Raw genomic sequence first — 71,413 nt, 5'->3', positions numbered from 1 at the left:
CCAGGTGGCATAGTGAGTCGGGGCGAACAGACAGGCAGCAGGAGACTGAAAGTGGGAAGAGGCAAACTGTAGTAGATTGGGCAGGAAAACAATCAGGGAATAGACCAAGGCGGGAAAAGGCAAGCAGAAATAGACCAGACGAGGTGGCAGCATACTGGGTGGGGCAGACTTGGTGGTGTATAAGCAGACGGCAGCAAACTGGGAGGAGGAAGAGGATGGTGGCAGCAGACTTGGAGTGGGAAGAGGAGGGCAGCAGAAGACTGGGTATAAGAACAGATAGGTAACGTCAGGCAGGTGGAAACAGACTGGAGGGTGAGAGAGGCAGCAGTAGACTTGAGGAGAAACTGGAAGACAGTGAGGGGTAATAGCCAAATAGGAAAGGGACTGGGTGGAGAGCAGCAGACCAAGAGGGCAAACAGATGGTGGGAATAGGCAGTCAGTAAAGTTGTGGGTGCAGACAGACAGCAAACTGGGGATCAGAAATAGGCAGAAATAGGCAGGCAGCACATAGAAGGAGAAACAGACGGGCGCAGCACAGTGGAGCTGCGAGACTAAGCAAGCGGTTGCATGCTAGAGGAAGGGCATGTGGCAGTAGACTCGGGCAAAAGACACAACAGGGTAGAAGGGGAAATGGGAGTACACAGGCAGCAGAGTGGAGAGGGTGCATTTATGAAGGAATAGGCAGGCAGTAGAGGTAGACTGGAAAGCAGTTAGCAGAGTAAAGAAGAATCAGACAGCATACAAGTGGGGGGCAGGTGACAGTAGACTGGGCAGAACAATCAGGCGGTAACAGGCTGGGGCATTCGGCATGTAGCAATAGACCAAGAGGGGTGGTGGTAGGCAGGCAGCAGCAGATTTGGGGCAGTAGGCAGGTAGTAGCATACTTGAGGGAATAGGCATGCAGCAGCAGAAGAAATGAGTGAGGTAATAGGCAGGTTGCAGCATACCGGAAGGAGGAAGAGACAAGCTGCAGTAGATTTGGGTTGGAACAGGAAGGCGATAGCATACCGAGTAGTAGAACAGACAGTTGGCAACAGAAAGGGTGGAATAGGCAGGCTGCAATAGACCTAGCTGGGGAACAGGCAGTTGAGGAATAAGCAGGCTGGTAAGACGGGGACATCATGCAGTAAGGAATAGACAGGCTGTATACTAGGGGAAACAAGCAGGCAGCAGAGTAAAGGGGGAAGAACATGCAAGCAGCAGAATGGGACTGGGAAGAAGCAGGCAGCAGAGTGAAGTAGGCAGAACAGACAGGACAAACAGGCAGGACTAGGCAGGCAGAAGACTAAAGGGGGAGGAACATACTGGTGACAGCAGAGTGGCATTGTGAAGAGGCAAGCAGCTGATTGGGGCAAAAAGGCATCAGACTGGGTTGAACATGGAGGAAGGAATAGACAGTAAGCAGGCAGCAGAGTGAAGGAGGAGAATAAGTAGGTGTCAGGAGACTGAGAAGGGATTGCAGGCGGTAATGGACTAGGTAGAACAACAGGCAGGTGTTAGTTGAAGGGAAGAAGAAGACAGTAGCTGACTGAATAGGAGAACACTCAGTGAACAGACCAGGCCAGGAATAGTCAGGCAGAAATAAACTGAGAGGGAGGTGATAGGCAAACAGCAGTCTGGGAGGGGCAATAGGCAGAGAGTAGCAGACTGAGAGGGGATACTGAAGGCAGGAATAGTCATCAAAGCTGACTTCTGGTGAACATGAATGATAAATTAGGCAGCAGAGAGGAAAGGAATTAGGCTAGCAGCAGCATAGCAGAGCTTAGAGAAAAGGCAGGTGGTTGCATACTATGGTAGGGAAGGCAGGCATAAGATTAACCGATCATGAAGGCAGCAGACTGGGGGGGACATGCAGGAAGGAATAGGCAGAAAGCAGATAGGCAGGTGTGAACAGACTGGGATTGGAAGAGGCTGGCGGCAGTAGACTTGAGGAGGAATTTAGGCAATAGCAGACGAGGTAGGAGAATAGGCAAGTGGGGGTTCGTGAGGCTGCAGTATACCTAGTGACAAGAACGTTTACAGCAAACAGGGGAAACAGGCAAGGTGAAGGATAGGCAGACTGCAAAAGACAAGGAAGCGGGTGGTACATGTAGGAATGAAAGACATGCGGCAGGCTAGGGAAAACAAGCAGGTAGCGGGGTAAAGGTGGAAGAACATGCAGGCCGCAGCATACTGTGAAGTAGGAAGTGGCAGGAAGCAGATTGCAAGGGGCATGAAGGCAGGAGATTGAGAGTAGGCACGCAGCTAGCAGACTCAAGGGTGGCAGCAGACAAGAGGAAATAGGGAGGACAGAAGAGCAGGCTGACTAACGGGGGAGAACATGCAGACAGCACATGCAGGAAGCAGAGTGAAGATGGGGAAGAGGCAATCTGTAATAGACTGGGTGGGAAAAGGCAAGCAGATATTGACCAAAGGGGGTAATAAGAGGGTGGCAGCAGACATGGTGGGGGTATAGGCAGGCAGCAAACTGGGAGGAGGAATACAAAGGTGGCAGCAGACTTGGGGCGAAAACAGATAAATTATGTCAGGCAGGTGGGAACTGACTGGGTGGTTGGGAGAGGCAGCAGTAGACTTGGGGAGAAAATTGGCATGGAAATAGGCAGTTAGCAGATGTGGGGGACAAGCAGACAGCAGAGGGATATAGGGAAAACAGTCTGGCAACAGTTGTCTGGGAGCAGAAATAGCAGGCAGCTGCAGACTTGGTAGGGTAAGGGCAAGTGGCAACAGATGGGAAGAGAATATACTGGTGGGAACAGGAAGACGGAATAAGACTGGGAATGCACAGGGAAGCAAGAATAGACTGGGTGGTGATCAGGCAAGCAGCAGACTGGAGAAATGGACATGTGGCTGTAGACTTGGGAGGGGGACAAACAGGTGGCAGTGTACTGGAGGTGGAAAAGGCAGGTGGCAGCAGACTGGAGGGATTAGGCAGGTGCAAGCAGACTTAAAGGGGCAGTAGTTTGACAACAACAGACTGTGAAAGGAACAGGAAGGCTGATATGCGCAGGCAGCAAGCTTGGAGGTGGGGGGCAGGCAGGCGGCAGCATCGTGAAGCATGGATGCATGGAGACAGGCAGGAGTTAACAGACTAGTGGGATTGTCAGGTAGCACTAGACCAAGAAAGGGAGATTGACAAGCAGCAGCAGAATTAGTGGCAACAGACAGTCGGTCAGTCGGTACACAAGCATGTGGCAGCAGACTGGGAGGATAAATATGCAGGTAGCAGCAGACTCGGTAGGGGAACAAGTATGTGCCAGGAAAAGGGGAAACAGGCAGGCGAGGAATAGACAGGTGGCAGCAGAATTGGGGGAATAAGGAGGATGTAGTAGAGATGCTGCATAATAATAAGGCAGGGCACCAGGCAGCAGCGTGAAGCTGAGGGAAAAGCCATGTACTTGCATAGTAGGGGAAAGGCAGGAAGCAGGGGAGGTGCAGAAAGTAATAAGTAGAATGCAGACAAGAGACTAAGTAGGCAGACAACAGAGTAAAGGGGAAACATATATGAGGCAGCAGAGTAAGACAGGAAGAGGAAGGTGGTAGTTGACTGTGTAGGGGAACACCCAAAGAACAGCCCTGGGAGAAGCAGGCAGAGATATAGTAAAGGAGAGGGAGATAGGCAGGCATAGGCAGAGAGTGGCAGACTAAAAGGGGAAACTAGTGGAAGTAAGCAGTCAGCAATGTTGTGGGGGTAGGCAGAGAGCAGACTGGCAAGGATTGAAGGAAACAGACTGTTGAAGAATGTGCAGTAAAAGAAAGTTAGGAAGCATAAGGGGGCTAAACAGGCAGTCAACAGATTGAAGGAGGGAGAACCAAAGACACTGTATAAAGTATAAGGACGCAGACAGCAGACTGGGGGTAGGAGATTCGGGGGCGACTGACATGCAGGAAGGAATATACAAGAAGCAGACGGGTAGGGGGTAACCAAGTAACATAGTGAATCGGGGAGAACAGACAGACAGCAAGAGACTGAAAGTGGGAAAAGGCAAGCTGTAGTAGACTGAGTAGGAAAACAATCAGGGAATTGACCGAGGCGGGAAATGGCAAGCAGAAATAGACCACAGGAGGTGGCAGCATACTGGGTGGGGCAGACTTGGTGGTGTAAAGGCAGGCGGCAGCAAACTGGGAGGAGGAATAGGAAGGTGGCAGCAGACTTGGAGTGGGAAGAAGAGGGCAGCAGCAGACTGGGTACAAGAACAGATAGGTGACGTCAGACAGGTGGCAGCAGACTGGAGGGATTAGGCAGGTGCAAGCAGACTTAAAGGGGCAGTAGTTTGACAGCAACAGACTGTGAAAGGAACAGGAAGGCTGATATGTGCAGGCAGCAAGCTTGGAGGTGGGGGGCAGGCAGTGTGCAGTTTTGGTGTGGCATGCAGGAAGGAATGGGCAGGCAGCAGACATGAAAGAAACAGACAGCTAATAGCGTGAAAGGGGGTGGCAGGAGGCAGCAGACTTGGAGCAGGAAGGGGCAGGCTGCAGTAAACTGGTTGGTAGAACAGGTGACAGCAGGGAGTGGAAGAGACAGGCATCAGATTGGGTGGGCAAGAAGGCAGCAGACCTTGTGGGGAATGTGCAAGGAGGAATAGACAAGAATAATACATAGTGCTAAACTAGCAGGCAACAGAGTAAATGGGAGAACAAATAGACAGCAGACTGGGAGGGGAAGAGGCTGGTGGCAGATGATTGGGTTAAAACAGGAAGTAATAGGCAGTAAGCAGGCAGGGTGCTAAGCAGGCAGGCAGCAAAGTGAAGAGGCAGTACAGAAAGACGGCAGCAGACAGAAGTGAACAGGCAGGACTGGATAGTTAGGGAGCAGAATTAAGATGGGAGAAAAGGCAGGTGTTTGCATGGTATGGGTGAAAGGCAAGAAGCAGATTAGGAGGCATGAAGGTAGCAGACTGTGGGGGAGAGGTGCAGGAAATACTAGGTAGGAAGCAAAAAAGGAGCTTAGCAGGCATGCGGCAGAGTGAAGGGGGGAAAGGCAGGAGATTGGCTGGTTAGGAGAACAACCAGAGAACAGCCCTAGGCGGAAATGAGCTGGTGGAAATAGAGTAAAGGAGAGAGTCATAGGCAGATGGCAGCAGACTTGGAGCTGTGTGAGAGCAGCAAACTAAAAGGAGAAACTGAAGGCAGAAGCAGGCTGTCAGAAATATTGTGGTAGCAGGCAGCAGACTAGGGGAATACCTAGGAAGAATTAGACAGGCCCATACAGAGGAGAAACAGGCAGGTGGCAGCATAGTAAAGCAGGGAGACAGGCAGGGGGTGACAGCCTGGGGTGACAGCCTGGGGTGACAGCCTGGGGTATCATCAGGTAGCACTAGACCAAGAAGGGAGGTAGACAAATGGCAGCAGGCGTTGGGGCAACAGGCAGGTGGTAGGAAAACAAGCAGGTGGCAAGAAAAATGGGAACAGGAAGGCAAGGGATAGGCAGGTGGCAGCATACATGGGGAGGTCAGGGAGGATGGACCAAAGAGGCTAGATAATGAAGGGGGAACAGACAGGTGGCAGTGAACTGAGAGGACAAGAGACAGGCAGAAGAATAAAGCTGAGAGAAAAGCTATGTGTTTGCTTAGTAGGGGCAAAGTAAGGAAGCAAATTGTAAGCATAAAGGTAGCGGAGTGCAGGAGGAGGTGCAGGAAATAATAGGTAGCATGCAGACAGGGGGCTAAGCAGCAGGCAGGGGAGTAAAGGGGGAGAACTGACAGGTAACAGGAGACTTGAAGGGAACTTGCAGGAACTGATAGTCATGAAGCAGACGGGGCTAAACCAACAGGCAGCAGAGTGAAGGGGGAAGAGGCAGGAGGCAATGGACTGGGTAGGAAAATAGTCAGGCGACAACAGACAGTGGGACCAGGCAGGGCAGAATCAGCAGGCAGCAGAGAAAAGGACCAAGAACATGCAGACTGCAGCAGATTGGGAGTGGGAAGAAGCAGGCAGCGGATTGAGTGGGGAAATGCAGGAAGAAATAGGAAGTAAGCAGACAGGGTGCTCTACAGGCAGGCAGCAGTAATGTAAAGGGGCAGAACAGACTGCTGGCAGCAGAAACGAGGGAACAAGCAGTACATGATAGACAGGCTGATGAGTGAAGCTGAGAGAATAGGCAGGTGTTTGCATAGTATGAGGTAAAGGTACTAAGCAGATTGGCTGCAATATGCAAGTGACAGCAGACTGAAGGGGAATAGGCAGGCAGCAGCAAACTGGGAAGAGAAATACGGAAGCAGCAGCAGACTGGGTAGGAAAACAAGCAGGTGGCAGGAAAAAGGGAACGGGTAGAAGAGGGATAGGCAGGTGGCAGCAGACATGAGGGGTTCAGGGAGGATGGAACAAAGAGGCTAGAGAATGAAGGGGGGAAGAGACAGGTGGCAGTGAACTGAGAGGACAAGAGGCAGGCAGAAGAATAACGCTGAGAGAAAAGCTATGTGTTTGCTTAGTAGGGGCAAAGTTAGGAAGCAAATTGTAAGCATAAAGGTAGCGGAGTGCAGGGTGAGGTGCTGGAGGAAATAATAGGTAGGATGCATACAGGGGGCTAAGCCGCATCCAGGAGAGTAAAGGGGGAGAACTGACAGGCAACAGCAGACTTGAAGGGAACTTGCATGAAGTGATAGTCAGGAAGCAGACAGGCATGTGAGTGATGAGCAGACAGCAGACCTGGGGGTATGGCAGGAAGGAATAGACAGACCTGGCAGGGCAGAATCAGCAGGCAGCAGAGTAAAGGACCAGGAACATGCAGACTGCAGCAGATTGGGAGCGGATTGAGTGGGGAAATGCAGGAAGAAATAGGAAGTAAGCAGACAGGGTGCTCAACAGGCAGGCAGCAGTAATGTAAAGGGGCAGAACAGACTGCTGGCAGCAGAAACGAGGGAACAAGCAGTACATGATAGACAGGCTGCTGAGTGAAGCTGAGAGAATAGGCAGGTGTTTGCATAGTATGAGGTAAAGGCACTAAGAAGATTAGGGGGCATTAAGCAGACTGTGGGAGAGTAGGTGCAGGAAATAATAGGTAGGAAGCAAACAGCCGAGTGAAGGGGCGGAAACAGACAATTAACAGCAGAGTAAGAGCGGGAGGAAGTAAGGTGAAACAGGCAGGCGGCAGCATCGTGAAGCATGGAGACAGGCAGGAGTTACCAGACTAGTTAACTAGGCAGGTAGCACCAGACCAAGAGGGGAGGTTGACAAGCAGCAGCAGAATTAGTGGCAACAGACAGTCGGTAGACAAGCATGTGGCAGCAGACTGGGAGGATAAATACGCAGGTAGCAGCAGACTCGGTAGGGGAACAAGTATGTGCCAGGAAAAGGGGAAACAGGCAGGCGAGGAATAGACAGGTGGCAGCAGAATTGGGGGAATAAGGAGGATGTAATAGAGATGCTGCATAATAATAAGGCAGGGCACCAGGCAGCACAGTGAAGCTGAGGGAAAAGCCATGTATTTGCATAGTAGGGGGAAAGGCAGGAAGCAGGGGAGGTGCAGAAAGTAATTGGTAGAATGCAGACAGGAGACTAAGTAGGCAGACAGCAGAGTGAAGGCGAAAACAGATATGAGGTAGCAGAGTAAGACAGGAAGAGGAAGGTGGTAGTTGACTGGGTAGGAGAACACCCAAAGAACAGAGATATAGTAAAGGAGAGGGTGATAGGCAGGCAGGCATAGACAGAGAGGGGTAATAGGCAGAGAGTGGCGGAATGAAAGTGGAAGTAAGCAGTCAGCAATGTTGTGGGGATAGGCAGGCAGCAGACTGGCAAGGATTGAAGGAAGCAGGCTGTTGAGAAATGTGCAGTAAAAGAAAGTTAGGAAGCATAAGGGGGCTAAACAGGCAGTCAACAGATTGAAGGAGGGAGGACCAAAGACACAGTATAAAGTATAAAGACGCAGACAGCAGACTGGGGGAAGGAGATTCGGGGGTGACTGACATGCAGGAAGGAATATGCAAGAAGCAGATGGGTAGGGAGGTAACCAGGTGGCATAGTGAGTCGGGGCGAACAGACAGGCAGCAGGAGACTGAAAGTGGGAAGAGGCAAACTGTAGTAGATTGGGCAGGAAAACAATCAGGGAATAGACCAAGGCGGGAAAAGGCAAGCAGAAATAGACCAGACGAGGTGGCAGCATACTGCGTGGGGCAGACTTGGTGGTGTATAAGCAGACGGCAGCAAACTGGGAGGAGGAAGAGGATGGTGGCAGCAGACTTGGAGTGGGAAGAGGAGGGCAGCAGAAGACTGGGTATAAGAACAGATAGGTAACGTCAGGCAGGTGGAAACAGACTGGAGGGTGAGAGAGGCAGCAGTAGACTTGAGGAGAAACTGGAAGACAATGAGGGGTAATAGCCAAATAGGAAAGGGACTGGGTGGAGAGCAGCAGACCAAGAGGGCAAACAGATGGTGGGAATAGGCAGTCAGTAAAGTTGTGGGTGCAGACAGACAGCAAACTGGGGATCAGAAATAGGCAGAAATAGGCAGGCAGCACATAGAAGGAGAAACAGACGGGCGCAGCACAGTGGAGCTGCGAGACTAAGCAAGCGGTTGCATGCTAGAGGAAGGGCATGTGGCAGTAGACTCGGGCAAAAGACACAACAGGGTAGAAGGGGAAATGGGAGTACACAGGCAGCAGAGTGGAGAGGGTGCATTTATGAAGGAATAGGCAGGCAGTAGAGGTAGACTGGAAAGCAGTTAGCAGAGTAAAGAAGAATCAGACAGCATACAAGTGGGGGGCAGGTGACAGTAGACTGGGCAGAACAATCAGGCAGTAACAGGCTGGGGCATTCGGCATGTAGCAATAGACCAAGAGGGGTGGTGGTAGGCAGGCAGCAGCAGATTTGGGGCAGTAGGCAGGTAGTAGCATACTTGAGGGAATAGGCATGCAGCAGCAGAAGAAATGAGTGAGGTAATAGGCAGGTTGCAGCATACCGGAAGGAGGAAGAGACAAGCTGCAGTAGATTTGGGGAGGAACAGGAAGGCGATAGCACACCGAGTAGTAGAACAGACAGTTGGCAACAGAAAGGGTGGAATAGGCAGGCTGCAATAGACCTAGCTGGGGAACAGGCAGTTGAGGAATAAGCAGGCTGGTAAGGCGGGGACATCATGCAGTAAGGAATAGACAGGCTGTATACTAGGGGAAACAAGCAGGCAGCAGAGTAAAGGGGGAAGAACATGCAAGCAGCAGAATGGGACTGGGCAGAAGCAGGCAGCAGAGTGAAGTAGGCAGAACAGACAGGACAAACAGGCAGGACTAGGCAGGCAGAAGAGTAAAGGGGGAGGAACATACTGGTGACAGCAGAGTGGCATTGTGAGGAGGCAAGCAGCTGATTGGGGCAAAAAGGCATCAGACTGGGTTGAACATGGAGGAAGGAATAGACAGTAAGCAGGCAGCAGAGTGAAGGAGGAGAATAAGTAGGTGTCAGGAGACTGAGAAGGGGTTGCAGGCGGTAATGGACTAGGTAGAACAACAGGCAGGTGTTAGTTGAAGGGAAGAAGAAGACAGTAGCTGACTGAATAGGAGAACACTCAGTGAACAGACCAGGCCAGGAATAGTCAGGCAGAAATAAACTGAGAGGGAGGTGATAGGCAAACAGCAGTCTGGGAGGGGCAATAGGCAGATAGTAGCAGACTGAGAGGGGATACTGAAGGCAGGAATAGTCATCAAAGCTGACTTCTGGTGAACATGAATGATAAATTAGGCAGCAGAGAGGAAAGGAATCAGGCTAGCAGCAGCATAGCAAAGTTTAGAGAAAAGGCAGGTGGTTGCATACTATGGTAGGAAAGGCAGGCATAAGATTAACCGATCATGAAGGCAGCAGACTGGGGGGGACATGCAGGAAGGAATAGGCAGAAAGCAGATAGGCAGGTGTGAACAGACTGGGATTGGAAGAGGCTGGCGGCAGTAGACTTGAGGAGGAATTTAGGCAATAGCAGACCAGGTAGGAGAATAGGCAAGTGGGGGTTAGTGAGGCTGCAGTATACCTAGTGACAAGAAAGTTTACAGCAAACAGGGGAAACAGGCAAGTGAAGGATAGGCAGACTGCAAAAGACAAGGAAGCGGGTGGTACATGTAGGAATGAAAGACATGCGGCAGGCTAGGGAAAACAAGCAGGTAGCAGGGTAAAGGTGGAAGAACATGCAGGCCGCAGCATACTGTGAAGTAGGAAGTGGCAGGAAGCAGATTGCAAGGGGCATGAAGGCAGGAGATTGAGAGTAGGCATGCAGCTAGCAGACTCAAGGGTGGCAGCAGACAAGAGGAAATAGGGAGGACAGAAGAGCAGGCTGACTAATGGGGGAGAACATGCAGACAGCACATGCAGGAAGCAGAGTGAAGATGGGGAAGAGGCAATCTGTAATAGACTGGGTGGGAAAGGCAAGCAGATATTGACCAAAGGGAGTAATAAGAGGGTGGCAGCAGACATGGTGGGGGTATAGGCAGGCAGCAAACTGGGAGGAGGAATACAAAGGTGGCAGCAGACTTGGGGCGAAAACAGATAAATTATGTCAGGCAGGTGGGAACTGACTGGGTGGTTGGTAGAGGCAGCAGTAGACTTGGGGAGAAAATTGGCATGGAAATAGGCAGTTAGCAGATTAGGGGGACAAGCAGACAGCAGATGGATATATGGAAAACAGTCTGGCAACAGTTGTTTGGGAGCAGAAATAGCAGGCAGCTGCAGACTTGGTAGGGTAAGGGCAGGTGGCAACAGATGGGAAGAGAATATACTGGTGGGAACAGGAAGACAGAATTAGACTTGGAATACACAGGGAAGCAAGAATAGACTGGGTGGTGATCAGGCAAGCAGCAGACTGGGGAAATGGACATGTGGCTGTAGACTTGGGAGGGGGACAAACAGGTGGCAGTGGACTGGAGGTGGAAAAGGCAGGTGGCAGCAGACTGGAGGGATTAGGCAGGTGCAAGCAGACTTAAAGGGGCAGTAGTTTGACAGCAACAGACTGTGAAAAGAACAGGAAGGCTGATATGCGCAGGCAGCAAGCTTGGAGATGGGGGGCAGGCAGGGTGCAGTTTTGGTGTGGCATGCAGGAAGGAATGGGCAGGCAGCAGACATGAAAGAAACAGACAGCTAATAGAGTCAAAGGGGGTGGCAGGAGGCAGCAGACTTGGAGCGGGAAGGGGCAGGCTGCAGTAAACTGGTTGGTAGAACAGGTGACAGCAGGGAGTGGAAGAGACAGGCAGCAGATTGGGAAGGCAAGAAGGCAGCAGACCTTGTGGGGAATGTGCAAGGAGGAATAGACAAGAATTTTACTAGCAGGCAGCAGAGTAAACGGGAGAACAAATAGACAGCAGACTGGGAGGGGAAGAGGCTGGTGGCAGATGATTGGGTTAAAACAGGAAGTAATAGGCAGTAAGCAGGCAAGCAGCAAAGTTAAGAGGCAGTACAGACAGACGGCAGCAGACAGAAGTGAACAGGCAGGACTGGATAGGTAGGGAGCAGAATTAAGATGGGAGAAAAGGCAGGTGTTTGCATGGTATGGGTGAAAGGCAAGAAGCAGATTAGGAGGCATGAAGGTAGCAGACTGTGGGGGAGAGGTGCAGGAAATAATAGGTAGGAAGCAAAAAAGGGGCTTAGCAGGCATGCGGCAGAGTGAAGGGGGTAAAGGCAGGAGATTGGCTGGTTAGGAGAACAACCAGAGAACAGCCCTAGGTGGAAATGAGCAGGTGGAAATAGAGTAAGGGAGAGAGTCATAGGCAGATGGCAGCAGACTGGGAGGTGTATGAGAGCAGCAAACTAAAAGGAGAAACTGAGGGCAGAAGCAGTCCGTCAGAAATGTTGTGGTAGCAGGCAGCAGACTAGGGGAACATCTGGGAAGAATTAGGCGGGCCGCATACAGAGGAGAAACAGGCAGGTGGCAGCATAGTAAAGTGGGGAGACAGGCAGGCGGTGACAGCCTGGGGTATCATCAGGAAGCACTAGACCAAGAAGGGAGGTAAACAAAAGGCAGCAGACTTTGGGGCAACAGGCAGGTGGTAGCATACTTGGCTGCAATATGCAAGTGACAGCAGACTGAAGGGGAATAGGCAGGCAGCAGCAAACTGGGAAGAGAAATACGGAAGCAGCAGCAGACTGGGTAGGAAAACAAGCAGGTAGCAGGAAAAAAGGGAACAGGTAGGCGAGGGATAGGCAAGTGGCAGCAGACATGGGAGGTCAGGGAGGATGGAACAAAGAGGCAAGCGAATGAAGGGGGGAACAGACAGGTGGCAGTGAACTGAGAGGACAAGAGGCAGGCAGAAGAATAACGCTGAGAGAAAAGCTATGCGTTTGCTTAGTAGGGGCAAAGTAAGGAAGCAAATTGTAAGCATAAAGGTAGCGGAGTGCACGGGGAGGTGCAGGAGGAAATAATAGGTAGGATGCAGACAGGGGGCTAAGCAGCATCCAGGAGAGTAAAGGGGGAGAACTGACGGGCAACAGCAGACTTGAAGGGAACTTGCAGGAAGTGATAGTCAGGAAGCAGACGGGCATGTGAGTGATGAGCAGACAGCAGACCTGGGGGATGGCAGGAAGGAATAGACAGGCTGCAGAGTGAAGGGGGAAGAGGCAAGAGGCAATGGACTGGGTAGGAGAATAGTCAGGCGACAACAGACAGTGGGACCAGGCAGGGCAGAATCAGCAGGCAGCAGGGTAAAGGACCAGGAACAGGCTGCTGAGTGAATCTGAGAGAATAGGCAGGTGTTTGCATAGTATAAGGTAAAGGCACTAAGCAGATTAGGGGGCATTAAGCAGACTGTGGGGGAGTAGGTGCAGGAAATAATAGGTAGGAAGCAAACAGCCGAGTGAAGGGGCGGAAACAGACAATTAACAGCAGAGTAAGAGCGGGAGGAAGTAAGGTGATAGTTGACTGGATAGAACAACCAGAGAACAGCCCTAGGGGAATTGAGTAGCGGATATAGAGACAGGGAGAGGATGATAGGCAGGCGGTAGCAGAATGGGAGGTGTAAGAGAGCAGCAAACTTAAAGAAGAAACTGAGGGTAGAAGCACACAGTCAGCAATGTTGTGGGTGGCTGGCAGCAGACTAGTGGAACATCTAGGAAGAAACAGGCAGGCCGCATACAGGAAGAGAAGCAGGCAGGCGGCAGCATCGTGAAGCATGGATGCACGGAGACAGGCAGGAGTTAACAGACTAGTTGGATTGTCAGGTAGCACTAGACCAAGAAAGGGAGGTTGACAAGCAGCAGCAGAATTAGTGGCAACAGACAGTCGGTCAGTCGGTAGACAAGCATGTGGCAGCAGACTGGGAGGATAAATATGCAGGTAGCAGCAGACTCGGTAGGGGAACAAGTATGTGCCAGGAAAAGGGGAAACAGACAGGCGAGGAATAGACAGGTGGCAGCAGAATTGGGGGAATAAGGAGGATGTAGTAGAGATGCTGCATAATAATAAGGCAGGGCACCAGGCAGCAGAGTGAAGCTGAGGGAAAAGCCATGTATTTGCATAGTAGGGGGAAAGGCAGAAAGCAGGGGAGGTGCAGAAAGTAATAGGTAGAATGCAGACAGGAGACTAAGTAGGCAGAGAGCAGAGTAAAGGGGAAACAGATATGAGGCAGCAGAGTAAGACAGGAAGAGGAAGGTGGTAGTTGACTGGGTAGGGGAACACCCAAAGAACAGTCCTGGGAGAAGCAGGCAGAGATATAGTAAAGGAGAGGGTGATAGGCAGGCATAGGCAGAGAGTGGCAGACTAAAAGGGGAAACTAGTGGAAGTAAGCAGTCAGCAATGTTGTGGGGGTAGGCAGGCAGCAGACTGGCAAGGATTGAAGGAAAAAGACTGTTGAAGGATGTGTAGTAAAAGAAAGTTAGGAAGCATAAGGAGGCTAAACAGGCAGTCAACAGATTGAAGGAGGGAGAACCAAAGGCACAGTATAAAGTATAAAGACGCAGACAGCAGACTAGGGCTAGGAGATTCGGGGGGCGACTGACATGCAGGAAGGAATATACAAGAAGCAGACGGGTAGGGGGTAACCAAGTAACATAGTGAATCGGGGAGAACAGACAGACAGCAAGAGACTGAAAGTGGGAAAAGGCAAGCTGTAGTAGACTGAGTAGGAAAACAATTAGGGAATTGACCGAGGCGGGAAATGGCAAGCAGAAATAGACCAGAGGAGGTGGCAGCATACTGGGTGGGGCAGACTTGGTGGTGTAAAGGCAGGCGGCAGCAAACTGGGAGGAGGAATAGGAAGGTGGCAGCAGACTTGGAGTGGGAAGAAGAGGGCAGCAGCAGACTGGGTACAAGAACAGATAGGTGACATCAGACAGGTGGCAGCAGACTGGAGGGATTAGGCAGGTGCAAGCAGACTTAAAGGGGCAGTAGTTTGACAGCAACAGACTGTGAAAAGAACAGGAAGGCTGATATGCGCAGGCAGCAAGCTTGGAGGTGGGGGGGCAGGCAGGGTGCAGTTTTGGTGTGGCATGCAGGAAGGAATGGGCAGGCAGCAGACATGAAAGAAACAGACAGCTAATAGAGTCAAAGGGGGTGGCAGGAGGCAGCAGACTTGGAGCGGGAAGGGGCAGGCTGCAGTAAACTGGTTGGTAGAACAGGTGACAGCAGGGAGTGGAAGAGACAGGCAGCAGATTGGGTAGGCAAGAAGGCAGCAGACCTTGTGGGGAATGTGCAAGGAGGAATAGACAAGAAGAATACATAGTGCTAAACTAGCAGGCAACAGAGTAAACGGGAGAACAAATAGACAGCAGACTGGGAGGGGAAGAGGCTGGTGGCAGATGATTGGGTTAAAACAGGAAGTAATAGGCAGTAAGCAGGCAGGGTGCTAAGCAGGCAGGCAGCAAAGTGAAGAGGCAGTACAGAAAGACGGCAGCAGACAGAAGTGAACAGGCAGGACTGGATAGTTAGGGAGCAGAATTAAGATGGGAGAAAAGGCAGGTGTTTGCATGGTATGGGTGAAAGGCAAGAAGCAGATTAGGAGGCATGAAGGTAGCAGACTGTGGGGGAGAGGTGCAGGAAATACTAGGTAGGAAGCAAAAAAGGAGCTTAGCAGGCATGCGGCAGAGTGAAGGGGGGAAAGGCAGGAGATTGGCTGGTTAGGAGAACAACCAGAGAACAGCCCTAGGCGGAAATGAGCTGGTGGAAATAGAGTAAAGGAGAGAGTCATAGGCAGATGGCAGCAGACTTGGAGCTGTGTGAGAGCAGCAAACTAAAAGGAGAAACTGAAGGCAGAAGCAGGCTGTCAGAAATATTGTGGTAGCAGGCAGCAGACTAGGGGAATACCTAGGAAGAATTAGACAGGCCCATACAGAGGAGAAACAGGCAGGTGGCAGCATAGTAAAGCAGGGAGACAGGCAGGGGGTGACAGCCTGGGGTGACAGCCTGGGGTGACAGCCTGGGGTATCATCAGGTAGCACTAGACCAAGAAGGGAGGTAGACAAATGGCAGCAGGCGTTGGGGCAACAGGCAGGTGGTAGGAAAACAAGCAGGTGGCAAGAAAAATGGGAACAGGAAGGCAAGGGATAGGCAGGTGGCAGCATACATGGGGAGGTCAGGGAGGATGGACCAAAGAGGCTAGATAATGAAGGGGGAACAGACAGGTGGCAGTGAACTGAGAGGACAAGAGACAGGCAGAAGAATAAAGTTAGAGAAAAGCTATGTGTTTGCTTAGTAGGGGCAAAGTAAGGAAGCAAATTGTAAGCATAAAGGTAGCGGAGTGCAGGAGGAGGTGCAGGAAATAATAGGTAGCATGCAGACAGGGGGCTAAGCAGCAGGCAGGGGAGTAAAGGGGGAGAACTGACAGGCAACAGGAGACTTGAAGGGAACTTGCAGGAACTGATAGTCATGAAGCAGACGGGGCTAAACCAACAGGCAGCAGAGTGAAGGGGGAAGAGGCAGGAGGCAATGGACTGGGTAGGAAAATAGTCAGGCGACAACAGACAGTGGGACCAGGCAGGGCAGAATCAGCAGGCAGCAGAGTAAAGGACCAAGAACATGCAGACTGCAGCAGATTGGGAGTGGGAAGAAGCAGGCAGCGGATTGAGTGGGGAAATGCAGGAAGAAATAGGAAGTAAGCAGACAGGGTGCTCTACAGGCAGGCAGCAGTAATGTAAAGGGGCAGAACAGACTGCTGGCAGCAGAAACGAGGGAACAAGCAGTACATGATAGACAGGCTGATGAGTGAAGCTGAGAGAATAGGCAGGTGTTTGCATAGTATGAGGTAAAGGTACTAAGCAGATTGGCTGCAATATGCAAGTGACAGCAGACTGAAGGGGAATAGGCAGGCAGCAGCAAACTGGGAAGAGAAATACGGAAGCAGCAGCAGACTGGGTAGGAAAACAAGCAGGTGGCAGGAAAAAGGGAACGGGTAGAAGAGGGATAGGCAGGTGGCAGCAGACATGAGGGGTTCAGGGAGGATGGAACAAAGAGGCTAGAGAATGAAGGGGGGAAGAGACAGGTGGCAGTGAACTGAGAGGACAAGAGGCAGGCAGAAGAATAACGCTGAGAGAAAAGCTATGTGTTTGCTTAGTAGGGGCAAAGTTAGGAAGCAAATTGTAAGCATAAAGGTAGCGGAGTGCAGGGTGAGGTGCTGGAGGAAATAATAGGTAGGATGCATACAGGGGGCTAAGCCGCATCCAGGAGAGTAAAGAGGGAGAACTGACAGGCAACAGCAGACTTGAAGGGAACTTGCATGAAGTGATAGTCAGGAAGCAGACAGGCATGTGAGTGATGAGCAGACAGCAGACCTGGGGGTATGGCAGGAAGGAATAGACAGACCTGGCAGGGCAGAATCAGCAGGCAGCAGAGTAAAGGACCAGGAACATGCAGACTGCAGCAGATTGGGAGCGGATTGAGTGGGGAAATGCAGGAAGAAATAGGAAGTAAGCAGACAGGGTGCTCAACAGGCAGGCAGCAGTAATGTAAAGGGGCAGAACAGACTGCTGGCAGCAGAAACGAGGGAACAAGCAGTACATGATAGACAGGCTGCTGAGTGAAGCTGAGAGAATAGGCAGGTGTTTGCATAGTATGAGGTAAAGGCACTAAGAAGATTAGGGGGCATTAAGCAGACTGTGGGAGAGTAGGTGCAGGAAATAATAGGTAGGAAGCAAACAGCCGAGTGAAGGGGCGGAAACAGACAATTAACAGCAGAGTAAGAGCGGGAGGAAGTAAGGTGAAACAGGCAGGCGGCAGCATCGTGAAGCATGGAGACAGGCAGGAGTTACCAGACTAGTTAACTAGGCAGGTAGCACCAGACCAAGAGGGGAGGTTGACAAGCAGCAGCAGAATTAGTGGCAACAGACAGTCGGTAGACAAGCATGTGGCAGCAGACTGGGAGGATAAATACGCAGGTAGCAGCAGACTCGGTAGGGGAACAAGTATGTGCCAGGAAAAGGGGAAACAGGCAGGCGAGGAATAGACAGGTGGCAGCAGAATTGGGGGAATAAGGAGGATGTAATAGAGATGCTGCATAATAATAAGGCAGGGCACCAGGCAGCACAGTGAAGCTGAGGGAAAAGCCATGTATTTGCATAGTAGGGGGAAAGGCAGGAAGCAGGGGAGGTGCAGAAAGTAATTGGTAGAATGCAGACAGGAGACTAAGTAGGCAGACAGCAGAGTGAAGGCGAAAACAGATATGAGGTAGCAGAGTAAGACAGGAAGAGGAAGGTGGTAGTTGACTGGGTAGGAGAACACCCAAAGAACAGAGATATAGTAAAGGAGAGGGTGATAGGCAGGCAGGCATAGACAGAGAGGGGTAATAGGCAGAGAGTGGCGGAATGAAAGTGGAAGTAAGCAGTCAGCAATGTTGTGGGGATAGGCAGGCAGCAGACTGGCAAGGATTGAAGGAAGCAGGCTGTTGAGAAATGTGCAGTAAAAGAAAGTTAGGAAGCATAAGGGGGCTAAACAGGCAGTCAACAGATTGAAGGAGGGAGGACCAAAGACACAGTATAAAGTATAAAGACGCAGACAGCAGACTGGGGGAAGGAGATTCGGGGGTGACTGACATGCAGGAAGGAATATGCAAGAAGCAGATGGGTAGGGAGGTAACCAGGTGGCATAGTGAGTCGGGGCGAACAGACAGGCAGCAGGAGACTGAAAGTGGGAAGAGGCAAACTGTAGTAGATTGGGCAGGAAAACAATCAGGGAATAGACCAAGGCGGGAAAAGGCAAGCAGAAATAGACCAGACGAGGTGGCAGCATACTGCGTGGGGCAGACTTGGTGGTGTATAAGCAGACGGCAGCAAACTGGGAGGAGGAAGAGGATGGTGGCAGCAGACTTGGAGTGGGAAGAGGAGGGCAGCAGAAGACTGGGTATAAGAACAGATAGGTAACGTCAGGCAGGTGGAAACAGACTGGAGGGTGAGAGAGGCAGCAGTAGACTTGAGGAGAAACTGGAAGACAATGAGGGGTAATAGCCAAATAGGAAAGGGACTGGGTGGAGAGCAGCAGACCAAGAGGGCAAACAGATGGTGGGAATAGGCAGTCAGTAAAGTTGTGGGTGCAGACAGACAGCAAACTGGGGATCAGAAATAGGCAGAAATAGGCAGGCAGCACATAGAAGGAGAAACAGACGGGCGCAGCACAGTGGAGCTGCGAGACTAAGCAAGCGGTTGCATGCTAGAGGAAGGGCATGTGGCAGTAGACTCGGGCAAAAGACACAACAGGGTAGAAGGGGAAATGGGAGTACACAGGCAGCAGAGTGGAGAGGGTGCATTTATGAAGGAATAGGCAGGCAGTAGAGGTAGACTGGAAAGCAGTTAGCAGAGTAAAGAAGAATCAGACAGCATACAAGTGGGGGGCAGGTGACAGTAGACTGGGCAGAACAATCAGGCAGTAACAGGCTGGGGCATTCGGCATGTAGCAATAGACTAAGAGGGGTGGTGGTAGGCAGGCAGCAGCAGATTTGGGGCAGTAGGCAGGTAGTAGCATACTTGAGGGAATAGGCATGCAGCAGCAGAAGAAATGAGTGAGGTAATAGGCAGGTTGCAGCATACCGGAAGGAGGAAGAGACAAGCTGCAGTAGATTTGGGGAGGAACAGGAAGGCGATAGCACACCGAGTAGTAGAACAGACAGTTGGCAACAGAAAGGGTGGAATAGGCAGGCTGCAATAGACCTAGCTGGGGAACAGGCAGTTGAGGAATAAGCAGGCTGGTAAGGCGGGGACATCATGCAGTAAGGAATAGACAGGCTGTATACTAGGGGAAACAAGCAGGCAGCAGAGTAAAGGGGGAAGAACATGCAAGCAGCAGAATGGGACTGGGCAGAAGCAGGCAGCAGAGTGAAGTAGGCAGAACAGACAGGACAAACAGGCAGGACTAGGCAGGCAGAAGAGTAAAGGGGGAGGAACATACTGGTGACAGCAGAGTGGCATTGTGAGGAGGCAAGCAGCTGATTGGGGCAAAAAGGCATCAGACTGGGTTGAACATGGAGGAAGGAATAGACAGTAAGCAGGCAGCAGAGTGAAGGAGGAGAATAAGTAGGTGTCAGGAGACTGAGAAGGGGTTGCAGGCGGTAATGGACTAGGTAGAACAACAGGCAGGTGTTAGTTGAAGGGAAGAAGAAGACAGTAGCTGACTGAATAGGAGAACACTCAGTGAACAGACCAGGCCAGGAATAGTCAGGCAGAAATAAACTGAGAGGGAGGTGATAGGCAAACAGCAGTCTGGGAGGGGCAATAGGCAGATAGTAGCAGACTGAGAGGGGATACTGAAGGCAGGAATAGTCATCAAAGCTGACTTCTGGTGAACATGAATGATAAATTAGGCAGCAGAGAGGAAAGGAATCAGGCTAGCAGCAGCATAGCAAAGTTTAGAGAAAAGGCAGGTGGTTGCATACTATGGTAGGAAAGGCAGGCATAAGATTAACCGATCATGAAGGCAGCAGACTGGGGGGGACATGCAGGAAGGAATAGGCAGAAAGCAGATAGGCAGGTGTGAACAGACTGGGATTGGAAGAGGCTGGCGGCAGTAGACTTGAGGAGGAATTTAGGCAATAGCAGACCAGGTAGGAGAATAGGCAAGTGGGGGTTAGTGAGGCTGCAGTATACCTAGTGACAAGAAAGTTTACAGCAAACAGGGGAAACAGGCAAGTGAAGGATAGGCAGACTGCAAAAGACAAGGAAGCGGGTGGTACATGTAGGAATGAAAGACATGCGGCAGGCTAGGGAAAACAAGCAGGTAGCAGGGTAAAGGTGGAAGAACATGCAGGCCGCAGCATACTGTGAAGTAGGAAGTGGCAGGAAGCAGATTGCAAGGGGCATGAAGGCAGGAGATTGAGAGTAGGCATGCAGCTAGCAGACTCAAGGGTGGCAGCAGACAAGAGGAAATAGGGAGGACAGAAGAGCAGGCTGACTAATGGGGGAGAACATGCAGACAGCACATGCAGGAAGCAGAGTGAAGATGGGGAAGAGGCAATCTGTAATAGACTGGGTGGGAAAGGCAAGCAGATATTGACCAAAGGGAGTAATAAGAGGGTGGCAGCAGACATGGTGGGGGTATAGGCAGGCAGCAAACTGGGAGGAGGAATACAAAGGTGGCAGCAGACTTGGGGCGAAAACAGATAAATTATGTCAGGCAGGTGGGAACTGACTGGGTGGTTGGTAGAGGCAGCAGTAGACTTGGGGAGAAAATTGGCATGGAAATAGGCAGTTAGCAGATTAGGGGGACAAGCAGACAGCAGATGGATATATGGAAAACAGTCTGGCAACAGTTGTTTGGGAGCAGAAATAGCAGGCAGCTGCAGACTTGGTAGGGTAAGGGCAGGTGGCAACAGATGGGAAGAGAATATACTGGTGGGAACAGGAAGACAGAATTAGACTTGGAATACACAGGGAAGCAAGAATAGACTGGGTGGTGATCAGGCAAGCAGCAGACTGGGGAAATGGACATGTGGCTGTAGACTTGGGAGGGGGACAAACAGGTGGCAGTGGACTGGAGGTGGAAAAGGCAGGTGGCAGCAGACTGGAGGGATTAGGCAGGTGCAAGCAGACTTAAAGGGGCAGTAGTTTGACAGCAACAGACTGTGAAAAGAACAGGAAGGCTGATATGCGCAGGCAGCAAGCTTGGAGATGGGGGGGCAGGCAGGGTGCAGTTTTGGTGTGGCATGCAGGAAGGAATGGGCAGGCAGCAGACATGAAAGAAACAGACAGCTAATAGAGTCAAAGGGGGTGGCAGGAGGCAGCAGACTTGGAGCGGGAAGGGGCAGGCTGCAGTAAACTGGTTGGTAGAACAGGTGACAGCAGGGAGTGGAAGAGACAGGCAGCAGATTGGGAAGGCAAGAAGGCAGCAGACCTTGTGGGGAATGTGCAAGGAGGAATAGACAAGAATTTTACTAGCAGGCAGCAGAGTAAACGGGAGAACAAATAGACAGCAGACTGGGAGGGGAAGAGGCTGGTGGCAGATGATTGGGTTAAAACAGGAAGTAATAGGCAGTAAGCAGGCAAGCAGCAAAGTTAAGAGGCAGTACAGACAGACGGCAGCAGACAGAAGTGAACAGGCAGGACTGGATAGGTAGGGAGCAGAATTAAGATGGGAGAAAAGGCAGGTGTTTGCATGGTATGGGTGAAAGGCAAGAAGCAGATTAGGAGGCATGAAGGTAGCAGACTGTGGGGGAGAGGTGCAGGAAATAATAGGTAGGAAGCAAAAAAGGGGCTTAGCAGGCATGCGGCAGAGTGAAGGGGGTAAAGGCAGGAGATTGGCTGGTTAGGAGAACAACCAGAGAACAGCCCTAGGTGGAAATGAGCAGGTGGAAATAGAGTAAGGGAGAGAGTCATAGGCAGATGGCAGCAGACTGGGAGGTGTATGAGAGCAGCAAACTAAAAGGAGAAACTGAGGGCAGAAGCAGTCCGTCAGAAATGTTGTGGTAGCAGGCAGCAGACTAGGGGAACATCTGGGAAGAATTAGGCGGGCCGCATACAGAGGAGAAACAGGCAGGTGGCAGCATAGTAAAGTGGGGAGACAGGCAGGCGGTGACAGCCTGGGGTATCATCAGGAAGCACTAGACCAAGAAGGGAGGTAAACAAAAGGCAGCAGACTTTGGGGCAACAGGCAGGTGGTAGCATACTTGGCTGCAATATGCAAGTGACAGCAGACTGAAGGGGAATAGGCAGGCAGCAGCAAACTGGGAAGAGAAATACGGAAGCAGCAGCAGACTGGGTAGGAAAACAAGCAGGTAGCAGGAAAAAAGGGAACAGGTAGGCGAGGGATAGGCAAGTGGCAGCAGACATGGGAGGTCAGGGAGGATGGAACAAAGAGGCAAGCGAATGAAGGGGGGAACAGACAGGTGGCAGTGAACTGAGAGGACAAGAGGCAGGCAGAAGAATAACGCTGAGAGAAAAGCTATGCGTTTGCTTAGTAGGGGCAAAGTAAGGAAGCAAATTGTAAGCATAAAGGTAGCGGAGTGCACGGGGAGGTGCAGGAGGAAATAATAGGTAGGATGCAGACAGGGGGCTAAGCAGCATCCAGGAGAGTAAAGGGGGAGAACTGACGGGCAACAGCAGACTTGAAGGGAACTTGCAGGAAGTGATAGTCAGGAAGCAGACGGGCATGTGAGTGATGAGCAGACAGCAGACCTGGGGGATGGCAGGAAGGAATAGACAGGCTGCAGAGTGAAGGGGGAAGAGGCAAGAGGCAATGGACTGGGTAGGAGAATAGTCAGGCGACAACAGACAGTGGGACCAGGCAGGGCAGAATCAGCAGGCAGCAGGGTAAAGGACCAGGAACAGGCTGCTGAGTGAATCTGAGAGAATAGGCAGGTGTTTGCATAGTATAAGGTAAAGGCACTAAGCAGATTAGGGGGCATTAAGCAGACTGTGGGGGAGTAGGTGCAGGAAATAATAGGTAGGAAGCAAACAGCCGAGTGAAGGGGCGGAAACAGACAATTAACAGCAGAGTAAGAGCGGGAGGAAGTAAGGTGATAGTTGACTGGATAGAACAACCAGAGAACAGCCCTAGGGGAATTGAGTAGCGGATATAGAGACAGGGAGAGGATGATAGGCAGGCGGTAGCAGAATGGGAGGTGTAAGAGAGCAGCAAACTTAAAGAAGAAACTGAGGGTAGAAGCACACAGTCAGCAATGTTGTGGGTGGCTGGCAGCAGACTAGTGGAACATCTAGGAAGAAACAGGCAGGCCGCATACAGGAAGAGAAGCAGGCAGGCGGCAGCATCGTGAAGCATGGATGCACGGAGACAGGCAGGAGTTAACAGACTAGTTGGATTGTCAGGTAGCACTAGACCAAGAAAGGGAGGTTGACAAGCAGCAGCAGAATTAGTGGCAACAGACAGTCGGTCAGTCGGTAGACAAGCATGTGGCAGCAGACTGGGAGGATAAATATGCAGGTAGCAGCAGACTCGGTAGGGGAACAAGTATGTGCCAGGAAAAGGGGAAACAGACAGGCGAGGAATAGACAGGTGGCAGCAGAATTGGGGGAATAAGGAGGATGTAGTAGAGATGCTGCATAATAATAAGGCAGGGCACCAGGCAGCAGAGTGAAGCTGAGGGAAAAGCCATGTATTTGCATAGTAGGGGGAAAGGCAGAAAGCAGGGGAGGTGCAGAAAGTAATAGGTAGAATGCAGACAGGAGACTAAGTAGGCAGAGAGCAGAGTAAAGGGGAAACAGATATGAGGCAGCAGAGTAAGACAGGAAGAGGAAGGTGGTAGTTGACTGGGTAGGGGAACACCCAAAGAACAGTCCTGGGAGAAGCAGGCAGAGATATAGTAAAGGAGAGGGTGATAGGCAGGCATAGGCAGAGAGTGGCAGACTAAAAGGGGAAACTAGTGGAAGTAAGCAGTCAGCAATGTTGTGGGGGTAGGCAGGCAGCAGACTGGCAAGGATTGAAGGAAAAAGACTGTTGAAGGATGTGTAGTAAAAGAAAGTTAGGAAGCATAAGGAGGCTAAACAGGCAGTCAACAGATTGAAGGAGGGAGAACCAAAGGCACAGTATAAAGTATAAAGACGCAGACAGCAGACTAGGGCTAGGAGATTCGGGGGGCGACTGACATGCAGGAAGGAATATACAAGAAGCAGACGGGTAGGGGGTAACCAAGTAACATAGTGAATCGGGGAGAACAGACAGACAGCAAGAGACTGAAAGTGGGAAAAGGCAAGCTGTAGTAGACTGAGTAGGAAAACAATTAGGGAATTGACCGAGGCGGGAAATGGCAAGCAGAAATAGACCAGAGGAGGTGGCAGCATACTGGGTGGGGCAGACTTGGTGGTGTAAAGGCAGGCGGCAGCAAACTGGGAGGAGGAATAGGAAGGTGGCAGCAGACTTGGAGTGGGAAGAAGAGGGCAGCAGCAGACTGGGTACAAGAACAGATAGGTGACATCAGACAGGTGGCAGCAGACTGGAGGGATTAGGCAGGTGCAAGCAGACTTAAAGGGGCAGTAGTTTGACAGCAACAGACTGTGAAAAGAACAGGAAGGCTGATATGCGCAGGCAGCAAGCTTGGAGGTGGGGGGGCAGGCAGGGTGCAGTTTTGGTGTGGCATGCAGGAAGGAATGGGCAGGCAGCAGACATGAAAGAAACAGACAGCTAATAGAGTCAAAGGGGGTGGCAGGAGGCAGCAGACTTGGAGCGGGAAGGGGCAGGCTGCAGTAAACTGGTTGGTAGAACAGGTGACAGCAGGGAGTGGAAGAGACAGGCAGCAGATTGGGTAGGCAAGAAGGCAGCAGACCTTGTGGGGAATGTGCAAGGAGGAATAGACAAGAAGAATACATAGTGCTAAACTAGCAGGCAACAGAGTAAACGGGAGAACAAATAGACAGCAGACTGGGAGGGGAAGAGGCTGGTGGCAGATGATTGGGTTAAAACAGGAAGTAATAGGCAGTAAGCAGGCAGGGTGCTAAGCAGGCAGGCAGCAAAGTGAAGAGGCAGTACAGAAAGACGGCAGCAGACAGAAGTGAACAGGCAGGACTGGATAGTTAGGGAGAAGAATTAAGATGGGAGAAAAGGCAAGTGTTTGCATGGTATGGGTGAAAGGCAAGAAGCAGATTAGGAGGCATGAAGGTAGCAGACTGTGGGGGAGAGGTGCAGGAAATACTAGGTAGGAAGCAAAAAAGGAGCTTAGCAGGCATGCGGCAGAGTGAAGGGGGGAAAGGCAGGAGATTGGCTGGTTAGGAGAACAACCAGAGAACAGCCCTAGGCGGAAATGAGCCAGTGGAAATAGAGTAAAGGAGAGAGTCATAGGCAGATGGCAGCAGACTTGGAGCTGTGTGAGAGCAGCAAACTAAAAGGAGAAACTGAAGGCAGAAGCAGGCTGTCAGAAATGTTGTGGTAGCAGGCAGCAGACTAGGGGAATACCTAGGAAGAATTAGACAGGCCCATACAGAGGAGAAACAGGCAGGTGGCAGCATAGTAAAGCAGGGAGACAGGCAGGGGGTGACAGCCTGGGCTATCATCAGGTAGCACTAGACCAAAAAGGGAGGTAGACAAATGGCATCAGACGTTGGGGCAACAGGCAGGTGGTAGGAAAACAAGCAGGTGGCAAGAAAAAGGGGAACAGGAAGGCGAGGGATAGGCAGGTGGCAGCAGACATGGGGAGGTCAGGGAGGATGGACCAAAGAGGCTAGAGAATTAAGGGGGGAACAGACAGGTGGCAGTGAACTGAGAGGACAAGAGACAGGCAGAAGAATAAAGCTGAGAGAAAAGCTATGTGTTTGCTTAGTAGGGGCAAAGTAAGGAAGCAAATTGTAAGCATAAAGGTAGCGGAGTGCAGGAGGAGGTGCAAGAAATAATAGGTAGCATGCAGACACGAGGCTAAGCAGCAGGCAGGGGAGTAAAGGGGGAGAACTGACAGGCAACAGCAGACTTGAAGGGAACTTGCAGGAAGTGATAGTCATGAAGCAGACGGGGCTAAACAATCAGGCAGCAGAGTAAAGAGGGGGAAACAGGCAGCAGAGTGGGAGAGGCAGGTGGCAGCAAAAGAGGGAACAGGCATGTGAGTGATGAGCAGGCAGCAGACCTGGGGGTATGGCAGGAAGGAATAGACAGGCTGCAGAGTGAAGGGGGAAGAGGCAGGAGGCAATGGACTGGGTAGGTAAATAGTCAGGCGACAACAGACGGTGGGACCAGGCAGGGCAGAATCAGCAGGCAGCAGAGTAAAGGACCAAGAACATGCAGACTGCAGCAGATTGGGAGTGGGAAGAAGCAGGCAGCGGATTGAGTGGGGAAATGCAGGAAGAAATAGGAAGTAAGCAGACAGGGTGCTTAACAGGCAGGCAGCGGTAATGTAAAGGTGCAGAACAGACTGCTGGCAGCAGAAACGAGGGAACAAGCAGTACATGATAGACAGGCTGATGAGTGAAGCTGAGAGAATAGGCAGGTGTTTGCATAGTATGAGGTAAAGGCACTAAGCAGATTAGGGGGCATTAAGCAGACTGTGGGGAGTAGGTGCGGGAAATAATAGGTAGGAAACAAACAGCCGAGTGAAGGGGGGAAACAGACAATTAACAGCAGAGTAAGAGCGGGAGGAACTAAGGTGATAGTTGACTGGATAGAACAACCAGAGAACAGCCCTAGTGGAAACGAGTAGCGTATATAGAGACAGGGAGAGGATGACAGGCAGGCGGTAGCAGAATGGGAGGTGTAAGAGAGCAGCAAAGTTAAAGAAGAAACTGAGGGTAGAAGAAGGCAGTGAGCAATGTTGTGGGTGGCAGACAGCAGACTAGTGGAACATCTAGGAAGGAACAGGCAGGCCACATTCAGGAGGGGAAGCAGCATCGTGAAGCATGGGGACAGGCAGGAGTTAACAGACTAGTTAACTAGTCAGGTAGCACTAGATCAAGAAGGGAGGTTGACAAGCAGCAGCAGAATTAGTGGCAACAGACAGTCGGTCAGTCGGTAGACAAGCATGTGGCAGCAGACTGGGAGGATAAATACGCAGGTAGCAGTAGACTCGGTAGGGGAACAAGTATGTGCCAGGAAAAGGGGAAACAGGCAGGCGAGGAATAGACAGGTGGCAGAAGAATTGGGGGAATAGGGAGGATGTAATAGAGATGCTGCATAATAATAAGGCAGGGCACCAGGCAACAGAGTGAAGCTGAGGGAAAAGCCATGTATTTGCATAGTAGGGGAAAATAGGTAGAATGCAGACAGGAGACTAAGTAGGCAGAAAGCAGAGTAAAGTGGGAAACGTGGGATATGAGGCAGCAGAGTAAGACAGGAAGAGGAAGGTGGTAGTTGACTGGGTAGGAGAACACCCAAAGGCAGAGATATAGTAAAGGAGAGAGTGATAGGCAGGCAGGCATAGACAGAGAGGGGTAATAGGCAGAGAATGGTGGACTAGAAGCGGAAACTAATGGAAGTAAGCACGCAACAATGTTGTGGGGGTAGGCAGGCAGCAGACTGGCAAGGATTGACGGAAACAGACTGTTGAAGAATGTGCAGTAAAAGAAAGTTAGACGCATAAGGGAGCTAAACAGGCAGTCAACAGATTGATGGTGGGAGAACCAAAGACACAGTATAAAGTATAAAGACGCAGACAGCAGACTGGGGGTAGGATATTCTGGGGCGACTGACATGCAGGAAGGAATATGCAGGAAGCAGACGGGTAGGGGGTAACCAGGTAGTAGAGTTAATCGATGAGAGAGGCAACAGTAGACTTGACGAGAAACTGGAAGATAGTAGCAGACTGGGTGGGACAACAGGCAGGTGGCAAGCTAGGCTTGGTAGAGATAGGATGCAACAAACGGGAGTAACAGGCAAGTAAGGAATAGGCAGACAGCAACAGACTTGGAGAGGCGATGCAGAAAGAAGAAGACAGGCTGGGGGAAGCAACAGGCAGCAGAGTGAAGGGGAGAGAATAGGCAGGAGTCAGTAGAATGGGAGGGGGACAAAGCAGGTGTCAGTGGACTGGGTGAAGGAGAAGTCAGGCAACAGGAAACAGGGAGGACCGAACAGGCTGTGGGGGGAACAGGCAGAAAGGAAAAGACAGGTTTCAGAATGGTGAGAAATAAGCAGCCAAGGTGGAAGAACATGCAAGCGGCAGCAGACTGAGATGTGGAGGAGGCAAATGGTAGTGGACTGGGAAAGAGAACAGGCAGGGAATGTCAGGTAGCTCTAGACCAGCGGTAGACTATGCAGACGTAGGGTCACAAGCAGGCAGCAAATTGAGTAACTGAAGGCAGAAGCATGCATGTTTTGGGGGCAGGTAAGAATAGACTGGGTAGTGAACAGCAGACTGGGGGGATGGAGAGATGGCCGACTTGGGAGGGGGACAAGCAAGTGGCAGAGGAATGGTGGTGAAAAAGGCAGGTTGCCGTTTTACTAGGGCATGCAGGAAGGAATGGGCAGGCAGCAGACTGTAGTGAAATTGACAGCTAGCAAAGTGAAAGGGGGACAGCAAGTAGGAGGCAGCAGACTGGGAGTAGGAAGAGGCAGGCTACAGTAAACTGTCTGGTAGAACAGGCGACAGCAGAAGGGAAGAGACAGGCAGCAGATTTGGTTTCCAAGAAGGTAGCAGACCTAGGGAACATGCAGGAAGGAGCAGACAAGAAGAAGACAGTGATAAACAAGCAGGAGGCTAAGCAACAGGTAGTAGATTAAAGCGGTAGAACAGATCAACAGAGTAAAAAGGTGAAAGAAGTCAGCGGTAGTTGACTGGATAGGAAAACACCCAGAGAACAGCCCTGGATAGGAATAAGCAGGGGTAAATAGAGTAAGGGAGGGGGTGAGAGGTAGGCAGCAGCAATGTTGTGATAGGCAGGAAGCAGACTGAGGGGGAACATGCTGATGGCTTTATGGAACATGCAGGTGAGAGATAAGCAGGCAGCAGACTTGTGAGTCTGGGAGGAAGAAAGAGTCAGGCTGCACAGTGAAGGGGGGAACAGGCAGGAGGCAATGGACTTGGCAGGAGAACACTCAGGTGACAGCAGACAGTGGTATCGGGCCGGATAGAATCAGCAGACAACAGACGAAGAACACCAGGTGGAAGCAGACTGGGAGTGGATGAGGCAGTCAGCAGATTGAGTAGGGAAAATGGAGGGAGGAATAGGCAATACACAGACATGGTGCTAAACAGGCAAGCAGCAGAGGGAATGGGCCATACAGACAGGCAGCAGACAGGAAGGAACAAGTAGGACAGGCTAGGCAGGCAGCAGAGTGAAGCTGGGAGAATAGGCAGGTGTTTGGTTAGTATGAGTGAAAGGTAGGAAGCAGATTAGAGGGCATGAAGGCCTCAAACTGCAAGGGGAAGTACAGAAAATATTAGCAAACAAGGGACAAGGCAGACAGCAGAGTGAATGGGGGAGAACAGACAAGCAGCAGCAGAGTAAGAGGCAGGCAATAGTTGACTAGTTAGGAGATCGACTAGAGAACACAGGCAGGCACAACACAGTAAGAGAAACAGATAGGCGCAGCATAGTGGAGTTGGGAGAACAGGCAGGGATTGCATGCTAGTGGGAAGGGCATGTGGCAGCAGACTGGGGGTGACAGATAGCAACAGACTAGTGGGGGAAACGTAAATTGGAATTAGGCAGGCAGCAAACTGGGGAAAGGTGCAAGATAAAATAAGCAGGCAGCAAACAAAGGACCAACAAGCAGTTACCCGAGTGAAAAGAAGCAGGCAGCAGACTGGGAAGGGGAAGAAGCAGGTGGCAGTAGACTGGGTAGGACAACAGTCAGGCGGTAACAGACTGGGAGATTGACAGAGGTAGACCAAGAGGGGTAGGCAAGCAGCAGCAGATTTGGGGATATCAGGCAGGTAGCATACTTGAGTGGAATAGGCATGCAGCAGCAGAAATTGGCAGAGGAATAGGGAGTTTGTAGCAGAGTGGGAGGAGGGAGAGGCAAGCTGCCAGTAGGTTTGGGATGAACAGGAAGGTGGTTGAATACCAAGTAGAACGGACAGAAAGGTGCAACACGATGGGTGTAAAAGGCAGGCTGCAATAGACCTAGGCTGGGAACAGGTAGGTGGTAGGAACGGGGGAACAGGCAGGGATGGGATAAGCAGGCTGGTTAGGTGGGGACATCATGCAGGTAGGAGTATACAGGCTATAAACTAAAAGAAAGAAACGGAATAAAGGGAGAAGAACATGCAGACAGCATAATGGGACTGGGAAGAAGCAGACAGGCCGGGGGGAGAACAGACAGGAGGAATAGAGAGGACTAAGCGGGCGGAAGAGTAAAGTGGAAAGATCATACAGGTGACAACAGAGTGGGATTGTGAAGAGGCAGACAGCAGATTAGGGGACAAAAAGGTAGCAGACAAGGGTGAACATGGAGGAAAGAATGGACAGGAAAGAGGAGACTAGGCATTTGTCAGCAGACTGAGAGGGGAAAGAAGCAGGCGGTAATGGACTAGTTAGAAGAACAGGCATGCGGTAGTTTATGGGAAGAGGCAGGTAGTAGTAGACTGGGTAGGAGAACACTCAATGAACAGACCAGGGCAAAAATAGTCAGGCAGGAAAAGATTGAGAAGAGGCTGATAGGCCAGAGACAGCAGACTTGGAGGGGAAAATAAAGGTGGGAATAGGCAGTCATCAACGTTGTGGGAGCAGACAGCAGACTTTGGGTGAATATGCATGTAGAAAAAGGCAGACAGCAGACAGGAAAAGAACCAGGCTGGTGTCAACATAGCAAAGCTTGGAGAATAGGCAAGTGGTTGCATATAAAGGGTTAAAAGGGCCACTGGGTATGAGAACAGTGAGGTGGCACCAGGCAGTTGGGAACAGACTGGGGATAGAAGAGGCTGGCCGCAGTAGACTTGGGGAGGAACAAAAAGGCAGTAGCAGACCGGGCAGGAGAATAAGCAGGTGACAACAGAATGAGGGGATAGTGTGGCTGCAGTAGACCTAGAGAACAGCAAGGTTGAAGCAAATGGGGGAACAGACAAATAAGGAATACACAGACTGCAACAGACTGGAGGGAGTGGTATACTCAGGAAGGAAAATACATGGTTCAAACTGGGAGAAACAAGCAGGCAGTAAAGGTGGAAGAACATGCAAGCCACAGCATACTGTGTGCTGGAAGAGGCAGGAAGCAAATTGAAAGGGGTGTTAAGGCAGTAGATTGGGGGTGGACATGAAGGAAGCTATAGGCAAGAAGTAACCAGAGCTAAACAGGCAGGCAGCAGATTGAAGGGGGGGGAGTCAAAGATACAATATAAAGTATAAAGACGCAGCCAACAGACTGGGGGAAGGAGATTGGGGGTGATAGAAATGCAGGAAGGAATATGCAAGAAGCAGACAGGGAGGGGGTAGCCAGGTAGCAGAATGAATCTGGGAGAACAGACAGGCAGCAGCAGACTGAAAGTGGGAACAGGCAAGCTGTAGTAGACTAGGTAGAAAAACAATCAGGGAACAGACCAAGGCGGGAAAAGGCAAGCGGAAATAGACCAGAGGAGGTGGCAACAGACGGGGGGGGGGGGGACAGACTTGGTGAGGTATATGCAAGCGGCAGGAAACTGGGAGGAGGAATAGGAAGATAGCAGCAGACTGGGAGTGGGAAGAGGAAGACAGCAGCAGACTGGGTATGAGAACAGATAGGTGACAGATAGGTCAGGCAGGTGGAAACAGACTGGAGGGTCAGAGAGGCACCAGTAGACTTGAGGAGAAACTGGAAGACAGTAGCAGACTGGGTGGGACAACAGGCAGGTGGTAACAGAATGGGGGATAGGCAAACTGCAATAGACCTAGGCTTGGAACAGATAGGATGCATCAAGTAACAGGCAAGTAAGGGATAGGCAGACGGCAACAGACTAGGAGGGGACATGCAGAAGAAGGAAGACAGGCTACAAACTGGGGGAAGCAAACGGGCAGCAGAGTGAATGAGAGCTAACAGACAGGAGGCAGTAGACTGGGAGGGGGAGAAGCAGGTGTCAGTGGACTGGGTGGAAGAGCAGTCAGGCGACGGGGAACAGGGAGGACAGAATAGGCTGTGGGGGGAACAGGCTGAAGGGAAAAGACAGGTTGCATAATGGGGAGAAACAAGCAACCAAGGTGGAAAACTGAGATGGGGAGGAGGCACGTGGTAGTGGACTGGGAAAGAGAACAGGCAGGGAATGTCAAGTAGCTCTAGACCAGAGGTAGACCCACAGTAGGGTCACAAGCAGGCAGCAAACTGGCATGGGAATAGGCAGGTAGCAGATGAGGGGGAACAAGCAGATAGCATTGTGATGAGGAAAACAGGCAGGCAACAGCAGACTGTGAGCAGAAAAAGCAAGGAACTGCAGACTTGGTAGGGGAACTGACAGGTGGTAACAGATGGGAAGGGAACATACTGGTGGGAACAGGAAGATGGAATTAGACTGGGGAGGTCTAGGAAATAAGAAGTAGGAGGCAGACAGAGGTAAGAGAGCAGCAAACTGAAAGCAGAAACTGGAGGCAGAAGCAGGCATTCAGTGCAGGCAAGAATAGACTGGTTGGTGAACAGGCAAGATTGGGGAATGGACAGATGGCCGTAGACTTCGGAGGGGTACAAGTTGGTGACAGTTTGGTTGCGGAAAAGGCAGGTTGCAGCAGACTTGAAGGGGGAGCAGTTTGACAGCAACAGACTGAAAGGAACAGGCATGCATATATGTGCATGCTGCAAGCTTGGAGGGGGAGCAAGCATGTTGCTGTTTTGGTAGGGCATGCAGAAAGTAATGGGCAGGTAGGAGGCAGTAGTGAAACTGATAGCTAGCAAAGTGACAGGGGGACAGCAGACTGGGAGTGGGAAGAGGCAGGCTGCAGTAAACTGGTTGGTAGAACAGGCGAAGAGACAGGCAGCAGGTTTGGTGTGCAAGAAGGCAGCAGACCTTGGGAGAACATGCAGAGAGGAATAGACAAGAAGACATAGTGAAAAACAAGCAGGATGCTAAGCAACAGGCAGTAGAGTAAAGAGGGAAAACAGATAGGCATCAGAGTAAGAGGGGGAAGAGGCCAGCGGTAGTTGAATGGATAGGAATAAGCAGGAGTAAATAGAGTAAGGGAGAGGGTGATAGGTAGGCAGCAGCAGACTGGGAGGGATAAAAGAGCAGCAAACTAAAAGGAGAAACTGAATGCAGAAGCAGGCAGTGAGCAATGTTGTGGGGGGTAGGCAGTCAGCAGACTGAGGGGAACATGCCGGTGGCCTTAGGGAACATGCAGATGAGCAGGCAGTAGACTTGGGGGTCTGGCAGGGAGAAATAGACACGCTGCACAGTGAAGGGGGGAGAATAGGCAGGGGGCAGTGGACTTGGTAGCAGAATACTCAGGCAACAGCAGACAGTGGTATCGGGCAGGATAGAATCAGTAGGCAGTAGAGTAAAAGACGAAGAACAGCAGGGGGCAGCCGATTGGGAGTGAGAAGAGGCAGTCAGCAGATTGAGTGGGAAATTGCAGGAAGGAATAGGCAATACGCAGACGGTGCTATACAGGCAAGCAGCAAAATGAAGGGGCAGTACAGACAGGCGGCAGCAGAGAGGAGGGAACAAGTAGGACAGGATAGGCAGGCAGCAGAAGCTGGGAGAATAGGCAGGTGTTTGCTTAGTATGAGTGAAAGGCAGGAAGCAGGTTAGAGGGCATGTTGGTGTCAACATAGCAAAGCTTGGAGAATAGGCAAGTGGTTGCATATAAAGGGTTAAAAGGGCCACTGGGTATGAGAACAGTGAGGTGGCACCAGGCAGTTGGGAACAGACTGGGGATAGAAGAGGCTGGCCGCAGTAGACTTGGGGAGGAACAAAAAGGCAGTAGCAGACCGGGCAGGAGAATAAGCAGGTGACAACAGAATGAGGGGATAGTGTGGCTGCAGTAGACCTAGAGAACAGCAAGGTTGAAGCAAATGGGGGAACAGACAAATAAGGAATACACAGACTGCAACAGACTGGAGGGAGTGGTATACTCAGGAAGGAAAATACATGGTTCAAACTGGGAGAAACAAGCAGGCAGTAAAGGTGGAAGAACATGCAAGCCACAGCATACTGTGTGCTGGAAGAGGCAGGAAGCAAATTGAAAGGGGTGTTAAGGCAGTAGATTGGGGGTGGACATGAAGGAAGCTATAGGCAAGAAGTAACCAGAGCTAAACAGGCAGGCAGCAGATTGAAGGGGGGGGAGTCAAAGATACAATATAAAGTATAAAGACGCAGCCAACAGACTGGGGGAAGGAGATTGGGGGTGATAGAAATGCAGGAAGGAATATGCAAGAAGCAGACAGGGAGGGGGTAGCCAGGTAGCAGAATGAATCTGGGAGAACAGACAGGCAGCAGCAGACTGAAAGTGGGAACAGGCAAGCTGTAGTAGACTAGGTAGAAAAACAATCAGGGAACAGACCAAGGCGGGAAAAGGCAAGCGGAAATAGACCAGAGGAGGTGGCAACAGACGGGGGGGGGGGGGGACAGACTTGGTGAGGTATATGCAAGCGGCAGGAAACTGGGAGGAGGAATAGGAAGATAGCAGCAGACTGGGAGTGGGAAGAGGAAGACAGCAGCAGACTGGGTATGAGAACAGATAGGTGACAGATAGGTCAGGCAGGTGGAAACAGACTGGAGGGTCAGAGAGGCACCAGTAGACTTGAGGAGAAACTGGAAGACAGTAGCAGACTGGGTGGGACAACAGGCAGGTGGTAACAGAATGGGGGATAGGCAAACTGCAATAGACCTAGGCTTGGAACAGATAGGATGCATCAAGTAACAGGCAAGTAAGGGATAGGCAGACGGCAACAGACTAGGAGGGGACATGCAGAAGAAGGAAGACAGGCTACAAACTGGGGGAAGCAAACGGGCAGCAGAGTGAATGAGAGCTAACAGACAGGAGGCAGTAGACTGGGAGGGGGAGAAGCAGGTGTCAGTGGACTGGGTGGAAGAGCAGTCAGGCGACGGGGAACAGGGAGGACAGAATAGGCTGTGGGGGGAACAGGCTGAAGGGAAAAGACAGGTTGCATAATGGGGAGAAACAAGCAACCAAGGTGGAAAACTGAGATGGGGAGGAGGCACGTGGTAGTGGACTGGGAAAGAGAACAGGCAGGGAATGTCAAGTAGCTCTAGACCAGAGGTAGACCCACAGTAGGGTCACAAGCAGGCAGCAAACTGGCATGGGAATAGGCAGGTAGCAGATGAGGGGGAACAAGCAGATAGCATTGTGATGAGGAAAACAGGCAGGCAACAGCAGACTGTGAGCAGAAAAAGCAAGGAACTGCAGACTTGGTAGGGGAACTGACAGGTGGTAACAGATGGGAAGGGAACATACTGGTGGGAACAGGAAGATGGAATTAGACTGGGGAGGTCTAGGAAATAAGAAGTAGGAGGCAGACAGAGGTAAGAGAGCAGCAAACTGAAAGCAGAAACTGGAGGCAGAAGCAGGCATTCAGTGCAGGCAAGAATAGACTGGTTGGTGAACAGGCAAGATTGGGGAATGGACAGATGGCCGTAGACTTCGGAGGGGTACAAGTTGGTGACAGTTTGGTTGCGGAAAAGGCAGGTTGCAGCAGACTTGAAGGGGGAGCAGTTTGACAGCAACAGACTGAAAGGAACAGGCATGCATATATGTGCATGCTGCAAGCTTGGAGGGGGAGCAAGCATGTTGCTGTTTTGGTAGGGCATGCAGAAAGTAATGGGCAGGTAGGAGGCAGTAGTGAAACTGATAGCTAGCAAAGTGACAGGGGGACAGCAGACTGGGAGTGGGAAGAGGCAGGCTGCAGTAAACTGGTTGGTAGAACAGGCGAAGAGACAGGCAGCAGGTTTGGTGTGCAAGAAGGCAGCAGACCTTGGGAGAACATGCAGAGAGGAATAGACAAGAAGACATAGTGAAAAACAAGCAGGATGCTAAGCAACAGGCAGTAGAGTAAAGAGGGAAAACAGATAGGCATCAGAGTAAGAGGGGGAAGAGGCCAGCGGTAGTTGAATGGATAGGAATAAGCAGGAGTAAATAGAGTAAGGGAGAGGGTGATAGGTAGGCAGCAGCAGACTGGGAGGGATAAAAGAGCAGCAAACTAAAAGGAGAAACTGAATGCAGAAGCAGGCAGTGAGCAATGTTGTGGGGGGTAGGCAGTCAGCAGACTGAGGGGAACATGCCGGTGGCCTTAGGGAACATGCAGATGAGCAGGCAGTAGACTTGGGGGTCTGGCAGGGAGAAATAGACACGCTGCACAGTGAAGGGGGGAGAATAGGCAGGGGGCAGTGGACTTGGTAGCAGAATACTCAGGCAACAGCAGACAGTGGTATCGGGCAGGATAGAATCAGTAGGCAGTAGAGTAAAAGACGAAGAACAGCAGGGGGCAGCCGATTGGGAGTGAGAAGAGGCAGTCAGCAGATTGAGTGGGAAATTGCAGGAAGGAATAGGCAATACGCAGACGGTGCTATACAGGCAAGCAGCAAAATGAAGGGGCAGTACAGACAGGCGGCAGCAGAGAGGAGGGAACAAGTAGGACAGGATAGGCAGGCAGCAGAAGCTGGGAGAATAGGCAGGTGTTTGCTTAGTATGAGTGAAAGGCAGGAAGCAGGTTAGAGGGCATGAAGGCAGCAGAATGCAAGGGGAGGTGCAGGAAATATTAGGTAGGAAGCAAACAAGAGGCTAGGCAGGCAGCATACTAAATGGGGGAGAACAGACAAGCAGAGTAAGAGACAGGCAATAGTTGACTAGTTAGGAGAACAACTAGAGAACACAGGCAGGCAGAACACAGGAAGAGAAACAGATAGGCGCAGCATAGTGAGTTGGGAGAACAGGCAGAGGTTGCATGCTAGGGGGAACGGCAGTCAGCAACAGATAGCATTAGACTAGTGGGGGAAACGTAAGTTGGAAATAGGCAGGTAGCAAACTGGGGGAGGGTGCAAGACAGAATAAGCAGGCAGCAAACACAGGACCAACAAGCAGTTAGCAGAGTGAAGAAGAAGCAGGCAGCAGACTGGGAGGGGGAAGAAGGATGTGGCAGTAGACTGGATTGGAGAACAGTCTGGTGGTAACAGACTGAGGGAATTGGCAGGTAGCAATAGACCAAGAAGGGGTAAGCAAGCAGCATCAGATTTGGGAGGAACAGGCAGGTAGCATGCCTATGCGGAATAGGCATGTGGCATCAGAAATTACAGAGGAAATGGGAGGTTCCAGCAAAGTGGGAGGAGGAAGATACAAGCTGCAGTAGGAGAACAGACAGAATGGGAATAGGCAGACTGACAGATGACAGATGCCAGCAGACTGAGAAGGGGAAGAGCCAGGCGATAATTGACTAGTTAGAAGAACAGGCAGACGGTAATTGAAGGGAAGAAGCAGGCAGTAGTAGAAGGGCAAAAATAGTCAGGCATAGCGAAGCTTGGAGAATTGTGGCTTCATACTAAGGGTGAAAAGGTAGGCAGAAGATTATCGTGTCATGAAGGCAGACTAGGGGGACATTCAGGAAGGAATAGGCGGAAAGCAGACAAGGGAGTAAACAGGCAGGCCTGTAACAACAGACTGTAAGTGGGAAGAGGAAACCAGCAGCCCACTGGGTACGAGAACCGTGTGGGAACAGACTGGGGATGGAAGAGGCTGGCCGCAGTAGACTTGGGGAGGAACACAAAGGCAATACCAGATTGAGTAGGAAAACAGACAGGTGACAAAAGAATGGGGGAAAATAAGGCTACAGTAGACATAGGAAACAGGAAGATCTCAGTAAATGGGGGGAAGCGCAGACTGTTACAGACGGGGGGTACATGCAGGCAGACTGAAAAGGGGAGAGCCGACAGTCGTCAGGAAACAGGAGGGAATAGGCAGGACAGAATAGACAGACAGCAGACTGGGAGCATGAAGGCGCAGATAGCAGATTGAGGCAAAGAAGGCAGCAGATTGATGGGTAACATGCAGGAAGAAACAGCCAGACAGCAGACTGAAAGTGAGAAGAGGCAAGCTGTGGTAGACTGGGTAGGAAAGCAATCGGAAAAGACAGGGGGAGGAAGGAGAGTGGAAATAGATAGTGGGGTGTAGGTGCAGGTGGCACCAGATTGGGAGTGGGAAGAGGAAAGGGTACAAAAACAGAAAGGTGGCATCAGACAGGTGGCAACAGAATTGGGGTGATAGGCAAGCTGCAATAGACTTATGCCAGAAACAGAATGGAGGAATGGGGGGGGGCAGGCAAGCAATGGATAGGCAGATGGCAACACACTTGGGAGGGACATGCAGCATGGAAAATGCAGGCTGCAGACTGGGGAGAAACAAGCAGGCAGCAGAGTGAAGGCGGAAGAAAATGCAGGCGGCGGGAACCTGTGAGAGGGAGGAGGCAGGGGGTGGTGGGGTGGCTAGGTGAACAGGCTGGCGGCAACAGACTAAGCAGGAATATCAGTTAGCACTAGACCAAGAGGGAAGATACAAGATAGACAAGTGGCAGCAGACTTTGGGGCACAGGCAGACAGCTAATTGTCATGGGAATAGGCAGATAGCAGATGAAGGGGGCAAGTAGATAGCAGAGTAAAGAGAGGAGAACATGCAGGCAACAGAAGACTTGGAAGGGGAACTGTCAGTTGGCAACAGGTGGGAAGGAAACATACTGGAGGGAAAAGGAAGGTGACATTAGACTGGGAAGGGACAGGGAGGCAAGAATAGACTGGGTGGTGATCAGGCAAGCAGCAGACTGGGAGAATGGACAGGGGCTGAAGACTTGACAGGGGAACAAGAAGGTGGCAGCAGACTGAGGGGGATTAGGCAGGTGCAAGCAGACGTGAAGGGGCATCAGTTTGATAGCAACAGGAAGGCAGATGTGCAGGAATGTGCAGGCAGCAAGCTTAAGTGGGGACATGCAGGATGCAGTTTTGGTGGGGCATGCAAAAAGGAGGGAAACAGACAGCTACCAGAGTGAAAGGGGGACATCAGGCAAGACTGGGACTGGAGGGGGAAGATGCAACAGCAGAGGGAAGAGGCAGGCAGCAAAAGGGTGGGCAAGAATGTATCAGACTTTGGGGGCGTGTGCAGGGAGGAATACACAGGAAGAAGACATAGTACTAAGTAGGCATGGACAGGCAGCAGCAGCCATAGGCTAAACATGCAGGAAGCAATAGTCAAGAAGCAGACAGGGGCTAAACAGCCAGACAACAGACAGAGTTGAAAGAGGCAGGCTGTAGTGGACTGGGTAGGAGAACAATAAAGGAGCAGACCGAGGCAGGAATAGGCCAGCAGAAATAGATTATTGGTGGGAGCTGGTGATAGGAAAGTGACAGCTGACTAAGATGAGAAACAGAAGGCAAGAATATGCAGACAACAAGGTTATGGGTTGCAGTAAGGCTACAGGCTGATGGGGGCATGCAGAAAGTAATAGGCAGGCAGCAGACAGGAGGAGAAACATATAGCATTATAGTGAAGCAAGGAGAATAAGCAAGCTGTAGCATACCAGGGGGGGAAATATGTGGCAGGAGTCATAGTCAGACAGCAACAGACTAGGAGACCGGCAGACAACTTGGTAGGCAGCAGCAGACTGGGAAAAAAGGAGGAAGGTAGCAGATAGACAGCAGCAAAGTCAGGCAAGGAGCAGACTCGGGGAACAGACAGATTGCAGTAGACTGGGGAGGGGAACAGGCAGGTAGCTTTAGACTGGGTAGTGGAAAAGGCAGGTGGCAGGAAAGAATAAGCAGGCAGTATACTGGGAGGGGGGAAGAGGAAGGCGGCAGCATGCTGGGTTGGAGAACTGGTCGCCGTCAAAAGTAGGGGGTCAATAAGCAAAATAGATAGGGGACAATAAGCAGGCGTCAGCAGACCGGATGGGATCAGGCAGGGAGAACAGTAATAATAATAAGGCAAGAACAAACTGGGTGCAGGCAGGGTAGCAGTAGGAGATTAAGGGTGTACATCCAGGCAGCAGCAAGCGGTAACCAACTGGGGAAATAGGCAGGAGGTAGCATACTAGGTGGGAAAAAGAAGGTAGAAATTGTCAGACAGCAAACTTGGAAAGGCAAGCAAGCAGCAGACTAGGGGGGAAATGCAGATAGGCATGCAGTAGAGTGAAGGGGAGAACAAGAAGGCAGCAGTAGACTGGGTAGGTGATCAGTTAGACGGCAGCAGGTGGGGGCAACAGACTGGGAGATAGGGAAACTGCAATAGTCCAAGGTGAAGAGGGGGATAGGCAGGCAATTGACTAGGAAGCAGAAGTGGGAGCCAGCCGTTAACTGGGCATAAGAACAGTTAGGTGGCATCAGACAGATGACGAGACAGACTAGGGTTAAACAGCCAATCGACAGCAGACTGGGGCTGGGGGAGGAACAGGAAGGTGGGAACAGACTGGTAGAGTTGAAGATTGGTCAGGCAACTGCAAGTGAGGGAAATCAGGCAGGCAGCATCAGACAAAGATAGGAGGTGGTGGCAGGTAGGAGCAGACTGGGGGAGTAGGCAGGCAGTAACATGCTATGAGTCAGCAGGCAGGCGGTAGCAGAGTGAGGTAGAGAGATGGCAGCAGACAAGGGGCAACAGGCCGGCAGCAGCAGAGTGAGGGCAGGTAGAATGCAGCTGACTAGAGGAGAAACTTGCAGGAAGGAACGGGTAGACAGAACAGTGGTGATCAGGAAGGCAACAGACTGGGAGGGAGGACAGTCAGGTCGACACATTCAGGCATCAAAACACTGAGTGGGGAATAAGCAGGCACCATCAGAACTAATGGGAACAGGCAAAAAGTAGGTGACAGCAGAGTGAAGGGGGAGAACTGGCAGGGATCAACAGACTAGGGAATAGGGACGCTGCAATAGTCCAAGGTTGTGGGGATAGATAAGGGGAGCAGCCGTGGAGCAGCAGACTGGGAGAGGGAACAAATGGCAAGAGGCTATGATAGGAAATGGAGAGTAGGAATAGGTAGGCAGCAGATCGGTGAGGGACATGTAGGAAGAAATAGGCACAAGAGTATAAGGAGGTGACTGGAAGGGGGCTGGACATGCAGCAGACTTAAGGAAGGAACAGGTTTGGTGTATAATAACTTTACTGATATTTTGTAATATAATAAAGTAATCATATACATATATATTGTCTTATGTTTTCATTTTGCTTAATATGCTGTCTGAAACAATGTCTGAAAAATGTAGGATGTTGCCTGCAAGTGGGAAATTGTGCCATTTTTGTGGTCCATATAGTGGTAGAGTGGCTATGAATTGTGTGGGCCGATTAACTCTATTAGAGAAGAATGTCTATGGATGGAGAATAAATGTGTGTATGTATCTGTGTGTGATAATGTGAGTATGTTTGAATAGAGGGTAAATCTTTGATGATTTTATTGAAAAAAATGGTATTCAGAAAGCGTAGTTACTGAATATGAAGAGAAAAATCCAAGGTATAAAAGATGGGAAGACATAAGGATGAGGATGGAGTTGGGGACCACTTCCATGGAATGCAGCGCAGTATTCTGCTGTCCACACAACCAAAGTAATATGCTGTGATAGGCATGTCTCCCCAGTCAGACAGAAAAGAGTAAGAAGGAAATGTATTTTTGGCACCGAGTTATCAAGTCCAAGCTGTAGTATTTAATGATTCCCATCTGTCGCTATTACGCTGGTCTCTTGGGGAGGTCCTCACCGCAGAATTTCTTCTGCCAAAGCTACTGCTGCTGAGAGAGGAGCTCTCGGCAACAGTAGTCCAGGACTTAGATGATCCCAACAGTGAGAAACCTCCCGCCAGCTGGAGATAGGCTCTGAGCAAGTGCAGCAAGGAGCAGAAAGCAGCAGGTGAGTAGAACAGGATGGCCGAGTCTTAACACAAAGCAGGTAGTCAGACGAGCCAGGGGTCAGGTAAACTAAGCGGGTAGTCAGACGAGCCGGGTCGGTAAACAGGAGTTACAGGCAAGCAAGGGTCGGTAAACAGGAGTCTCAGGCAAGCAAGGGTCAAAAACTATAAGGGACAGCAAGAGCAGTGTGACGGATCGTCCTGTGCCCCAGACTGGACACATCCGCCCGTCAGCTCCTTCCCTCTCCCAGTAAGCGGACACGCTGTGGCTGTCCGAAGAAAGCAGTCACAGACCAGCACTTCCCTCAATCATGAGACAGAACTTCATGCTTTGAGGTTAAAAACAGAACTCTCTTTATTACAAACACACAGAACTTATATACAATCTCCATTCACTGTGCACCGAACCCAACCCCCAATCCTATCAGCCACATCCCATCACAAATCCCATCAGCCACATCCCCTCACAAATCAGTATACAGGGGATGCATCAGGTGAGGGGATTAAGGGATACAATGGGTTCCCCCACCTGTGTTATCCCCCCCTGTAGTGCGGGTGCCGTCTGGGCAGATAGGGCTGTGCTGGCTGATTAAGAGCCCCAGCCAGATTATAGGATCGTCTCTTTGAAGGCTGGAGCTGCAGCCACATTCAAACCGGGTACAAATAAATATAATAATAATAATAACACTGAAGATCAGACAGGGTTTCGTCACATTACTCCCCTCTTGTGCAAACGTCCGGCAGACACAGCCAGATCCCTAACGGATCGGCTTGGGGATGACCGGGCCTCTACTGTCTCTAGTCCTGCGGGGTAGGGAGAGCGGGCATGCGGCCTCTGGGGCACCCTGGCAGCCCCATGTCACTCACCCAGGCTCCTAGGCCTGGCCCGTAGTCAAAGGGTAAGAGGCCAGCCCAGAAGCCTCTCCAGTGGGCAGCCCTCTTTAGTCTCCTCTGCAGGCATGGGAGACCTTTCTCCAGGGCTTCCTTTCCCCTCTGGGCCCTCAGCCCAGACTCGGCTCCCTCCCAACCTGATGGAACCCTCCCATGGTTACCCTGACTACGGGCTTGTCCCGAGTCAGCTCCACATTCCCCCACCCAAACAACAAGAGCCCACTCCAAAGCAGCAGCAGTTTCACTTACCCCTATCTGGCTCTCCGAGCTGGGGCTCGTTTTGCCCACTGGACCATGCCGCTGGGGAGGAGTGCCGGTTGCCCTTCCTCCCATGCTTGGTGACAGCCGCTGGGGAGGGTCGCCGCCTGTGCCCCCTCCCGGATGCTTGTGCTGGGGAGAGCCATATAATGGGGGTGTAAGCTGTGGAGGGCAGAGGTCGTGAACCGCTGACGGTCCTCCTCCCGGCGGCAATGGGAGCCGGAGGAGTGACACCATCATTCTGTCTATTAGACATGTGCATGGCAAACAGAATTCAGATTAAATTCAGATTACCTTTTCATTTTTATTTTGCCCCATTGCTTTTGAGCAACAAATTTAATTTCCCAACCCTTTAATTTGGATCAAATTCTGAGAGTTTTTTCAAAAAAATTCAGGGGGAGTTTCAAGGTGGGAGGTCCCTGCACTGATCTTTAATTTACAAGAGCAGCATCTCAAGGTTTAAAAAGAAATCCAGAGTAGATTTTGCATTGTAGGACCACCAACAGCATTACTGCTCCAATAGATACACACGACCACGAACACCAAGGCACTCACCACAGAAGTTCTTCTGCTCCGAAGCCCACACCAAGGGAGAACCTTAGTGATAGGGAGCGGAGACTGGGATGATTCCAACAGTGAGGAGGCCAGATGCAGGTGGATAAATTAAGGGCCGAGTTGGAGTGCAAGGTGCAGAAGCCCCGACAGCAGGAACCAGAAGGCAAATGCAGCAGAGCCGGGGTTAACTCAGGTAACGTACTCAGGATAGCCGGGTCGGTAACAGAGCGGGTAATCAGACGAGCCAAGTTGGTAACAGAGCGGGTAATCAGACGAGCCAAGTCGGTAACAGAGCGGGTAATCAGACAAGGCAAAAAACTGGTAACCAGGATAAACAGGAGAAGGTACAGAAGCGCTAGGCAAAGAATCGTCAGGCAGGCAGATGTCAAAAACTAAAGTAACGAGCAGTAGCAATAACTCTGAATACATAGACCACAACAGGGTACAGACTAAAGCATTTCCTGGGTTTTTAAATCTGGTGCCCTTACAAGCTCCGCCCCCTGGACGGCAGCAATGTCACAAGACACCCCCTTGAAACCTCGATGCCAGTGATTGGGGACCCGACCGTCCGCATCAAGGGAGACATCCGTCACCCCCCGGTAACGGCTGCTCGCGAACGGTCCTCTGCACGCGAGCACCCGACACCGAGGGAGAGATAGTGACACACACATCCAGCAGAATGCTGAATTTCTCCAAAACAAAGGCAGGCCATTGGTACTGGACAGAATTTCCCCAGTATTCAGAATGTAAAATAATTAATCCTACCTCCAGAACAAGGAAGGTGATAGATGAGCAGCAGCTGAGCTTGGCTAGTCTGCTTTCTGATACCAATTTATTAAAGGGTCACCACTTTAGAGGCGCTGGTCTGGCTTTGGGATGGTTAGGTGGTGTGACGGACCGACTAGGGACCTCAGATTGTCCCTCTCGCCAAGAGCGACTTCTCCCTTCAGGACAATAATTCCCCGCAATCCGTAGGCAATATCCCCAAGCAAAGTAAAGGCATATCGCTAATCAGTACCCACATAACCAGGCAAAGCTAGTCTTTAGGTACAACAAAAGGAATAACTGATTTTTTTTAGACACAGGCGCCCGGATATATCCAGCAAAACACACATTAACATAAAACAAGATACTGGGATACAAACCGCCTCCATAATCTGCCTCCCAGAGACAACAGAAGCAGTAAAGGGATTAACAATACAAAAGGACACCAGCACCACCAAATCTGGGAGATACACACATTATCTTTATTAGATTATCTCTCAGACCTTAGTGTGTCGTGTGCACACTTTTACAAAATAAGGTGTTAATATACGTTTCTATTAATAACACATTAAAGAGTTTCATGTCACTGGATAACATTAACTGAGGGGACTTTGGAAATCAGGGCAACAATAGCGGAGGGGTAGGGTGACTTTAGAAACCGTCACAGGTGGTACTTACCAAAGAATGAAGAGCCTTTGCCCATATCGCTGCTGCTCCAGTGGATCTAGCACTGATGCTCTGCATAGCTGCAAGGGTTTGGGTATCAGTAGTACTAATGCTGCTGCTTGCACTTTCCACGTCCAGCCTCTGCATTTCTCTGCGTCATTTCCCTTTTGTGCTGCATCCCACATACCCTACAGATAAGCAAGTCCCTCCAAGTTTTAAAATTGTTTTTTAGGGACCAACTGGAGGGGTTCTTACCTGCCAACACTTTCTATATTATCTATGCTAACTTGCCCTTAACTATTGGGTCACAAATCATGCCCATTTAAGGCTCATTTAAGCCTGATCTGATCAGTGTTTTAACATCCTGGTGTAATCTGTCACCCTGTTCTGCTCTGAGGACATGGAGTGAAGATGGCTCCAGGGCCCCAGCGTTCTGAGGGGTCCTGCATTATTTACTCCAGCCCTCTGGGTTCCGATGGGCCCATACATCTTATCTGTCTGACAAAGTAATGTCATTAATGGGCACGCAGCAAAATGAGGGAGCGCAGCACAGTGAGGGGGCTACAGACCACAAGAAACATACAGGAGGGTCCTCCACAAACAAGTAGAGGATGCAGTAGATACTGTGTGTGTAAATATATGTGAAAAAAGGAGAAATGAGATAGCAGAAAAAGTGAGGAAAAGACAGTAAATGTGGTACAAAGAAGACATAGGGCAAAACAAAGAATAGAACAAAAGTAAAAAAAGGAGAAAATAGAACAGAAGGAAGAAGACTGCAAGAGGCTGAACGCAGAGGAAAGGGAGCTTGCTAAATGTAGGTGATACAGATTACATTCCTGTGTAATTACTCCAGGGATCAAAGGTCCTTAAACTTGCCTCAGTCCTGACGTAAATGATGCTGGCGTATACCTCTCCCCCTCCATATGTACATATGTTCCCTTTAAATAAAATGGAGGAAAAGAAGGGAACTGTATCCCAGAACACGCTGAACAAAATAACAAGCTATCCTGGGAAAAAGGTATCCACTCCTCAAGGTAGGGTATCCTATTTTTCTTTTTTTACATATGCTGTATATATATAGTCTTTGGTTCCTTCTAGAGGGGCTTGTCTGAGGCAGTCCTGCATCCCTCTAATCTGTGACCCTTTGACTAGGTATGTGTAACGGGTTCACCAAGAGAGCTGTAGTAACTCCCAGAGATCACCCACATGTATCCTCTTGTTGTCCCCGGAATCACTTCCAGCACCAGTCAGCATGCGCACCTTGGAACCCTGCTATGTGTACCCAATAAGTAGACACAACTACCTTGAATTGAGTACAGCAGGAATGAACAGTTTATTGTTGTAAAACATGGACTTATATAGCCACAGAACTTCATTAACATAAATTAACATTGATAAACAGGTACATGTAGACAACCCAACTGTAACAGGTTCACCAAGAGAGCTGTAGTAACTCCCAGAGATCACCCACATGCATCCTCCTGTTGTCCCCGGAATCACTTCCAGCACCAGTCAGCATGCGCACCTTGGAACCCTGCTATGTGTACCCAATAAGTAGAGACAACTACCTTGAACTAAGTACAGCAGGAATGAACAGTTTATTGTAGTAAAACATAGACTCATATAGCCACAGAACTTCATTAACATAAATTAACAGATACATGTATTCAACCAAACCTTTAATCCCCAATCAGCAATCCTATTGATGGGATTAATTAAACAATGGAGTTCCTGCCTGTTTGGCAGCCAGGCTGGAGCCATCTCTGAGTACCTTGGGACCCTGTATGACAGGTCATTCTGTCACACATCTTCCCTTTTAAATAGAAGACTGAACTGGGCCAGATGCCAACCGGGTCTGCAACCAGTTCAGTCGGGGAGCACAGCTCCGTCGCTCCTAGAGTTGTGGATGCAGGGGGCTGGCAAAAGGCACCTGTCCCACTAACCCGTACTGGGGTGCACTCAATGACTGGGGAGTCTGGGTCCCAGACGAGGACAACAGTCCCACTCGCCAGGGCAGGGAGGCAGGGTCCATATTCTGTGGGTAGCAGGCCTGCTTTCAGTCCTCTCCAGGGGCCCCAGTGATGGACCATTCCGTCACACACTCCATCACATATCTCCTTTTTCTGGGGGAGACTGACGTCTGATAAGACCCCACACGGTTTGACTCCGAAGTCAGTCTGTAACCAGCACTGCCAGCCACAAATTGGTACTCCCCAAAAAAATTTAACAAAAGAGCATTACTCACCCAGCCGCACTCTGCTTCTCCCAAACAACGTAACTGCCGCTGGGAAGAAGGGCCAAATGTGCCTTCTCCCTGGAGTTCTCTCAGCCGCTGGGGAGAAAACAGAGAGGCTGGGGTCCCTTCCATATGGGGTTCTGGGCTGACTCGAGGATATTATAGAGCTCTTTTTACTTTTTTATCTGGACTTTTTATTGATTTTAAGCATCCCTTAGCGGATGATTGTGAATCATTTATTATTTTGGCTTGTAAGCCTTGAATAAATAGGTTTTATATTATACCATATAGTGGATGTAGTTTGATTCCAGCATTGGATACAGCTCCACATATACAGATCATCTGAAGCAGTCACAAAAGGAGCAGAGGAAAGACACTGGCTGTGTAAGGGTTTCATAAACCCCTTCCGAAGTGTAAGTGCATTTTGGTATTTTGCGTGGTACAAACGTTGAGTGATAACACACCATTGGGGTCCCTACCTGTCTCTCTGTTTCTTTGCATATTGGTCACACACCCATTTTGAAGACTGGATTGTCTCTTGAAGCCTGAATACGTGTAAATACTGTAAGTGCATCGCACAGACTTGCAGCGATATCACCTGTGTTTAATATTACACAATTATATTTTTTTCTTTTTTTCATTGTTCATTGAAACCGGTATACACGAGCGCCCCCTAGTGTTCTTACTTCTGCTGGGGATACAGGATCCATAGAAAACACTGCCTCTGGGCAACATTGCGGGGGTAAAGCCAATGGAGCTGGGGTCACAGAGGGGAGCGGGTAGAGGCCAGAGGCACTTCAGCTGCATTTGTAAAATCCAGGGGCACCACCAACTCTGTGGCTGCCTGACCAGATCCTCCTTGGTTGCTGCGGTCAGGCTTGGGAACAAGTGGAAGGGGTGGGCAGAGGCCAGCAGTGCTCTGCCTCGATGCCAGCAGTTCAGCTGGGGGATCTGGCTGGGACATGCAGGGGAGGTCTCGGTCAGTTTCCGGGCCATATTGCGGGGAATAGGGCAAAGTGTCTGGGGTTAGAGAAGGGAGTGGGCAGGGGCCAATTGCGCTCTGCTCGGCTGTTTGTGCTTCTGGTGGGGGCACAATACTCACAGGATCCACTGGGGCACACTGCTGAGCACGGTCAAAGAGTTCTTGGTAGGCCTGCTCCAGGTTCCATTCTTGGTAAACCAAATAATCGAAATCAGCCCACAAGTCGGGCAGGTAACAGGGCACATATGCGAGAATCCCTTCCCTGAACTCCCGGATCTCCTCGCACCGATATTTCAATGGGCTCCCAAATTCTCGGTCCTCCTGTAGGTTTCCATTTTCAATCCTGGGCCACCAAAGTCATCGCCCTCTGGCATGTAGTCATCCTTCAGCTCTGGACACCACTGCGCGGCCTGCCAATACAGGGCCCGGTATCCACAGTCATTTCAAGTGGAAGCAACTTCTCCAACCCAGCCACTAAGTCCTCTTGGGGCTGTTCTCCCAGGTACTGCATTCGCCAATCTAGTTGTAGCACGTACCATTCCTTGGAGGATGGAAGGACTATTCCTCGGACACCCTGGTCCACTCTGAGAGCCTCCATCCAGGCATTTATGTAACTCATGACTCTGCTGCGCACCAACACGTCCTGTAGTGCTGGAACCATCTTTAGCTTGCTGCTGGTATACCCGATGGTACTCCGCTGGGACGTTTGCAAGGAGGTTCCCACCGCTGCCACCAATGTAACGGGTTCACCAAGAGAGCTGTAGTAACTCCCAGAGATCACCCACATGTATCCTCCTGTTGTCCCCGAAATCACTTCCAGTACCAGTCAGCATGCACACCTTGGAACCCTGCTATGTACGTGTACCCAATAAGTAGACACAACTAGGGCTGAAACAACTAATCGATAAAATCGATAATAATCGATAATTAAAATCGTTGACAACGATTTTCATTATCGATTAGTCAAATCGATTTTTATCGATTATAAAAAGAGCAAATGCTCTGAAAAACTCCTCTCCTTATATAATCCGACCTTAAACAGAGATCGGATTATAACACTAGAATCCAGACCAGGATTCCCCTCACTGTCGGCCGGTGGGTGTCCGTGCGATACGCACAGACAACTTCCGTCTCTCCCCTCCACTTCCATACACCCCTGACTTCTCCCCCCTCCCATACACCACTCTGCCTCTCTCCCGACTCCCTGGTGTTTTGTGAACCTCCGTTGCAGACAGGCACTTTCACTGCAGCTTCATAGAAGCCTCAGCGTAAGTGAAGGTGAGTAACGGAGGCTGTCTGTGCACATCGCGCAGACTCCCACCAGCTGACAGAGAATCAAGGTCTCCTGCAGAGGATCATCCTCTCTGTGAGCTGGTGGGTGTCTGCGCAATGCGCACAGACAGCCTCCGTTACTGCCCTTCACTTACGCTGAGGCTTCTATGAAGCTGCAGTGAAAGTGCCTGTCAGCAACGGAGGTTCACAAAACACCAGGGAGTCGGGAGAGTGGCAGAGTAGTGTAGAAGAGGGGGAGGAGTCAGAGGGGTGTATGGGAGCCAAGCTCCCATACACCACTCTGGCTCCTCCCCCTCCCATACACCACTCTGCCTCTCTACCCGGCTCCCTGGTGTCTTGTGAACCTCCGTTGCTGACAGGAGGCAGAGTGGTGTATGGGAGGGGGGAGGAGGCAGAGTGGCGTATGGGAGGGGGAGGAGGCAGAGTGGCGTATGGGAGGGGGAGGAGGCAGAGTGGTGTATGGGAGGGGGGAGAAGGTAAAGTGGTGTATGGGAGGGGGAGGAGGCAGAGTGGTGTATGGGAGGGGGGAAGAGGCAAAGTGGTGTATGGGAGGGTGAGGAGCCAGAGTGGTGTATGGGAAGGGGAGGAGACAAAGTGGTTATGGGAGGAGGAGGAGGCAGCGTGGAGTATGGGAGGGGGAGAAGGCAGAGTGGTGTATGGGAGGGGGAGGAGGCAGAGTGGTATATGGGAGGGGGAGGAGGCAGAGTGGTGTATGGGAGGGGGAGGAGGCAGAGTGGTGTATGGGAGGGGGGGAGGAGGCAGAGTGGTGTATGGGAGGGGGAGGAGGCAGAGTGGTGTATGGGAGGGAGGAGGAGGCAGAGTGGTGTATGGGTGGTATTATGAATTTCACGATAGCAGAGTGGTGTATGGGGGTGTAATGAATTTCAGGGAGGCAGAATGGCATATCTGGGGGAGTTAGAGTGGTGTATAGGGGGAGGTAGAGTGGTGTATGGGGGGGTATAATAAATTTCAGAGTGGCATATCTGGGGGAGGCAGAGTGGTGAATCAGGGAGTATAATGAATTTCAGGGTGGTGTAGGGCATTTATGGGGGTCGGAGTGGCATATCAGGGTGCACAGTGGCATATAGGGGGTATAAGGCATATCAATATTAGGCATATCAGGGGGGCATAAGACGTATCTGAGGGTAAAAGGTATATCGGGTGCTCATTTGCATATCACTGGCATATAACGAGTATAAGGCATATCGGGGGCACAGTGGCATATCAGGGGGCACAGTGGAATCTCTGGCACATAGGAGGTATAAGGCATATATGGGGCAGAGTGGCAAGCTGGGGGTCAGATGTGCATAACTGGGGGCAGTTTGGTAAATAAAAGAAAATATAAACAAGGCTTTTTTGTCATAGTTTTTATTAAATATGAAAAATAGTTAACATATTGTCACGTACAAGTAATAGGAGGCACCGTGGTCAGGTAGGACTCCAGGACAGAACAGTTCATACAAGCCGAGGTCTGGATTCAGGAGATCGGGATAAACAATAAACGAGCCGAGGTCAGGATACAGTAAAACAACGTAGTCAGGCAAGCCGAGGTCAAACACAGGAATCAGGAAGGTAAACGCTATCTGGGCACTAGCACAAGGCATAGACGACCATCAGAAGGCAAGGTGTAGCTGGTCTGAGAGGTTTAAATGGGGAACCGCGGAGGAAGTCCGAATCTCCCATCAACCCATCATGACATCACTTCTGGTGTCCTTGAATCGCAACCATTTTGAGTGTGGCGTAGTCTCCCTTCATAAAGCCCTGCAGTTAGGGAGTTCGCCACTAGAGGGCGGAAGCAGGACACCACTTCAGAGGATGACAGCGGAAGTGACCGTGTGGTGGAGGGGGGTCTCCCTCTCCTTCGTGGCGGCTGCTGCGGAGGTGGCCATGCGGTGGAGGGGGGTCTCCCTCTCCTTCGTGGCGGCTGCTGTGGAGGTGGCCGTGCAGTGGAGGGGGGTCTCCCTCTCCTGCGCGGCGTCTGTTGCGGCAGCGTGGGAACCGGGGACAGGTGAGTAACAGTACCCCCCTCAAAAGGACGCCCTCAGGGCGACCACTAGGACGAGAAGGATGTCTGGCGTGGAACGCACGTATCAATCGTGGTACCGAAAGCCGTGCCGCTGGTACCCAGGAACGCTCCTCGGGGCCGAGACCTCTCCACTGTACAAGGTATTGCAGACTGCCTTGTTGCTGCCGGGAATCGAGAATGACCTGGGGGGTACGTCCCTCCAAACCCCTCCTGGAAGTCTCAGCCGTAGAGTGTTCGCCTCGGGTAAACTGATTGCAGACCAGAGGTTTCAGCAAGGAAGTGTGAAATACCCAAGGAATACGAAGTGTTCTGGGTAGCGAGAGTTCGTACGCCACCGGATTAATCTGACGCAGAACCGGAAAGGGCCCAATAAATCGTGGAGCCAGTTTCATAGAAGGAACCCAGAGTCTCAGGAACCGTGTAGACAACCAAACCCTATCTCCAGGCTGATACGAGGGATTGGAAGACCGCTTCCTATTGGCCTGACTTTGCTGGAGCTGAGCAGCACGTTCCAGAGCGGAGTGAACAGAAGCCCAGGTGGCACGGATGGAAGCCAGTCTCTCCTCCAGATCTGGAACAGGTGAAACTGGTAATGTCCCTGGGAGAGACTGCGGGTGGAGGCCATAACGGCAGAAAAATGGAGAGATCCTGCTAGCCTCCTGGAGCGTGTTGTTCCTTGCGAATTCAGCGAACGGCAGTAGATCGACCCAATTATCCTGGTGATCATTTATGAAGAGACGCAGGTATTGCTCCAAATGTTGATTAGCTCTCTCAACCAGGCCGTTCGTATGAGGGTGATATGCCGAGGAGAAAGCCAGGGTGATGCCCAGGGACTTAGTAAAGTCGCGCCAAAATCTTGCAATGAACTGGGTACCTCTGTCCGACACAATCTCAGACAGCACTCCGTGGAGTCGAACAATGTCCCGAATAAAAACATCTGCCAAGGTAGAACCGTTAGGAAGCTTCTTGAGCGGAATAAAGTGAGCCATCTTAGAAAAGCGGTCAACCACCACGAGGATCACAGTATGACCCTTAGAAGGAGGCAGCTCGAAGATAAAGTCCATGGCCACATGAGTCCAAGGAACCGAGGGACAGTGAAGCGGCCGCAGAAGCCCAGCAGGACGTGTGCGGCAGGACTTGTTGGCAGCGCATTTGGTGCATGATTTGGTGCAGTGGGGCCACCAAAAAGTCAGAGAAATCAGATCCTTAGTGCGCACCACTCCAGAATGTCCCGAGGTTCTGGTGCCATGGAGCGTACGTAGTACAGGAGTACACAAACTAGGAGGCACAAATAGTCTCCCTGGAGGTAACGAAGCCGGAGCTTGTCCTTGAGAATGGGAAATGCGATCCAGGAGGGGAGTGTAGCCACATAATCGAATGGCAGCGATGACTTTGGCAGAAGGAATAATAGGTTCAGGTTCCCTACTCTCCTCCTCCGGTTGTGTGTGCATGCGAGATAATGCATCTGCCTTGGTGTTCTTTGAACCCGGACGGTTTGTCAGCACAAATGGAAATCGGGAGAGGAACAAAGCCCATCTGGCCTGGCGCAGATTGAGGCATTTAGCAGATTCCATGTACTGGAGGTTCTTATGACCGGTCAAAATCAAGGTAAGTACAGAAGCTCCCTCCAGCAGGTGACGCCACTGCTCCAGAGCCAGGCTGACAGCCAACAACTCCTTATTCCCGATGTCGTAGAGAAAAATACCCACATGGGTGCACCGGTCCACTGTACGATGCTCGTTGAGAGAGTACGGCTCCAACCCCAGATTCAGAAGCATCCACCTCCAGGACGAACGGTAGGTGGGGGTCGGGATGCCGTAGCACCGGGGCCGATGTGAATCTATCCTTGAGAAGGGCAAACGCTGACACCGCCTCAGGCGACCACTCTGCGACTTTGGCACCTTTCTTTGTCAAGTCCGTTAAGGGTGCAACAATCTTGGAGTAATTTTGAAGAAAACGCCGATAATAGTTGGCAAATCCAAGAAAACGTTGAAGAGCCTTGAGGCTCACAGGCTGCGGCCAGTCCTTGATTGCTTGTACCTTTGATGGGTCCATGTCGAACCCCTCAGGCGTGATAATGTATCCCAAAAACATCACTTTACGAGTCTCGAAGACGCACTTCTCTAATTTAGCAAACAGTCCGTGTTGCCAAAGACGGGACAGTACACGACGGACCTGTTCGCGATGGGAAGGCAAGTCTGCAGAGTAAATCAGGATGTCGTCCAAATAGACAACGACAAACTGCTGAAGGAAATCTCAGAGACAGTCATTGATAAATTCCTGAAAAACCGCCGGGGCGTTGCATAATCCGAACGGCATAACTAGATATTCATAGTGTCCAGAACGTGTATTGAACGCAGTCCTCCACTCATGACCGGCACGGATACGGACAAGGTTATAGGCCCCACGAAGATCCAGTTTAGTAAAGATCGTCGCCCCTCGTAATCTGTCGAATAGTTCGGAGATGAGGGGAATCGGGTAAGAGTTACGTCGTGTGATCTTATTTAGCCCCCTGTAATCGATGCATGGTCTCAGCTCTCCATTCTTCTTCTTAACAAAAAAGATCCCAGCAGGAGATGTGGACCGACGGATGAAGCCACGCTTGAGATTCTCCTCGACGTAGGTCTCATAGCCTTGGTCTCAGGAACCGATAGTGGGTAGACGCGGCCTCTGGGCGGCATAGTACCCGGGAGGAGATCAATTGGACAATCATACGGTCTGTGTGGGGGCAACTTCTCTGCCTCCCTCTTGTCAAAGACATCCGCAAAATCTTGGTATTGTCTAGGAAGAACAGTAGTGGCGGTCTCAGATGCAGTAGACACACTGGCCAGCTTAACGGGTTTGACACAATGCTCCTCACGCATTCGACTCCATGACGTAATCTCTCTAGTCGTCCAGTCGATGGTGGGATTGTGCGTCTGTAGAGGGGGAGCAGATAACCAGGAACTGAAGTTTCTCGTTATGTATCATGCCTACGGAGAGTGTCAGTTGTGAAGTAGTATGGGTAACCTGAACAAGATGCAGAGGTCTACCGTCAATGGCCTCGAGTCTTACAGGAGTGTCCTTCAGCATTGTGGGAATACACTGCTGTTCATAGAAACAGGCGTCAATAAAGTTCTCAGCAGCACCCGAATCCAAGAAGGCCTCTGTGCAAACAGATCCCGCAGGCCAAGACACCCGAATTGGCACAGTCATCCGTGTGTTGCATGTGTCAGAGGACATACCCAGCACACCCAAAGCAGGTCCCCTGAACCACTCTAGGTGCGGGCGTTTCCCGACTTCTTATGACAAGAAATCGCCCAATGTCCTGCCGTGCCGCAGTACAAGCAGAGCCCCTCTTTATGTCTCTTGGACCTCTCATGCACCGACAGACGGGCAGCACGCAGTTGCATGGACTCCTCCAAAGCGGACAGAACCGTAGACGGTGGTAAGAACGGGGTGGCCGGACGCATAAAGTGACAAACTCCTCTGTCACTTGCTCTCAGGCCGCCCCGCTGTATCTGTCGCTCGCGGAGTCGAAGATCAATCTGAGTTATGTAAGATATCACAGAGTCAAGGTCAGATGGTAGATCTCGGGCAGCAATCTCGTCTTTCAAGGTCACTGATAATCCGTTCAAAAAGGCTGCAATCAGTGCTTCACTAGTCCAGTTCACCTCAGCCATTAGGGTGCGACACTCTATAGCATAGTCCATCAGAGAGCATTCCCCTTGGCGAATATTGAAAAGCAAGGACAAAGCGGTTGAACTCCTGCCTGGAACGTCGAATACTGAGTGTAGTGCAGACACAAATTCAGGATAGGAGCAAACTACCGGCATGTCTCTCTCCCACAAAGGAGATGCCCATGCCAGAGCCTTGTCGGTGAGGAGCTAAATTACGTATCCATCCTTAGCCCGGTCTGAAGCAAAGGCATAAGGAGAAAGTTTGAAATGAATTCCGCATTGGTTAAGGAAACCATGACAGGTAGCACGATCACCTCCATAACGTTGTGGCGACGGAAGGTTTGTAGGAGTATGAACCACAGCAACTGGAGCAGGAGGAGGAACTCGTGGAAGTTCTCCTGCTGGGGAATGCCCCTGTAATCCGGGATCAGTGCGCTGAAGAACAGTCTGGAACGCCTGGGTAGACTGATCCAGACGATGATCCATCTCGTCCAGACGAGCCTCACAGGAACCCTGAATTCCCACCGAAGCGGGTCTCATGATGGTCAGGATACAGGAAAACAATGTAGTCAGGCAAGCCGAGGTCAAACACAGGAATCAGGAAAGTAAACGCTATCTGGGCACTAGTACAAGGCATAGACGACCATCAGAAGGCAAGGTGTAGCTGGTCTGAGAGGTTAAAATGGGGAACCGCGGAGGAAGTCCGAATCTCCCATCAACCCATCATGACATCACTTCCGGTGTCCGTGAATCGCGACCATTTTGAGTGTGGCGTAGTCTCCCTTCATAAAGCCCTGCAGTTAGGGAGTTCGCCAGAAGCAGGACGCCGTGTACCAGGAGGTCTGCCTCTCCTGCGCGGCACTTCAGAGGATGGCAGCGGAAGTGACCGTGCGGTGGAGGGGGATCTCCCTCTCCTTCCTGGCAGCTGCTGCTGCGGACCCTTACGAAAAATTACTGCAGTTTTTCTGAAGTAATACTGCAGTTTTTTGGACATGAAAAAACTGCAATACTGCACTTTTACTGCAGTATTACTGCACATTTACTGCAGTTTTACTGCATTTGTACTTCACTGTACTGCAGTTTTACTGCACATTTACTGCAAACCTACAGTTGTGCTTCAATGTACCGCAGCTTTATTGCATTTGTACTTCCGTACAAACATAACTGCAGTAAAACTGCAGTACAGTGAAATACAAATGCAGTAAATGTGCAGTAATACTGCAGTAAAAGTGCAGTATTGCAGTTTTTTCATGTCCAAAAAACTGCAGTTTTACTTCAGAAAAACTGCAGTAATTTTTTTGTAAGGGGAGGTGGCCGTACGGTGGAGGGGGGTCTCCCTCTCCTTTGTGGCGGCTGCTGCGGAGGTGGCCGTGTGGTGGGGGGGTTCTCCCTCTCCTTCGTGGCGGCTGCTGCAGAGGTGGCCGTGTGGTGGAGGGGGGTCTCCCTATCCTGCTCGGCGGCTTTTGCGGCAGCGTGGGAACCGGGGACAGGTGAGTAACACATATGAATTAATATTTACTAATAACTTTGTATTAAAACTTAGTTTGAGAAACACTGTGTTTGGGTTCTTGTAGCTTTTATTATTATGTCAGTAAAATAAGAAGGTGAATAGAGAGAGGCCATTGCGATAGAGATGAAAGTGTAAATTGTACGTTTTTTATTACATTATTTTAAATTTTAAAAAAATTGCATTTTTTTATCCGATTAATCGATTAATCGAAAAAATAAATCACCCAACTAATCGATTATTAATATAATCGTTAGTTGCAGCCCTAGACACAACTACCTTAAATTGAATACAGCAGGAATGAACAGTTTATTGTTGTAAACCATGGACTCATATAGCCACAGAACACTTCATTAACATAAATTAACATTGATAAACAGGTACATGTAGACAACCCAACCTTTAATCCCCTTTAGCTACTGAATCTCCCCCTGGCACCAATCCTGTTAATAGGATTAGTTTACACATTGGAGTTCCTGCCTGTTTGGCAGCCAGGCTGGAGCCATCTCTGAGTACCTTGGGCTCCTGTATGACAGGTCATTCTGTCACAGTATGTTTTACAGTGAAGAACTGCTATATTTTCTCTTGTTTGGGTTTTCCAATGTAGGGGTTCTGTCACAATAAGGGAAAATGTATCAAGATCCAAAAAGAAGTCTGAAATGGCTCTTTAATCTCTAGGTATTTGCAATATTTTGTGCTTTTCTTGTAGGATTACAATATGTCACACACACATTGACTAGGTACACCTTTTCACTAATTTGCACCCAGTGCATTATTTGTTTCCTGGATGAAAAAGATATTGCTAGACAATTACCGAAAGTTTTCCTCCCCAGATACATTGTATAATATGGTAAAGCCATGCCTGTCACTGCTTGACTGGAAATCAGTGACAATGTAGAACGGAAAAGGAACACCTTCACGAGTGGGTAGGTCTTAGAAAATGAATATAAAAATAAATTACAGTACCCTACAAATCTTGCTGCTCCCGCAGATCAACACTCCTCATAAGTGTTATAACAAATGGTGTATAGGCAAAGGTCGGGGCGCATAGATATGTGGGAAAAAATAAAACGAATATAGTGTAATAAGTTCGTACGAAAAAAATAAAGATATTTGTTGCACTCACAAGTGTATTAGAAAATGAAAGCTCGTCAGAAATCCATACTCTCTTTCGTCTTTGGAGCTTCTGTGTAGAAGATAGGAAACGAAATAGTGCAATAAAACATAGATTTTGTTTAATGAATATAGATTAAAAACTTACAAACAAGTAGGCATAACGACTGGGTTATGCGTAAGAGCAGTGTCCTTCACAAAGGTAAGTGGATGATCAGCAAGTCCTTGTAAAGTCCAGGTTTCAATAGTTATAAAGTTTTCCAAAATATCTCAACGCGTTTCGCCGATTTTTATCTCGGCTTCCTCAGGAGAAAATCAAGAAATCAATCTGTATCCTGTCTGTGTTTTCGCGGCTCTTTTAAAGGTCCCGTCTCGCCGTCTTGTTCTGTTTGCGTCATTTTGACGTCATCACGTTCAGTCTTTTCTTTTTTCTTTTTTCTTTTCTTTTAAATTCCTCAGGATGAAATGACAGCAGATGTTGTGGAACCCTCTGCTTCATCGTATCAACGGGACTCGTAGTCGCCAGTATTCGTGAATCGGTAAGTGTGTAAAATAGATTTATACAATTAAAAACATGACATATAGAATGTTTTTCATTTAACAATCTTTTCTAGTTACAGGGATATATCAGCGGAGCATCGAGGGACCCACAGAGGGAAAGACAGACAGGCTGATTCAAGATAGAAGACATCTGTGTATGTGGTTTGGCATCCGTCCAAACCTCAATAGGTAAGTGAAACAATGTAGCAACTTAGTAACAATGTTAATTGGTACCAATTTAAAGATCAAATGTGTTCAATGAATGTATTTTTCTTTTCCTAGGAATCTATCCTGTTAGACAGAACTCCCACACGAAAAAAGACATCAGAGAGAGATATAGAAGAAAGTATTCTGATTGTAATCTCGCTAATTGGTTAATTGAATGCTATCACGATTATGTTACTGATATCCATCTGTTCTGTGGTTGAACAATTAACCCACAGATAGAACAAACATGGTGTAGAAATGATGCTATTAAAAGAGAGAAATCTTGTAAATATCATGTCTAAAAATCATGTGTATAAAATCGTGTACATAAAAAATGTATATGAATAAAAACTATATGCATAATAAACGCATGTATGTAATTATAATTAGTATGTGTGATAAAATATGTTGTAAATAAAAAGATGCCACTTTTCAAAATATGCAACTATTTGTTATATTTTTATTTTGTTATTCAAAACTGCATGCACGTATAATGCTCATTAACGTTAGAGACTTTAAGTTAACAGTAGCAGCTTTTGTTGAGAAATAAAATTTATTAAAAAAAGTGTTTTCCTGATTAATATTCATTTAATGGAGGGCTCCAGCCTGTTATATAAAAACAAGTCACATAATATGCTGGTCCTTTATGAATAAGATTTAGCAATCACATCTCTTAGAGGTTCAGATCAATAGCTTGGAGATTCTGAGAGTCTGCTGGGGTTTCATCATCAACTAGGCACAGAGGATTTTACCAACTTTAGAGGTAGCTTGAATATATAAAATACATTTAAAACAGTTCACTGTTTGAACTATGTATTATGAAGGAGCAGCTCTGAGGAATTAGCCAGGGATGGCCCTTAATAATCTATTGTAAATTCGGGGGAGTTTACCCAAAGCGGATATATTAGTGTTCTCATGTTCAGGGATTGGAGTGCTGAAAGGTGGATATAAGGAATATCAGGAAAACTATTTGTAGAATAGGTCTTGGAATGTGATCCAATTTCTAAAGCTTTATATGATTTATTATGAATCTTATGAGCTGTTTTATTTAGTGGATTCCCCAGACCACACTTGCCTTAATACATAATGACAGCTGTAGACATGATACGGGGCCCTAGGCTTCTATAGCCAGGCTTTGTAAAGACTCCTATGATTTTTTTATGTCAGTAAAGTTACTCTTTTAACCCTTTGATTGCAGAGAGTTAAAATATAATATACATACTCTGAGCCATATCCAAATGCAGAATTCATGGTAGACAAATGAATGCTTTCTAATAATGAATTTAGTTTGTGACAGAGGCTTTATGCTTCAAATATGTTTCAAATGAAATAGTAGTAGGACATTGGGAGTTGCAGGTCATATTGTGTTATTCTTATGCTATTGTACTAATGCAATCCAACTAGAGGCCCCCTGGCCCTATGAAACTGATTATGGTCTGTCATTGACCCTCAGCCTGCCTGGAAACTTCATAGGTGACATTATAATTAAAATACTAGCGTACGTGCCCCTCATAGAATGATGTGAATGTTTTTTTTCTCCTCTATCATTCTGTCCACTCTCTTATCTTTCTCTTGCCTTCTCTTTCTTTCATCTCTCTCTCTCTCTCTCTCTCTCTATCTTGTCTCTGTGTCCCTTCATCTTTCTTCCTTTTCTCGCTCTCTCTCTCTTCCCCTCCCTTTCTCTGCTGCACTTTCTTTTTTCATTCTTCTCTCTTCCACTCTTTCTTTCTTTTATCTCAGTTCTATGTTTTTTGAGTCCCCCCCCACACAACACTATTTGGTAAACTCTTTGATTTGCGCACCCAACACTATCTGGAAGCCCTCTAACCATACACAACACTATCCAGCAGCTCTGTCCCATACAAAGTCATCTGGCAGCCCCCGCAACATCAGACAGCCCACCTCCTTCCTGCAAAAAAACATCCTGCAGCCACTCTCCTCCCTGCACACAAACACCCTGTGACAGCCTACCTCCTCCCTCCACACTACACTATGCACACCCTCTCCGTTTGGCATACAACACTATCCGGCAGCCCCATCCTTCATGCACAAAACATGATTCTTCAGCCCCTCCTTCCACACAAAAGTTCCAACAGTGACAATATTATATGTATAGAGATTTGTTTGATAAAGTTCCCACTGGAACACAAACTAAACAACACACTTGGGTAATACAATCTTGCAAAAAGGTTTATTACATCCAGCCAAAACAATTGATGGTATTTTAACAAGATGCTTCACTAGCCTCAACAATGTTTTTGAAAAAATCCCAGATTCTGTTGGCTTGCGACACCACATTCCTTCCTGTGGTATTTGTACACTGTATTCTAGATGTTGGATGATGTTGCATCTGTTCTTTTTTTGCTGTCTCTCTGTTTCCTATTCCGTGCGTGCAGACACAGACGCAGTTGGAGCATGCCCGAATTCGGGAGCTCGAGCAGAATCTACTGTTTGAGAAGGCAAAAACTGCAAAGCTTCTCAAAGAATTAGAGGACAAGAGGGTAAAATGAGTCAAGTGACCCCGCCTGCAGTACCATACGATTGCCAGCTTTTTTTATGTTCCCAACAATGGACCCAACAATTTATGGTTTTATGTTGGTTCAGTCCATTTTTGGCTTTTACAGTTTTTTTTCGCATTCATATTTATTGCTTCCTAGAAGAGTTATAATTTTACTAGCATTTCCAGGCTTAAAGCAGTAGTACTCATAACTTATTATTTTATTAATAACAAATTATTTGTACTTAATATGCCAAAAAACGTGTTCCAAAAAAGTTAGAAAAATATCTAGATATTTAAACATGTAACTATAGAAGATAGTACATTGTAATTGGCTTAACCAATACAAGACATGTTGGTTGTTCTTGTAATTAAAGAAACATCCTTTCTCATTTAGGTTCCTTGGTCCTTGACTCTGTATACAAAAAATGTATAAATTTTCATTACCTTCTGTCCAAATTGCTATTTGATGTATTACTTGTTATGTCCTGTTTACTCATTGTACAGGGCTGTGGAATACGATGGTGCTATGCAAATCAAGAAATAATATTTTACAGACGTAATTTATTTTTCAGTTTGAGGCAATAATGATATTTCCAGTAAGGCTATCTTTCAATATTTAGTGATACAATAGCATGACAGGTCAACTTTGTAAAATATACTTTTGGCTTAACATTAAATATGCAAATATTAAGAAGCCTCAATCCATAAACAGAAAGTAGTGCTCAATATTGAAAACTAGATAATAAACCTCAAAGAACCGTAGGCAGAACCTCACAGAACCTCCTCCCTTTCGCTCTCTCAGTGGTAAAGCATAGTGACATAAGGACCATCCACCCACAACCAAGCAACTCCCACATGGTGCTTCTCACCATATGCTGAGCTCTTCTGTTTCAAAACTATGCAATGACATGCAATGACTGCGTTACTCTCGTAGTTACCCAAGTCTATCTTATTATAGTGATTAAAGTACGCATTTAATTTCTATTAATTGATTCTTAAGTGTAGATTAGTTCTAAAAAAAAATTGTCTCTATGTGTTATAATGTTTATAATTGCATTACATAGTTTCGTATCAGCATAAATAATTTGCCATGTTTGAAAACGTGCAGTTATCTTAAATTGCAAATACATTTTCATGCACTTCATTTTTAATTTGCTAACAACTTACATCCATATTGCAAGCCTCCTTTATTTTACACCAGGACTTATGAACCTCAGAATATTTCAACTGTAGTGCTGCAGACAGCAGTTGGCAGATGCTAAGAATTCTTAGTGCGCTGTTCCAAAAAAGAATAGTATAGATTTCTAAACACAATGTTAAATGTTCATTGTAATAATGCGCACCTTGATGAGAAGCTAGTGGATTAAAAGTAATACCATAATTTTAAAATTAGATACACTGTACCTTGGTGTAAAATAAGTAATTAAACATTTACATTGTCATGGTTTTCACTATTGTTCTTGAAACTTAGCTGTAGAAACATTAACAAAGGTAATCTATATATAGTCTAATTCTCCATATTTACTCCCGTTTCTGTAGCTTACAACTGTAGCAGAGCAGTCCAGAATCCAACAGTTGGAGGAGGAACTGAGCCTTCGTCGCAATGAAATTGAGGACCTCCAACACTGCTTGTTGAACTCAAGCCAGACAGATATACCCGAGCATAGTCTTGAACTGCAGACAGAGGCATTGCGTCTCCGGGATCAGCTCTTATCTGCCAGCAAGGAGCACCAAAAGGAAAGCAGTCAACAAAAGGACACGTATGAGAAAAATATGAAAAAATACCAACAAGAAATTGAAAAGCTCAATGGGCTGAATGAGAAACATGTCCAGGAGATTGCAGATTTAAGGAAGAAACTAGAGCTAGCCACAAGGGAGAATATGGGTATGATGGACAGCTGGAAATCCAAACTGGACAGCATTGTTTCTGATCACCAGAAATCTTTACATGACTTGAAAGGGTCCCTGGTTACAAGCCCTGACACTCAATACAAAGAGGTAGTAGATCTTAAAGCCAACATGGAGAGTCTTAAAATGGAACATCAGCTGGAACTTGAGAACTTAAAAGCCAAGAATGAGATTGAAATAGCAGTTCATATTAAGGAGAAAGAGATCCTTAAATCCAAGATACAAGAAATTAAGGACGAAATAGAAGGCGGCAATAACAACTGGAAAACACAGCTGGAATCAAAAACCAATCAACATCTTAAAGAACTTCAAGACATTAAGGACAAATACAGAGCAACAGAACAGCGAGTATGTGAACTGGAAAAGATAAACATCGAATACAACGACCAGACGCAAGCCATAGCCTTCATGAAAGAACAGATCTCCATAGCTGAAAAGAAAATTGTGGATTATGATTCCCTCCAGAAAGCAGACCTTCGAAACAAACAAGAAATCCAAAGATTGCAGGATAACATATTGCTTCTGGAAAACAAACTACAGTCCATGGAGCAGCTTCTCTCTTCACAAAATGCAAATGTATGATCTGTTATTAGTAATCTACCTTTTTGTCTAGATATCATAACCAAAAATCCAGCTGTAGTGGCACGGTATAAATGGAAGAAGCAAATCAGAATCTGGTTATTCAAGGAACATACATGCTCAACTCCTTCATATTTGATATCTGATTAATTGTAGCTACCATATTTTTATATGAAGCTGCTTTATTCTGGGCACATACCCTAGAAGGACAGTGATTTGACAGTGCTCCTAAAACATGACATGCAGTCGTTTTTAACTGTGTGGTTAGACCATTGGGACAGGCATAACTTATTTCCCCTCTTCATAACTTTATGAAAAAATTACAAAAACCCAGCTACTGTTCTTATTTCTTCATTTTGTAAAATGGTCCATTGCCCATTTTTTCCACTGAGTGTCTCTTATAGAAAATTATGGGGTAATTGCAGTCAACCCACAAGCTCTTCAAGGCATGCTTCGGTAGACTTGTATTCTTTTATATATCCTCGGTTTTGTCAAATGCCCTGTTGACCTTAAAAAATATCCTGGATGGCTTCTGAATTTTGCAGCAGTTATAGAATACTTTTATTTTAATAAATGCAAAAAAACTGCCCTAAAGTTTCTTTTTCTTAAACTTATAGTTTACAGTTTAGCTATACACCGATCAGCCATAACATTATGACTACCTGCCTAATATCTTGCAAGTCCCCGTTTTGCTGCCAAAACAGCCCTGACCCGTCGAGGCATGGATTCTCCTAGACCTCTGAAGGTGTGCTGTGGTATCTGGCACCAAGGCGTTAGCAGTAGATCCTTTAAGTCCTGTAAGTTGTGAGATGGGGCCTCCATGGATGCATTCTGGTGCCATGTGTTCTCCAGGTATGCAACTTGCACCCAGCCATCCGTGTGAAGTAAAAGAAAACGTGATTCATCAGACCAGACCACCTTCTTCCATGTATCCGTGATCCAGTTCTTATGTTTACTTGCCCATTGTAGCCACTTTCGGCAGTGGACAGGGGCCAGCATGGGCACCCTGACTTGTCTGCGGCTTTGCAGCCCCATATACAACAAACTGAGATGCACTGTGCGTTATTCACCATAACTGTCAGTGGTCATAATGTTATGGCTGATAGGTGTATATTAAAAACCAACCCTGTCGGTACGATATTGAAGTGGCCAACCGGTTTTCAGGATTATTAGTCCCTATTAATTTACTTCTACCTCTTTGTAATTTTACTGTTCCTCTTTGGGGAGGGCTGATTTGGTAGCACAAATAACAGGGCAGCAAAGCTGGTCCTGGTACCTTTTGTGGCAGATCAAATATTTCCTGAGATCAAATGGTCCCTAACTTGTAAGATGGTCCTGTATCATTATGTTAAGTAAAAAAAAACTGTCATAAATGCTTTTTATTAATCAATTTAAAAAGAGTTATTCATAAAACTACTTAATGCTTTTCTTTAGTATAGGCCATTATATTTCATGACATTTTAAGGCATGTGACTGCTGATTATAATGATATTATTTTACGTATTTGCACTAAATCCATTGATAAGGAATAAGTAATAAGTGATCCACATCTCATATGTTCCCCTTTTTTGTTTCGTATTTCTTTCAGGTGATAGAAACCAATGATATTTCTGAAGAAAAGATAAAAATGAAAAATGCATTGGAAGGTATTCATTCTCTTTACATATATTTCCCTTGTTACAGAAAAAAATATTTTATCAATCATCTTAAAGGAAAATCATACTGGAAAATAAGAGTGGTTGAATTACATTAGAATTTGTAGTGTTTTCTGATGTGTGCTGTTATCAGGGCCGGCCTGGGCAGGGTCAAATGTTTTAATCGGCAGTTAAGTGTTTCTTTAGGCAGTCCAATGTCCCCGCATTTCTCCAGGATCAGCATTATCCGTAGCACTCTGCATTGTCTTATGTAACAGAAGTGTATAAATAATTCTTAATGTGTCCTTGGCGATGAAGAAAAGAAATTCGACTGCTCATATTATGTTATTTTGCATACAGATCTGCAAGTTAAGCTCAGTAAGCGAGACAAAGAGGTGTCATCTATGTCTTCCCACATTGAAGCACTAAGGGCTCAAATAACTGGTAATTATATGATTTAAACATTTCATTATTTTTTAGCTTTTTTATGACCTATTCTTTATACATCTTCTACATCCTACTACCTTATTCAGACTATCATGTGTTACTTGTCTTTCTTTTCCTTGCCTGTCCTCACTTTATGCTTCTTGCTCCTTCTTTTTCAGCAACTCAGTTTTACTTAATGAATCTGTTTTACGTTGTGTCCATTCACTTAATTCTCTTGCTTCCTTGTCACTGTACCAATGCTTCTTCAGAACTTTCAGCCATTTTGCATTTTGTTCTTTTTCATTCCCCATATCCATCTCCACTGACCTCTGTCCTTTATCTTTTTTTCCTTTATTCTCATTTTCCTCGTTTTTAATTATCGATCTCCCCCTTCCACTGATGTTTCCCAATTTCTTCATATCACTTTCAGGATGTTCTCTATGAGTAGGAGTAGCACTGAGCGAGCTAAACTATATGCTTATAATTCAAGAATTTAATTGAATGACATTCATGTTGTTTGTTGTGATCCACAGCTCTTGAAAACAGATGCAAGTCAGGAGACAAAAAGGTGGATTCTTTAGTTAAGGACAATAAAAAACTAGAAGCTGAGCTAGAAGCCTTCTCTAGAAAATCCCATGACACATCAGGGCAGTTTGTCTTAATCAGCCAGGATTTACTCAAGAAGGAGAGGTGAGTAAAGCCTGTATGCTCAAATGATTTGTAACATACTTAGGCACCTTGTCTGTATGCAGCATGGTTAACATAATGTATAATGTATATTCTACATATAATGTATATTATATATATATATATAATACCCTTTTTTTTATAAACTCGGTTCTGGTTCATGAAAGCTAATTTTATGAATAAAATGGGACGTTCAAAAATATACTTAAGTTTATTGTTATGTTTGGCCAGATTACTCATTCTTACAATTAAAGAAGTGTTCATTTAAAATGTATAGAATTATTATAATTACAAGTTCTGCAGTTATTTGAGTTGAGTTTTATATCAGTTATTTTCATAAATAGCCCTTGATTTAATAGACTGATTTCTTGATTTGGCCACATTTGCCTTTGTTTTTGTGCTGATCATGTTGGGGGTTTTTCAGGAATTTAAATGAATTGAGAGCTCTTCTGTTGGAAGCCAATAGACGCTCACCAGGACCAGAAAAAGACTTAAGCCGAGAGGTTCATAAGGCAGACTGGAGATCAAAAGAACAGAAACTAAAAGAAGAGATCAAAATATTAAGAGAAAAGCTTATGATTTTGGTGAGTGTGTTGCATGCCCAGGCCATACAAGCACTGACATAAATACATCGATTGTATGCCCACCGTTGTTGTATATTGTATAACGATTTAAGTTTCAGCTGCAAAATATTTTTATTGTAGATGTTTTTATTTCTGACTCAAAAAGCATGTGGATTTTTTACAGTTTACATATCATTCCTTCCATCTTCAGGACAAAGAAAAGTCTGTATCAGATCAGAGGCGTTACTCGTTAATAGATCCTTCGACTGAGTCAGAAGTCCTGCGGTTACAGCATCGTTTGGTAAGCACTGAAGATGCCCTCCGTGTTGCGCTGGATCAGGGCCATCAAATGGAGAAACTAATGGAGGCCATGAGAAACAACACAGAGAAATCTCAGGTAAATTCCTTACTCAAATACAATATTCATATTTTAGAACAGAACATCAAAACATGCATTGTAGTCATTTCCTCGTTAAATTACACAAGCACATTACTTTTGTGAAGTTGTGTATAATGTTTTTCATATGTCTAGTTAAAGCAAGCTTCATATTTGTTTGCTATTTTGAGTACTAAATCATTAGAGAGTTATGATATAGGCATGATAATCTGCCATTAAACATTGGAAACAACTTTGGCTTCTCGCGCAGAAGTTAAAATTATTATGATGATGTCAGCACTCATATCGGCCAGGTTACTCAGGAACAGATTGAGGAACGCTTTACTCCAGCCCGCACATGCTAGAGAAGGTCTATTTAATATCCTCTATATCAGATTGCAGTGAACTCTTGTCAGGCTGGTGGTCCTGGGAAAGCAGACTGTAACTTGTAAAATGCAAGCTGGATTCTCAGTTTATAGGAATGGTGTGAAGAGAAAAAAATAACTAAGTATAGTGTCCCTTAAAGCTGTTACAATTTATATTTACCGTATTTGCTCGATTATAAGACGAGGTTTTTTTCAGAGCAAATGCTCTGAAAAATACCCCTCGTCTTCTAATCGGGGTCGTCTTCTAATCAGACCTCAAATAGAGATCTGATTAGGAAACTAAGATCCAGATCCCCCGCACCGCTGCAGGGGACCTGGAACCTCCTGTCTCACTCCCCCCCCCCCCCATCATACACACACTTACCGGTGCTTCCTGCTGTATTGCCGGGGCAGTGGGGGGGAACTCTGATCTCTGACAGCCGGGGAAAGTATACGCGACGGACGCATACAAACCCCCGCTGCCAACTCCACCTCCTTCCGGCTGCAGCGCAAGGCGACGTCAACCCGCTGCCCCGGCTGGAAGCACCGGTAAGAGAGGGCTGAGAGGGGAGAGAGGGGAGAGAGGGGGAAGGGGGGGAGAGAGAGAGTGTGTGTGTGTGTGTGTTAGTTAAATGGGGGCATAGGGCATTTCTGGAGTGGCGTTAAGGGGGCATTTAATAGAGCACTCTGCCTCCTGAAATGCCTTATACCTCCCTATATGCCACTCTGCCCCATAATATGCCTTTTAACCCCCTAAATGCCAGAGTGGCATATAGGGGTATAAGGCATTTCTGGAGGCAGAGTGCTCTATGCAATGCCTTTTAACTCCCTTAATGCCACTCTGCCTCCTGGAATGCCTTATACCTCCCTATATGCCACTCTGCCTCCTGGAATGCCTTATACCTCCCTATATGCCACTCTGCCCCATAATATGCATTTTAACCCCCTAAATGCCAGAATGGGATATAGGGGTATAAGGCATTTCTGGAGGCAGAGTGGCACATAGGGGGTCAAAAGGCATACCTTGGGGCACAGTGGCATATAGAGGGTTAAAAGACATATCATGGGCCACAGTGCCATATTGGAGTGGCAAGCCTGGGGGCAGATGTGCGTAACTGGGGGACAGGTTGGAAAATACAAGAAATAAAAACAAAAAAAATATTTTTCTCAATCATAGCTTTTATTAAAAAAAATAGTTCACATGAATTAACATTTACTGGTAAAACTTTTTTCCTTTGGGGTCGTCTTATATTCAGGCTTTTTCTTTTTTTCCTAAGTTAATATTCAGATTTTGGGGGGTCGTCTTATAATCAGGGTCGTCTTATAATCGAGCAAATACGGTAGTTTCATTTTCAGTGTATTTATGTTCTTTTTCAACTTTTGTATAGGATATTGTATCATAAATAACTGATGCTTAATGTCTTTTCTGTGCACAATGTGCGCTTGGCATTAATACAAACAGTGATCCTAGCTGTGATAGATTTGCTTGATGCGGCTAATATTACCATTATCTGAGGAATTTTTTCATCGTGACTTTCAGTTTAGAATTGTTTGAACAATACACCTTAATGGATTTTGTGGCTTAGCAAATGAAAATTGCATCATTGTATCTCCTTTCCCACTTAGCTAACCATACTTCTTTTTCATCAGTGATCTTGGTAGCATATATTGTAGTTTGGGGTAGCCGTATTAGTCCAGTGTATACGAATGCAAAAAACAGAATGTTGCAGAATCTTGTAATACCTTTTTTATTGGACTAACAGTATTAAAATAATAGACGAGCTTTCGGGAGTCCTCCCTTTATCAAGTCAAAAGCATTTCTCTTTTTTTTTTCTCATTTTTCTCTGAGAAATGCTTTTGACTTGATAAAGGGAGGACTCCCGAAAGCTCGTCTATTATTTTAATACTGTTAGTCCAATAAAAAAGGTATTACAAGATTCTGCAACATTCTGTTTTTTGCATTAGCATATATTGGAAATACAAAAACAAAGTAGTCATTGTTTGGTTACATAGCATATGGGGCATTGTTAGTGGGACTTTGTGGTGCAGTTTCCACTTTTTGTGTTTTTGTTGTTTCTGTAAGTCAAATTGTTGTTTTATATACTACTTGTTATGTCCTGTCTACCCATTGTACAGTGCTACCGAATATGACGGCACTATAAAAAGGAGAAAAAAAAATATTTTTTACTACCTCTTTTTTTGGCAGGTAACTGGAAACTCTGAATCGGCCAATGGGATCCATCAGCAGGAAAAATCATATACACAGGAGGTGAGAACTAAAGTTACCTTTCAATATGCACATTTATTTTATTTGGTTATTTAGAATAAATACATCTAAAAATAAAAAGGTTTTAATAATTGCAGAAGATCTATTATAATCTGGTTTTAGAGGTTAGGTTAGGAAAAATGTGTACTAATCTTTTTCAAGATGACTGTGAAAAATAAGCACACATCTTTTGTAACATCAGTTGAGACTTAACTTATTTGTCTTGAAGTTTGCAATACATAAAAGACTTATAAAATGTGACATTAGATAAGATCCATTTGGCCCATCTAGTCTGCCCATTTTTCCTGATGTAAAGACTCAGACCTTAATCGGTCCTTAGTCTTTTTTTTAGATTCAGGATAGCGTTATGCCTGCCCCCTTCACTTTATTAGACTTTACTACTTCTGCTAGGAAACGGTATATATTTACCACCTCCCACCATAATTCCATTTACTTATGTATCATAGGCTGATACAAATACAAGGTTGTTATCATAATATTTATTTCTCCACATGAAAGGAGGTAATAAATACATTTCAATCTTGTCCATTTTGAGTCATTAATCAAATTTGATAACATTACTGGTTTGAAAATATACAGTATTTGGTAAAATGAACCAGGTTTGGTTATTTTATATATAATAATATATATATGAGCCACTTCTATTAGCCTGCAAATGGAAAAGCAATATGCAAAATGACTAAACTTGTAATCCCTGTTTTCTTAATTGCAGGAAAATCCTTGACACCAACAAAAAAATCTACATTGTAAACCAATGAACTTTTGGCAAATATAGACAGAAAATCTACGTTGTAGCTGCCTATCAGAAAGAATTTATAGAGTATTTTGGCTGGAAAGACAGGACAGTGTTGCTTATGTAATGTTAGATATTGGACAATCATGGAGTGTACGTCTCACAGCACAAAACTGAAATGAGACATCATAAAAAGGATCGTGCAAGAGGCGATCGTTGTTTTCTCATATTCTAGAATTATTCCTGGGTTACTCTTGTTACGCTAGACCAAGTAACATGAACCATGCATTGTACAAACTGGACATGACCTTGATTCAGACATCTTCAGATAACCATTCCCCACTTACTCTAACATTACACTACCTGTTGAGAAGATCTAAACTATTCTGGAAACCTGGAAGAAACACCAACCATGTCTTCTCTTTCCTCAGTTTAACCAATAAAGTGCTTGTTCAGGAAGAATGTAGTAAACAACAACAAAAAAAAGAAAAATACAACATTCAGACCCCCTTAACTCATAGCAGGGGGATGCCTTCTCTTTGGTTGACTATGTATTAAGTGATCTTACTTCACCGAAACATCAAATTTTTTTAATAGTGTATTATACTATAAAGGCTATACTTTATCATGGAAAAAATAAGTTCTGTAAGTGGATTCCTAGTCTTTAACGGCAGCAGTGGCACCTACTTTTTATTATTTGGTTGTAAATTACTTATTTTCTTGCTATTATGTTCATTCTTCAATCTATAAACGACCACTTTTTAGTACTTTCTGTCATGTTACATTAGAAAAGTGTATTCTTAATGTAATAATCACATATGGTCAGCTAACTCTGATGCCTGATTTCTCATTGTGTTCTAACATATTTCTTTGTATCCACTGTAAATTTCCAAATAATTCCTGGACAATTTTGTTGCCCGTTCATTTCTACTTCTTTTCTCATACTTAAGGATTCTTAAGAATTTTTTTTATGTTAAATAAGGAGCTTGTGGCTAAGGATATTTAATGATAAGATGTAAACTATAGGTTTTGAAACATCAAAATATAAATCTGACCGTATATTGTTGTTTTTAGTGTATGAGATTATTTATCATATTTATCATAAATCATGTTTTAGATTTGTTTTGTGTGTTTCAACCCTGAACTGGATTCCTTCAAAAGGTGAGAAACATTGAATAAAATCAGTTATTTA

General features: G+C 47.9%; 1 protein-coding gene across 1 annotated transcript; it reads left to right on the top strand.

Annotated features, from left to right (window-relative positions):
• Nucleotides 1-57,590: 57,590 nt before the first annotated feature.
• On the top strand, nt 57,591-70,258 carry LOC128473732 (CAP-Gly domain-containing linker protein 2-like). Its single transcript, XM_053455974.1, has 11 exons — nt 57,591-57,618; nt 58,037-58,145; nt 60,544-60,664; nt 62,203-63,147; nt 64,739-64,796; nt 65,145-65,228; nt 65,744-65,900; nt 66,322-66,481; nt 66,672-66,857; nt 69,408-69,470; nt 70,201-70,258. The coding sequence occupies exons 1-11, from the start codon at nt 57,591-57,593 to the stop codon at nt 70,210-70,212; spliced, it is 1,923 nt and encodes a 640-aa protein (XP_053311949.1). The 3' UTR covers nt 70,213-70,258.
• Nucleotides 70,259-71,413: the final 1,155 nt, after the last annotated feature.

Source organism: Spea bombifrons, chromosome 2, assembly GCF_027358695.1.
Source record: "Spea bombifrons isolate aSpeBom1 chromosome 2, aSpeBom1.2.pri, whole genome shotgun sequence".
Lineage (NCBI taxonomy): Eukaryota > Metazoa > Chordata > Amphibia > Anura > Pelobatidae > Spea > Spea bombifrons.
Note: the sequence above shows the minus strand (reverse complement) of the source record. Positions and strands in the feature narration are given on the sequence as shown.

What these genes read in the sequence shown, in the direction of transcription:
- LOC128473732 (XM_053455974.1), top strand. Translation starts at nt 57,591, where the DNA reads ATGCGTAAGAGCAGTGTCCTTCACAAAG. An exon ending in ACTAAGGGCTCAAATAACTG is followed by an intron (nt 65,229 to 65,743) that starts GTAATTATATGA and finishes TGTGATCCACAG; the next exon opens with CTCTTGAAAACAGATGCAAG. An exon ending in GATTTACTCAAGAAGGAGAG is followed by an intron (nt 65,901 to 66,321) that starts GTGAGTAAAGCC and finishes GGGGTTTTTCAG; the next exon opens with GAATTTAAATGAATTGAGAG.